We start from the raw sequence: 66,708 nt of genomic DNA, 5'->3' as shown, positions 1-66,708 counted from the left end.
TCCCTGCTCACCATGGAGGAGATCCAGTCTGTGGAGGACACTCAGATTAAGGAGCGCAAATGCATCCTTCTCAAGACCCGGGAGCACAGGCAGCTCATCCTGCAGTGTGATGTGAGTGTGCCCCCTCCCCTGCCACCGGTACCCTCTACTGGGCCAGGGCTGTGCCATGTCTCTGCTCCCCCGCTTCTCCCCCCATCCTGCTTGTCCACTCCCTGGGACTGCTCCTTTCCCGTCCCCATGGTTAATAATGCATCCTGTCTGTGAGCCCAGACCTCTCAGTGGTGCTCCTGTGGCTGACCCCTGACCCCTCTGTGGTGCTCCTGTGGCTGACCCTGGCAGTGACTCCTGACCCCTCTGGTGCTCCCGTGGCTAACCCCGCCTCCCCAAGCTGTGATCTCTGACCCCTCTGTGGTGCTTCTGTGGCTAATCCTACTCTCTCAGCTGTGATCTCTGACCCCTCTGTGGTGCTCCTGTGGCTGACCGCTGACCTCTCCGTGGTGCTCCCATGGCTAACCCCACCCCCCACCCTGTCACCCGGCAGAGTGACCCTGAGCTGGTGCAGTGGAAGAAGGAGCTGCGCGATGCCTACCATGAAGCCCAGCAGCTTCTGCAGCGGGTGCCCAAGATGAAGAACAAGCCACGCTCGCCCATAGTGGAGCTCAGCAAGGTGCCACTGCTGCAGCGCTCCAGTGCCAATGGCCTCTGACCCCCACGCCCTCCCTTCTCCCCCGGCTTTAATTTATTGGGTTGGGTTTTACTCGCACCCCCAGCGGAACCGTAACTGTTAATTTGCTGATCCTTGTGACTCCCGCCCTGCCCCCTGCTGGAAGGGGCTGGGCATCTGGAGGGGTGGGGCAGACTCTCCCTTCCCCTCATTTGGGGATGGATCCTGCCTTCTGGATCCATTTCTCCCCTCCTTCCCATCTCAGCTCATGGGGCAGGGGCCATGTTGGCCCTGCCCCAGCAGGATGGGGGATGCGAGGATCACAGGGAGGAACTTCCTCTTTGGCACTTAACTTCCTGCTTTCTCTCTCCATTATCAAATCGCTGCTGGTGCTGGAGAGCTCTGCTGGAGTAGGGGGAGGCAGCACATGGCCCAGATCCCTGGCACACTAAAGGGCTCTGCCAGCGGTGGGGTTGTGGCCTAGGGCATGCCCTTCCCAGCCTGTAGAATGCAGTGAGCATTGGGGAATGGGGGACAGGCCTTGCCTCCAGTCCCTTCTCCATGGGTTCCCAGCTCTTACTGGAAGGGATTCCAGCCCCAGCAATGCTGTCCCATGGCTGAGGACCCATGGTGCCATGCGAGAGCCTTGTGGCTCAGGATTGTCCAGGGGCTCAAAGGGGTGGGGGTTGGGTGTGGGAGGAGCTTCACTGCCTGGCAGGATCAGGCTGGAGGGCCACCGACTCCAAGAGGAAGAGTCCCATTAGGAATGAACAATGAATTTTCTGATGGAGGCAAACACCCGTGCCTCCACCGCCCAGCAGCCTCTCCCATGCCGACAGCCCCCAGCCCTGGGCTTCTGCCCCCACTGTGCCATTCCCCCTCAGTCCTGACCCCACAGCCCTACCCTCCCCGCTATTGCATTGCTGGGATGCCTGTCCCCAGAGTATTTATAATAAATTGTGCCAAATAGCAAGGTGCCAGTCCCTGACCTGGCAGACCTGGGCAACTTGTTTCACCCATGAGCAATGCCAAACCCGAGTCTGTGCAGGTGGAAGTGCCCCCATTGGGCCTCATCTCTGCCCTCCCAGGGAGACAGGCACTTTGCTGGGCCCTAGCTTTGGGGCACCTGGGCCTTGTGCCAAAGGAGAAGGAAGAGTTGCCTGATGCCAGTGCTGTCAGGCTGGCTGGGGTGGGGGCCGAGCTTTGCGTGGAGGGGTTGTTGCTCAGCTAGCCAGGGGGCCAGTGCCAACACCAGGTGCTATGTGTCTTGAGTGTTGGCCCTGCTGCCCCCTTCCATCCATAGCCCCCTGTATTATCACTCCAGCCAGACACCCCACTCTTCTCCCCTCCCCCATTCAGTGTTATAACCTAACCCCCCCACTCCACCCCAGGGCAGGAGGCTCGTCGGGTGACTTAACCCTGGGTTCCTTTCTACCCCCTCCATGGCGGGGTAGGAGACAGGGCAGGGTATGGGGGGAGCATTTGGCAAGGGGAGTGGGGAAAGGGTCTCCCTTCCCCTGTTCCCCTACATCTCCATGGTCTCCCAGCCCCAAACCGCATGTGAACCTGGCTGTGTGCTGCATGTGCCCCCCTCCCCAACCACGTGTGATGAGTTCTGCCCATTCTGCCAATGGCTCTTTTTTTTTCCCCCTTGGGGGGGTGATTTTCTTTGGGGGGGGTGCCCCTCGCAGTGTCTGTAAATATTGATTTCTGGTCCGTCTCTTCTCGGGGTTATTAATTTTTTGGCCGATTTTTGAATGTGATTTTAATGAGTGGAGAGGAAAAAAAGATAACTGAGTTTTTATAATAAAAAAGTGAAAAAATGGGGTTCTGCCTGTGGCAGCCGGCCTGCGGGATGGGCTGGGATGGGGCAACTCAGAGCTGGGGACCCTACCCCTTCTGGCAGCCTCCTAGACAGGGGTCACAGGGAATTCTGCTCCACGGGGGTGGTACACAATGGGGGACTCAGCTGGGAGATCCTGGGCCTTGGGCCAGGGGGCAGAAAGGGTTGTGGAGGGCTCAGTTGGGGGATCCTGGGCCACGGGGTTGTATGTGGAGGAGGGTACATGCTAGGGGATCCAGTGCTTTCAGTGCTGAGCCACAGCTCCCCCAGCCCTGCTCCCCAGATCTGCCAATGCATCCCTTCCCCCTATCAGTTTTGGTTCCCCTCTGCTGGGCGTTGTGGTTGTATCATAGTCACCCCCCCCCAAGGCAGCTGTTTCTGGGCTACAGGAGCAACCCCCTGCCCACCCAATCTAGGCCCTGCTCCTGGTCTCAGAAAAGGGTCCCCAGTCCCGGAAAAGAGCCCTGTGTTTCTGCTGGGTAGGCTCAAAGCCAGTTGGGTCCCAGGGGCACCCACTCTGTGCCCACCTCCCCCAGCAACCCGGAGCCAGCTCCACCTTGGTTTGCAAAGTACCCAGTGGCTAATGAGCTGGCAGCGAACTGTTGCCATGGCCCACGCCTGGCTGGAATGGGAACTGCAGGGCTGTGTGTCTCCCTGTTCTCCCCATGCTCCAGGCCTGTGTTTGCTTCAGAAGCTGCTGGGCCCTTGTCCTGCCACCATTCCCTCCCCAGGGATTTGCTTCAAGGCAAACAATGGTTCCAAGATGCTGAATGGGGGAGGGAGGTTCCACCTGAGAGGTGGATTTAACCAGCTGTAATAGAACAAGGCAACAGCCAGGCAGTGTTAGCCCCTTCTCCAGCTCAGGCAGCTGGCAGCACCTGCCCCAGGGCAAAGCAGACAGTCAGGGCTGGCTCCAAATGCTCGGGGGGGGGCGCAGTGGAAGTGTGCTCCAATGCCAGGGCCTGGCACTAGGAGGTGCTGTGCTGAAGGGAGCAGGGTAGGGACTCAGTAGAGGACATTGTGTCTGTCCCCTTGCAGTCAGTGCTGACCCTAATGTACCTGTAGGGTGCTGTGCTGTGGGGGTGAGGTCTTTCTCATGCCTAGCCAATCTGTGCCTTGTGCCCCTTGTGGTGGGTAAAGATCCCTGGCATGTTTGGGGAGAAGCAAGTTCATCATCCTGGCTTCCCGGCCAGCTTGACTGACTCCAGCCTGCCTCCCTGCATTCCTTCGTTGGCATTCCCCATGATTCACTATCACTGCCTTTCCTAACCTCTTATTATCCCTGCAGAAGGTGGTGCCCTGTACCCTGTGGGGGGGCACCTCCCCAGATCCAGATGCCTTTGTGCCAAACCAGCTCTGCCTGCAAACAGGAAGCACAGATGGCAGCAGTGCTTGCATCACAGCAGCCAACCTTGCCTCCCTGAGATTCTCCAAGCTGGACTGAAGCAGCCAGGGTGCCCAGAGTAGCCAAGTCCTGGGCCTGCAGCAAACACAGGACCCCGAATGGGAAGATGCCTCAGCAAGCCCCCAGGCTAAGGTGTTGCATGGGTGGGAAGCAAACTGAGCAAAACTTGACCATTCCTGCTAGCCAGACTCTTGTGATGGATGTTGCTCTGGTCTTTTAAACAGCCACTATGGCACACCCCAGAGGTGACTGCATCTCATTGTTTAGTAATGCTTATATATATATGGCTGCTGCATCCCACCCCAGAGGTGGCTGCATCTCAGTGCTTGATAATATTTACATCTGCTGCTGCATCTCACCCCAGAGGTGGCTGCATCTTAGTGTTGGATATTATTTATATATGTGGCTGCATCTTAGTGCCTGGTTTTAGTTATATATACAGCCGCTGCATCCCACCCCAGAGATGGATGCATTGCAGAGCTTGGTGTTACTTATATAGAGAGCTGCTGCATCCCACTCCAGTGGTTGCAGCATCTCAGTGCTGGTTGACACAGATATGCTGCAGCTGCATCCCACCCCAGAGACACCTGCATCTCAGCACCAGGTGAGGAATCCCAGTGTAAACAGCTGTTGTGCCATGCCCCAGAAGAAGCTGCATCTTAGTGCTGCTGGATTAAGCAATTCCACCCTCATGCTATGTAGCTGGTTAAAGTACTTTTTGGTCAGCCAGGATGAACAGTGCTTCTAAAAGGGGATGAGCCAATTTGAGGCTGATTTCACTTGAAACTACATTCCACCTCTAGCCTCCCACCCTCCCAAAATACCCTTTGGCCTAGGGGAAGATGCACTAGACTGAGATCCAGGAGCTCAAATCTTGCCTCTTCCACTAACCTGTGTTAACCATTCCTATAACCCTAAGCAAGTCCCTGCCTCAGGGAGGCAGGTCTTAGCTCTCCCCCCACCCAGTGTTCCTGTGAGTTTTCACAAGTGACCATATAATAATAGAGCCTGTAGCAAAATGTTCCCACTCAAACGGGCAGCAGTAAGGCTGTAGGTATTTATTTGCATGGTAGTAGCACAGGAGCCCAGCAGGGGCCAGGACCCCTGTTGTGCTAGGTGCAATACACATTGAACACAGTCCCTGCCTCAAAGAGCTGACAGTCACAGGATACAGTGTCACATCCAGGGGAGGTGGCAGACCTGTGCTAGCCCTAACCTAGCCAGGGCAGGGAAGAAAAGCCATGAGAATATGACGGCAGCGGCTAGCCACCCCAATACCAGCCTGTTCGGGAGCCTGACTACAGGCTGCAGATGCCAAGAGTCCAGGCATGAACAAGCCTCCATGCATCTGAGGTGGGTTTTTACCCATGAAAACTTGTGCCCAAATAAATCCGATAGTCTTTAAGCTGCTTGTTTTTGTGGATACAGATTAATACAGCTACCCCTCTCATAAGAGTCCTGGCATTGCTAGTCATGCCCCCATGGCAATTGCACCTTCACCTTGGAATGTAGACGCACACACTGTGCTTCCACTATCACGGTCTTATCACAGGGGGCAGCAGAGCTCAGGTGACCTGTGGGGCAGGCAGGGCTAAAATGCCACAAGGGGGACAGTTAAGATGCAGGGGAGACAGGTGGCCCATGGAGGGAAGCAGTTAAAATGCCAGAGGTGGGCAGAGCTATGGTGGCTTCCGGGGAAGTGAACAGGGCTCAGATGTCCCAAAGGAGGGTAGTTAAGATGCAGGGGGCTGGGCTAAAATGCCCCAAGGAGGGCAGTTAATATTTGGCTGGGCAGGGCTGAGAGGCCCCGAGGGGAAGTAGTTAGAGTGCAGCGGGCAGGGCTGAGATGCCCCCGAGGGGCAATTAAGCTGGGGGGCAGGCGCGGGGCAGCGCCCCAGGCCGGTGCATGGCTCGGGCGGAGCTGGGGGGGCACCAGGGCCCAGCGAGGCCGCCCGGCGCGCTCCGCCCAGCGCCGCACCGCGCCGCGCTCCGCCCCGCCTCACCGCCCCCGGCCGCTGCAGCGATTCCGGGCCAGGCCCCGCGCCCGCCGTCCGGAGCCGCCAGCGCCGCGCAGGGCAGCCGCAGCCTCGGCCGGGCCGGGGATATGGTGACGGGATGGCCCGGGCCGGAGACGCCTTCCCGCTGCACCTGCTGGCCTGGCACAACCGGCACCAGGCGCTGGAGAGCGAGCTGCGCACGGGGCAGGTGCGGGACCCCCCCGGGATTTTCCCCACTTCACCGGGCATCCCCGGGACCTACCCCACCTCTCCGGGCTCCCCCACCCCAACTCGCCGGTCACCTCTGGCACCTTCCCTTGGACACCCCGCCCCCCGCGCTTACATCTCTGGCACCTTCCGGGACCCCAGCAGCACCCCGGACCCTCCCGGGAACCCCCTACTCCTCTGGGCATCCAGACCCCCCGGGATCCCTCCCCCACCCCGGGCACTCCAGAATCCCACTTGCTCTACTAGTCTCCCAGCCTCTCCTTGGGATACTCCCCACCCCATTGGGTGCCTCAGGGACCCCCCACCCCCTCGGTTCCCCTGGTACCCCCAGAACCCTCCCTGGGATTTACCGCACCCCACTGGGCACACTTGAGACTCTGGGACCCTTCATCCCTCTGGGCACTCCTGGAACCCTTCAAGGCATCCCAGAACTTCCACCCTACTGGGCACCCCAGGACATCCTGGGATACCCCCACCCCAACATCCTACTTGTCATTCTTAGGACCCCACACACACCCTGCCAAGCACCATGGAAATCCCCTAAACTCCCAGACCCCCCATCCCATTGTGGCACCCCCAGAACCCCTCACCCCAGCTCCCACTACCCTGCCAGCCACCCCGGGCAACACACTGGGCACCCCCATCCTGCTGGGTGACTCCTTAACTCTCCAGCAACCCCCACCCAAAGCCTGGGACCCCTTAACATTCTCCACCCCATCAGGCACCAGCCATGCCTTAACCTCCTAGCATTTTCCACCCCAGGACCTCCACCCTGCTAGGCACTCCTCACTCCACTGACCCCCGTCCCAGCAAATCTGCTGGGTACTGGTCACCTGGCAACCCCTATACTCATGGGACCCCCCAGAATTGCCCACTTCCCTGGGCATCCCTACTGTGCTGCAGCCACTCCGGGACCCTCTGGGGAACCCCACCCATTAGGCACTTCTGGGACCCCCTAACACCACCAGGCACCCCTCAGGACCTCTTAACCCACCAGGCACACTTAGGACTCTACACTGTGAGGACCCTCCTAACCTCCACCCTGGGGCCCCCACTCCACCCCCCATGGGTAGCCCCACCACAAGGACCCACTAACCCCTCCCAGGACCTCCACTCTACTGGGCACACCCCTCCCCTGGGACCTCCCCCACCTCATCAGGAATCCCCACTATAGGTACCCTGTAACCCACCTGGGATATCCTACTCTGGCACCCCCCCCAACTCCTATTCCTACACCAGGTATTCCCCATTCCTGAACCTCAATCCAGCATCTCACTAACCCTGCATCACCACTCTCCAGGGGTCCCCTATCCCCACATCCCCCCACTGGGTATCTACTAAACCCAGGTACCCCCCAATCCCCATTCCTCTACCCTGGATCCCCATTCTCCATTTCTCCACTCTGGTACCCCCACCTCACCCTGATACCCTCTCTATTCACCCCTCTGAGTAGCCTTCATCCCTTCACCTGGTACCCCACACCAGGACCCCTATCTTCCATCCTTTCCACTCTGGTACCCTCACTAGGTACTCTCTATCCCTCTCCTTCTGGTACCCCCCCCCCAGTACCTGCACCAGGTACCCTCTTAATCCCACTCCTCCATCCAGTATCCCCTACGCCCAGCATCGCCCCACTATGTACCCTGACCCTGGTACCCCCATCCTCCATTCCTCCACCTGACACCTCTAGCCAGCACCCACCCCACCAGGTGCACCCCACCCCAGGTCACCCTGGTTCCTCTTTCCCTCCAGCAGCCCCCCCGCCCTGCCTCACCCCAGCATCACTCCAAATGGCACCAGGTGCTGGAGAGCAAACTGCATCCAGGCAGCCCCAGCCCTTATTTCCTAATCAGCTCTCACCTGCCCTGATCACTCTCACCAGGTCCCCACGTTCCCCAGCCAGTACCAGGCACTGGAGTGTGATCTGCTCACAGGGCAGATGTGGGATCAACCCCATTCCATAGCCCTCCCAGCCCCTTATCTCTCCTCTCCAACCACCACTAGGGTCTGGAGAGTGATCACGGCATAAACCCACATCCCCTGCCCTCAGCGCCCCCCATGATCCCATCTCTGCCCGCAGCCCACTACAACCACAGTCAGGAGTTTGACAAGTTGGGAGGGGCCGTAGGGGAAGGAGGCAGGACAAGGCCCCCCCACGTCCCCTCGCTGCCATGGGAGGGGCACCTTTGCATGAGTGAGGCTGAGGAGCTGGGCAGGAGAGTCCTCTTGGGGAGGAAGGGAGCAGGCAGAATGGGACCCAGGAGTCCAGGATGGCAAGTATAGAGGCCCAACAGCTTCCAGCCCCGGCAGAGAGGCCAGAGCTCAGGATGGGGAATGGGATCCAGGCCTCCAGGACGGCAGTGGCACAGCTGGGGCCCTAGTTTAGCCCGTTGGGGTTTGGGGGGTGTACAGCTGTTAACCCCACAGTTCCCGTTCAGCATGATATCGAGTTGATCGACCCACGGGGCCGCACACCTCTGGAGCTGGCTGTGTCACTGGGCAATCTCGAGTCGGCCCGGGTGCTGCTGCGGCACAACGCCAACGTGGGCAGGGAGAATGCCAATGGCTGGACAGGTACTGGTGGGGGGAGCACACGGAGCTGGGGGAGGGCAGGTATGAGGAGTTGGGGGGCAGTTATGGGGAGTCGGGCAGCTCTGGTGCCAGCCCCTTGGTTCCTGCCCTATGGCACGGAATATCTCCCCCACTAGCTCCTGGAGGTCTCAGCCTCCCCTCTGCCATGCTCCAGGGGGCTGGTGTCCATGGACCCAGGATTCAGACCTGGCGAGAGGGCCCTGTGTTGTGCCATTGGGTACCTGGCTTTGCATGCCCAGGGCAACAGGTTGGTGCTGGCCTTGCCCGGGGTGTGTGCAGGGGAGGGAGCTGGCTTGGGTGCCAGTGCATAGAGGGGACAGGCAGTGCCCTACACCTGATGGCTCTGTGTTGCTCCCTCTCTGCCGCTCCCCCAGTCCTGCAAGAGGCCGTCAGCACCGGGGACCCTGAGATGGTGCAGCTGGTGCTCCAATACCGTGACTACCAGCGTGCCACCAACCGCCTGGCTGGCATCCCCGAGCTGCTCAACAAACTGCGCAAGGTCAGTGTGTGTGCCCCCAACCAGCCTTGGCCTCGGGTACAGACCCCCCCCTTCTCCCCAGATCCCAGCCCCCTCGCATCCCCACCCTGGGGTACAGACATACACACACAGGACCCCAGCCCCATGGCATCCTCGCCCTGGGGTACAGACCCCCTGGGACCTCAGCCCCCTGCCAGCCTTGCCCTGGGGTACAGACCCCCCCGGAATCCCAACTCCCCTGGCATCCTCTCCCTGGGGTGCAAACCTCCCTGGAAGCCCAGACCCCAGCATTCTTGCCCTGGGGTACAGACCCCCCCAGGACTCACACCCTGGGGTACGGACCCCTTGGGACTCCAGTGCCCTGCCAGCTTTGCCCTGGGGTTCAGACACACATCCCTGGGACCCCAGCCCCCTGGAACCCCCGCCGTGGGGTACAGACACACACCCCTGGGACCCCAGCCCCCTGGCACCCCTGCCCTAGGATGCAGACACCCCCCACCCCCAGCCCTCTGGTACCCCCGCCCTGTGGTTCAGCCCCCCCAGGGACCTCAGCCCCCTGCCAGCCTTGCCCTGGAGTACAAACGCACCCCAGGACTGCAGCCCCCTGGTACCTTTGCCTGGGGTACAAACTCCCCCCTGGGGCCCCAGCCGCCTGGCATTCCTACCCTGGGGTACAGATGACCCCCCCCGGACCCCAGCCCCCTGGCACCCCTGCCCTGCTGGCCCCTAGGTGCTCCCTGAGAGCTAAGCCCTAGGCGCCCACAGTGGGAGATACATTGGGATCCCCCAGGATCTTGGACAGGAGCACACTTGGGATCTCACCCAGCCCTAGGGATTTCCCAGCTTGAGATCTGTCCCTCAGGATCTCTGCAGGGATCCCCTCACTTCCCCTGGGATCCTGTTCTTATCCCCTACCCCCAATCAGGGAGGGATCTCTCCTCCTCTCCAAGTCCAGATCTCTCTTCCCCTGCTCCTCCCCAATCTGATCACTTCAGGGAATCCCCCCCCTTCTGATCTCCCCCCATCCCTCCAGGGAATCTCCCATGATCTCTCAGACCCGTCTCTTCAGGGATTGCCCCCTTCCTGCAGACCCTGATCTCCCCCACCCCGATCTCTGCTGGGAATGCCTGATCTCATCCCTTTGCTGTCTCCTCTCTTCCAGGCCCCTGATTTCTATGTGGAGATGAAGTGGGAGTTCACCAGCTGGGGTGAGTCTGTCCCTGGGGGCTCCCAAGGGGGGGTTTGCAGGAGGATACCCCCAATCTCCTTCCTCAGTGTCAGAGACCAGGGATATCCGGCTATATGGAGGGGGGGAGACTAGATCTCCCTGGTCATTGTCCCCACCCAGCCACTACCCTGATCTGCCAGCAGCTAGTGCCTCCCTTTCTCAGAGCTGGGCCCTGGCGTGGGGGTTTGGGGGAATGGGAGCACTGCCTGGCCATGTTAAGCCCAGCACCATAATGGAGCCCCTGCTGGCTGGGAGGAGGAACTGCAGGCATCTGGCCACACCCTCCCCAGTGGGGTGCAGCTATCCACGCTGCCATGCCCCTCCCCCGCTCACTCTCTGTCCCTCCCCCACAGTGCCCCTGGTCTCCAAGGTGTGCCCGAGCGATGTGTACCGGGTGTGGAAGCGTGGCGAGAGCCTGCGGGTCGACACCACCCTGCTGGGCTTCGAGCACATGACCTGGCAGCGTGGGCGGCGCAGCTATATCTTCAAGGGGGAAGGTCAGAGATGTCACCAGCCACTCCGGGCCCCACCCCATTCCTCTGCCCCTGGGGGAATTGGGCCCTATTTCCCCTCAATGCCCTGTGCAGGATGCACCTCCCCGATCTGACTAAGTAGTAGAGCTGGGCCCCTTTCCACTCCCCAACACGAGGGGCTCCCAGAGATGGGGCTGAGACCCCAGCTGGCCCAGCCCTGGGGAGGGGAATGGGGTCACTGCCAATGGGAGTTGGCACTCCATTGGGATATGGCTGCTGGAAAGGGCCAGGGAAGCAGTCCGCCCACACCTAGAGTCCCAGGTGATCCTGGAGGGAGGCTGAGGCAACATCACCATGGCACCTCCAACCTGGCCAGGGGTGGGTGGGACTGTGGCACTGATGTGTCCCCTTTCCCTGTGGCCAGAGGAGGGTGCCGTGGTGATGGAGGTGGATCACGACAAGCAGGTGGTCTACACGGAGACGCTGTCGCTGGCCCTGCACGAGCCAGAGCTGATGCTGGCTGCCATGCAGCCCACCGAGGAGCACGTGGCTAGCCGGCTGACCTCACCCATCGTCTCCACCCACCTTGACACCAAGAACATCGCCTTCGAGCGGTGAGCTGGGGTGGGAGGGGGAGGACACGTGGGGGGCATTCATGCAGGCTGACCACGTAGGGGCAGGCCTCTGAGAGGGGCGAGTGTGAGAGGCAGGGTGTATGAGGACAGACAAGAGGGAGGCGGGGGAGTACGTGACTGACGAGGGAGGGCAGGGAAGGAGGAGCATGCTGGCTGATGAGTCTTGCCCACATGCTCAGGGTTTAACTGATTGCCATATTTGGGGTCGGGAAGGAATTTTTCTCCAGGGAAGATTGGCAGAGGCCCTGGAGGTTTTTCACCTTCCTCTGCAGCATGGGGAACGGGTCACTTGCTGGAGGATTCTCTGCACTTTGAGGTCTTTGGACCATGATCTGAGGACTTCAGTAACTCAAACATAGGTTAGGGGTTTGTTACAGGAGTGGGTGGGTGAGACTGTGTGGCCTGCATTGTGCAGGAGGTTAAACTAGATGATCATAATGGTCCCTTCTGTCCTTAAAGCCTATGAGTCTATGAGAAGCGCACAAGTGGCGGGTGAGGTGGCTGTGCACGAGAGGCCCTTGTGCTAGAGGCTGTGGACAGTGGGGAGGCGGGGATTGGCACGACTGACATTTTTGTGATCACAACTGATGAGCGGGGTGGGGGCTGGATATGTGTGTGATGGGCCCTTGTACGACCGCGTGTGCTAGTAAGCGGGGCAGGGGATTCACATGTGTGATTGGCCCTTGTACGACCGTGTGCGCTAGTGAGCATGGGGTGGAGTGGTGGTCTGTGTGTGCAATGGGCCCTTAAATGACCATGCGTACTAGTGAGATAGGCAGGGGATCCTCATACAACTGCACATGCTAGTGACAGGGACAGAAGAATCTGCATGTGCAACAGGGATTCATGTGACCACATGTGCTAGTGAGCGGGGTGGGTGATCTGTGTGTGTGACGGGCACAACTGTGTGCACTAGTGAGTTGGGAGGGTCAGGGTCCGCGTGTGCGATGGGCCCTCGTATGGCTGCCTGTCTTAATGAGGAGGCAGGGGGTTCGTATATGCAATAGTCCTTCATATGATGGTGTGTGTGCTAGTAAGCGGGGCAGGGGATCTGCATGTGTGACAGACACAATTGTGTGTGCTAGTCAGTGGGGCAGGGGGGGTCTTCATGTACGACGGGCCCTTGTATGACTGTGTATGCTAGTGAGAGGGGCAGGAGGTCCATGTGTACGATGGGACTTCATATGACCAGATCTGCTAGTGAGCAGGGTGGGTGATCTGCGTGTGTGATGGGCACAACCGTGTGCACTGAGTGGGGTGGGGCAGGGGTCCACGTGTGTGGTGGGCTCTCGTATGGCTGCGTGTCTTAATGAGGGGCAGAGGGTTCATTTATGCAATAGTCCTTCATATGATGGTGTGTGTGCTAGTGAGCGGGGCAGAGGGGTCCACATGTGCGACTGGCCCTCATATGCAGTGGGTCCTCATATGGCTGCCTGTGCGAATGAGAAGTGTGGGGAGTCCGTATATGCAACAGGCCTTCATGTGACCACATGTTTTAGTGAGCGGGACAGGGGATCTGTGTGTGTGACAGGCACAACAGTGTGTGTTAGTGAGTGGGTCTGTGGGTCCTCGTATGGCTGCGTGTCTTAATGAGTGGGCAGGGGATCCATATAGGTAATAAGTTTTCATATGATTGTGTGTGTGATGGTGAGTAGGGCAGGGGATCTGCATGTGTGACGGGCCCTCATATAACCGTGTGTACTAGTGAGCAGTGAGGGGGGGAGGTGCATGTGACAGGCCCTCGTATGACCGCTCATGCTAGTGAGCAGGGTTGGCGGATGACCAGGCCTTTCCTTGAGCATCTTGTCCTTCAGTACCACGCCTGCCCTTGGGGTTGGTGAGCAGAGCCAGGGCTGGGGGATGCACATGCCTGCAGCTCTTGTGCAACAGCTCTATTCACAGCTGGGCACTGAAAGGAGGCTCCAGGGAGGAACAGAGCTGGGCTTGAGCAGCTCCTGACTGGAGGGAGCCTGGGGGAGCCACAGCCAGGCATTGGGGCATATGGGGGAGGGGAGGGGTCTGTCTAGGGTGGGCTGGGGCAGAAGTAGGGGAATGCAGCATCTGACCCGGCCATTTCCATCTTGGCAGGAATAAGTCTGGGATCTGGGGTTGGCGCTCGGAGAAGATGGAAGTGATCAGTGGCTATGAAGCCAAGGTAATGCCCTGTTCCCCATCCTGGGGGTGCACAGGATGGGAACCTTAACTGGGAGGGAAAGACTGGGACGGGATGGGACCCAGACCTGTGGTATGGCAGTGTGAAGTCCTTGCCTGTAGGGGCCTCACAGTTTTCCAAGGGAGGAGAGATCAGGAAGGGGAATGGGACCCAGGCATCTAGGAGCAAGAGGAGGTGCTCACATCTATGCTTGCGTGTATTAGAGATACCAAGCCAGCAAATGGGACCCAGGTGTCTGGGATGGCAGCGTAAGGTGCTCACCCCTCGGGGGTGTAGCTCATGGGGGAGGGGGCTGGGAAAGCTGATTCACACCCCATGTCCTGGCAGGTTTACAGCGCCAGCAATGTGGAGCTCATCACTAAAACAAGAACCGAGCATCTATCGGACCAGGACAAGTCCCGCACCAAAGGTAACACGCTGGCCCTAGTCAACCAATCAGAACATCCAGTCTGCAATGGCCCATCCCTTCCCCTCTGATACATCCACCCTGGATATCCAATCACAGTACCAGCCCCACACATATACACAGCATAGGGTTGCCAACTTGGTAATATAAGGAGTGTCGGAACCTCCCCTGCCCCGCATCTTCCCCTGAGGCCCCACCCCCATCCACTCCTCTCCCACCCTTCCCTGTTGCTTGCTGCTTTTCCCCTCCCACCCCACAACTCTCCCCGTCAGAAGGGACTTGCCTGCGGAGCTAGGGCTGGGAGCTGCAGCTGCCCGATGAAGGCAGGAGGCGGACCTGGCTGAGCAGGGGCTGGAGCAGATTATGACCCAGCTCCTCCTCACCGCCCACACCCGAAGTAACCGGACATTGGGCGTCCGGTCAGTAGATCTAACTGGACACTGTCAGGTCCCCTCATCAATCGGACTTTCCAGTCAAAAATCGGACACTTTGCCACCCTAGTACATCACCCTTTCCCCCGCGACTGTCCATCCTGGCGCGAGGTCCGGCCCCAGCCCTCTTTTCAGACTGCCCCCTCTCCCTCTGATATACCCACTCTGAACATCCAATCACAGCACCCCAATCCTCCCGCTCTGACATGCCCACCCACAGTGCCCCCCTACTTCCCCTTGTGACAGACCTGCCCCAGCCTTCCAATCACAGCACCCCACCCCCTGGCCTTTCAGTCACAGCACCACACCGATCCCTCCCCTCCAGTCCCAACCCACTGACAACAGCTCGCCTCTCCTCCTGTCTATCATGTCTCAAGCCCTGCTCCCCTGAGCCCTCGTTTAAGCTGCCCCCTGATGCTGAACGTTCTGTATCCACACCCACATCAGACCTGATTGCTGGGGGTGGGGGAACTGGCCCTACCAGAGTAGGTTCCCCAGGGCACAGAATGAGCGTGGTAGCTGTTTCCTTGGGGAGAGGTGGTGGTGGTGAAGATTCATACACTCCAGTGGGTCTTTGAGTTTAACCTACTTGCCCCCACCCCATAGGGTCCAAGACGCCCTTCCAGTCCTTCCTGGGGATTGCCCAGCAGCATGCCTCCCACAACGGGGTGAGTGACGGGCCCCCCTCCTGCTCTGGGGACTCGAGACGCACGCCTGGTGTGGCGGGGGTCAGGGCAGAAGTGTCAAGTTCCCAGCCATGATGGTAGAATCTGGGGATGGGGCTGTTTGAGGGTGAAGGGTGGGGGGACTACAGCAAGTGAAAGGGAATTCGGCACAAGGGGCCCAGCCAGAGAGCCTGTGAATGGGGGATCTGACTCCCCTTCCCCATGCCTGCCCCCTCCAGGCCCCTGTGCTGCAGTCCGCCACCCTCACCAACCCTACGGCCATCACCCCCGAGGAGTACTTCGACCCCAGCTTCAACCTGGAGGCCCGCAACATTGGCCGCCCTATTGAGATGTCCAGCAAGGTGCAAAGGTGAGGTGGGCGTTGGGGGTGGGGGTCTGGGATGGCAGCAGAGAGGGAGAATACTGCATGGCGTGGAAAATCCACCCTAATTCTAGCTCCCCTCTGCCAGAGAATGGGACCCAGGTGTCTGGGATGGCAGGGCAGTGAGTTCAACCTTAGAAGTTCCTGCAGCTCCCAGCCCTCAGAGTGCGGGAGAGACCAGGACAGGGAATGGGACCCAGGCTTCTGGAACAGCAGTGTAGAGTGCTTGCCCCTAAAGGGTGCCAGCCCTGGTCCCTTGCTTTGCATAGCCAGTGCCGTGCAGGAATTGGGGCTGGGGCAGCTGGCTGTGATGCTCTCCCGACCATGACAGGTTCAAGGCCACGCTTTGGCTGTGCGAGGATCACCCCCTGTCACTGGTGGAGCAGGTTACGCCCATCATTGACCTCATGGCCATCAGTAACGCCCACTTCGCCAAGCTGCGCGATTTCATCACCCTCAAGCTGCCACCCGGCTTCCCTGTCAAAATCGGTGAGTGGGGCAGATCTGAGAGGGGGTGGCCTGGCTCAATTTGCAGAGCGATAGAGGGTGGGCAGGGGACGGGTGGAGGGGAAGAAATGGCTGGGATCTGGGGAGTCTGAGGGGCACAGAGGTGGCTGGAGATGTGGGAATTGAGGGGTTGGGGGAGCTGGGAGAAATGAGGGCCAGTTGTGGAGGTATGAAGGTTGGCAGGGGTCCCCCAGAGTGAGGGGGAGTTGGAGTTGGGTGGTAGGGACTGGGGGCAGGGGAGTTGGGAAGTGTGGCAAGGATCATGGAGAAGGGTGGCTGGGATGATGGGCAAGGATCATGACAGGGAGGGGTGGCTGAGGACTGTGGGGATCTGGGCTGGGGTGGCTGGGGGCCAGGGAGGATGGGGGAGCTGGGGGGAGTGGCGGTTATGGGGCAGGGGAGGGGCAGCAGGGATCATGAGGAGGAGGGAGTCTGGGGGCCAGCAAGGATGAGGAAGCTGGGGAGGAGGGTCTGAGGGGTAGAGGAGGTGTGGCTGGGATCATGAAGGGGAGAAGTGGCTGGGGGTTGTGAGGAGCTGGGCCGGGGTGGCTGGAGGACCTGGAGAGGGGTGGCAGGGATCCTGAGGGGGGTGGAGGCTGGGGGCCAGGGAGGATGGGGGAACTGGGGGGGGGTCTGAGGGATGGGGAGGAGTGGCAGAGATCATGAGGGGGAGGGGTGGCTGGGGAGGATGGGGGAGCTGGGGAGAGGCGGCAGGGATCATGAGAGAGAGGGGTGGCTGGGGGCTGTGGTGAGCTGGGCCAGAGTGGCTGGGGGCCGGGCAGGATGGGGGAGCTCGGGAGGTGTGGCTTGGGGCCGAGGGCAGCTGGGCCAGGGTGGCTGATGGGTGAGGGGCATGCCTGGGGGCTGTACCATCTGTTGCTCCCAGTGTCTCACGCTCTTATGTTCACACACACCAGAGATCCCCCTCTTCCATGTGCTTAATGCACGAATCACCTTCAGCAACCTGTGTGGGTGCGATGAGTCGCTGAGCTCCGTGCGGGTCTGTGGCCCTGCCCCCAGCTCCTCCCCAGGGGACGCCAGAGAGCCAGCTGCAGGGGCAGAGGCGCCCCCCAGCCCCAAAGGTAGGGGTACCTGCAAGGGGTGGGGTGGCTGTGCACACCAGGCATCCCACTGCAAACCCCCCAGTGACCCCTATTGACCCCAGTCTCCATGGGGTAGAGGGCCAAGGCCATGTGTGGGGGGTGGGTCTCTCTCTGAGAGGGGCAAACTCCTACAGGTGGAGCAGTGTGTCTGTGATCCCAGTGGGGTATGGGCCACTCTCACCCCGTCCCCCTCTCCCCAGTGTTCCCGTTCCCCTGCGAGGTGGACTCGATAGTGTTCGAGGTGCCCCAGGGCTACGCTATGCTGGGTGCTGGCCGCAATGAGCCCATGCGGGACGAGGATGATGACCTGCTGCAGTTTGCCATCCAGCAGAGCCTACTTGACGCTGGCACCGAGACCGACCAGGTGAGATCCATGCACGGCCTTTCTCCTCTCAGGGCACCAGCTCCGATCCGGCCCCAGGGTGCAGGGGACTGGTGGGCTCGGGGGCAGGGAATGGGACATGGGGCCTTCCCCCTCTAGGGCATGCCAGCTCCCTACTTCTGTTCCTGTCTGGTTGAGGTAGGGAGCTATCTGGCTGGTTCAGGGGTGTGGGATTTGGGGTCTCTGATTGAGCAAGGGAGGGGAATATTCCCATATGCTGATTGGTGTCCTGGACTGCAGGTCACTATATGGGAGGCGCTAACCAACACACGCCCAGGCTCCAACCCCCCTTCCTATGACGAGGAGTTGCAGCTGGAGCGGTGAGTTCTGGGGTGGGATGAGCTTTGTGCCAGGACCTCCACGGGCAGCAAACCCCTTCCTTCCTTGGCCTCCCACATAGCCATTCTCTGGGCTGGCAGGGTGAGGCAGGGGCTAGTCAGTGGGGGTGGAGCTGTGAGGTGGTGAGAGGCAGGTGGTGGGGGTGGGGCTGTGAGAGGCAGGTGCTGGTTGGTGAGGGGATGGGCCTGTGAGAGAGAGGTGCTGGTCAGTGGGGGGCAAGGCTGTGAGGGAGGGGCTGGTTGGTGGAGGTTGGGGCTGTGAGAGTCAGGTGCTGATGGGTGGGGGGTGGAGTTGTGAAGAAGGGGCACAGCTGTGAGGGAGAGGCAGGTCTTGGGGGGTGGGACTGTGAGGGCAGTTGCTGACCCACATTTCTCTCCCACAGCGCCATCCAGGAGAGTATGTTCCTGCAGTCGGGGCAAGGCCTGGCTGCAACTGAGTCTGGTGACGGAGGCAACAGCGACAACAGCATCATCCCTCCTGAGGACAGCCTGGCCCCCAGCACCAATGGCTCCTCCTCCTCGGCCCTGCCTCCCCCAGCCTACCCCAGCTTCGACGAGCAGCTGCGCCTGGCCATGGAGCTGTCGTCGCGGGAGCAGGAGGAGCAGGAGCGCCGGCGGCGTGAGGAGGATGAGGAGCTGCAGCGCATCCTCCAGCTCTCCCTGACGGAGAAGTAATGCCCAGCCTACCAGCAGGGGGCCCTGAACCTAGCCTCCCCCAAGACTCCCAGAGGCTCCCCAGTGCCCTGGCTTTGCTGTTGTATTTTTAACCTTGAGGGGGGTACCCGTCCCATTCCCCACTCCCTGTCTTGCAGGGGGCAGGACTGGACTTGACGAGACACCCTCTGCCTTTCCCAGGGCTCTGTCCTGCTGCCTCTTGGGTCTTATTTAATTTAACTCTTCTGTTTTGTTTTTTTTAAATGGTTATTCTGTTCCCCCTGCCTGGTGGAGGAAAGTTTTGTACGGCTAGGAGGAAAGAGAAGAATGAGGGAACGGCGGAGAGGAGCAGCAACAGAGTGGCAGAGGCTAAAGAGAACCCTCTGCTGTAGAGAACGCAGTTTCCAACTGGACTCTTAATTCATGTTGGTGGAATTAGTGGGATTCTGAAACTGGGTGTAACACCACATACACACTCTTTCTCTTTCTCTCTCTCTGACTGTGTCCTGTTAGCCCGTGAGGGTAATGAAGGGAGTGGGGCTAGAGGTGATGGGGCAGGGCCAGAAACCTGATGACTAGGATGGGGATGCTACATTGGTGGGAGAGATGGAATGTGACACTCAAATAGAAGCAGGGCCAATCATTTTCGGTCCTGTGTTTCGCCTCCCAAACCTCCTGTGCGTAGCTGCCATGTCCTCTCCTGCCTGTTTAATTTATTTTATTTATATCTCTGCAGCTCTAGAATGGGGAGGGCAAAAGGTGCGTTTTGTTTTTTTAACTCAACTCCAAAGGTTGGAAAGGGAACAGCTGCGTTGAGCGGCTCCTCCTGGCACCCACAGGGGCCAGATGAGGGCCTCTGTGCAGCAGGAACCATGAAATAAAAAGGAGAAACCAACCAGCCCCCTGGCTCCCTTCATTGTGCATGTCACTCTGGCTGGGCCTTTACTGGTGCATCAGCTGCCTGAGGGAGAGAATGGAGCCAGTATCCTGCTCAGAGCATCCCCTCTGCTCTGGGGTCCCTCTCTGGCCAGCTTCTCCCAATGCAGACAGGGTCCCCAAGGGGGCACAGTGTCCTGTTGGTACTGGGAGGCCTTGCCGCTTATCAGGGGGCTTGGTTGCATCTTGCTTCTTTACAGGACAGAAACACCTGGGTAAGCCAGGCATGGCTATGTGTCCACTGCTGCTCTGGATGGGTTCTCGTGAATGCTGCTAGAGGGCTCATGTGCTATTCCTGTCCACTACAGACTTGGACATACTCAACAGCCAGGCAAGACCCAGCTACGCCTGTGCCCAGTGGGCAAGGGGGCCATGCCTGAGCCTGAGAGTCTAGAGCAGAGAAGGGGCCAAGTGGTTGCACTGGCTTTCACTAGCTCCATGAATCCCTGAGTTGCAATCCCCATGTCCACCCCCTAGCTTACCCCCTTCTTGCCACTCCCCTCACATTAGTAATGTCTTAAGAAGAAGAATTTCTGCTCTAAATTGGGTGCTCATCAGTTGGAAAGAACAGAGGAGAAAGACCTGCCCGTACGAGCTGATCACAGGATGACAGTGAGCCACCAAGGTTATATGGCTGTGCAAAAGGCAAATGGAATCCAAGGATGTGTCAGGAAAGGTATTTCCTGTATAGGTAGGGAACGGTTCGTGCTGTTTGCACAAGGTACTGGTGAGACCTCATCTGGAATTGTGCGCAGTTCTGGGCACCTGTGTTCAAGAATTCAGAACTAGTGCAGAGAAAAGGGCTTCTAGGATGTATGACACGGGAGGTAACTGTCCCACTCTACTTAGCTCTGGTGAGGCCACAGCTGGAGTCGTGTGTCCAGTTCTGGGTGCATGCAGGGCCGGTGCAACGATTTAGTCAACCTAGGCGGTCGCCTAGGGTGCTAGGATTTGGGGGGCATCATTTTCTTCGGCAGCGACTGTGGCAGCCACATCTTCAGCCACCCAGGTCACTGCCGGCATTCAGGCGGAGGAAGCTGGGGCAGGGGAGCGCGGGGAGGGCCACCTGCGGCAAGTAAGGGGAGGGGGAGCACGCAGGGGAACTCCCTGCCCCAGCTCACCCCTGCCCTGCCTCCTCCCCGAGCATGCCGTGGCTGCTTCACTTCTCTCATCTCCCAGGCTTGTGGCGCCTAAGCTGATTCGTGCGCAGAGCAGGGGTGAGCTGGGGTCGGGGGGTGCCTCGGGGTGGGGAGCTGCTGCGGGGGGGGCACCTTGGGGGGGGGAGGGTGCAAGGTGGATGTTTTGCCTAGGGCACAAAACATCCTTGCACCGGCCCTGGGTGCATGATTTGGGAGGGATGTGGGCAAACTGGAGAGAGGCCAGCAGGGAGCAACAAGAATGATCAGAGATTTTAAAAAACTGACCTATGAGGAAAGGTTAAAAACAGGGCACGTTTAGTTTTGAGAAAAGATGGCTGAGGGGGGACCTGATAAGGTCTTCAGATATGTTAAGGGCTGTTATAATGAGACCATGAGTCAATTGTTTTGTGTGTCCACTGAAGGCAGGGTGAGAACTAATGTGTTTAATCTGAAGCAAGGGATATTTAGGTTAGATGGTAGGAAAAACTTTCTAACTCTAAGGGTAGTTCAGCTCTGGAACCAAGAGGTTGTGGAATCCCCATCATGGAGGTTTTTAGGAACAGGTGGGACAACCCCCTGCCTGGGAATGGTCTACATTTACTTGGTACTGCCCCAGCATGGGGGGCTGGACCTGATGACCTCTCATGGCCCTTTCCAGCCCTATACTTTGATGGCTCTATGAGCAGAGGTCTGTTAGATGAGAAAAGACTGGGAGAGTTTGGTTTGTTTAGCCCAGCAAAATGAAGCTGGAGCAGAGCTGTCTCTATCAGTACAGCAGGGAGGGAGACAAACGATTTAAAATAAAGGACAATGTTGGCACAAGAACAAAGGGGGAAAAAGTCGCCAGGCATAAACAGGTTGGGAACTAGACGGTTTCTCCCCACCAGCGGAGTGAGGGGCTGGCTTCCCTCCCACTAGGAGTAGTGGGGCAAACAACTGGCCTGGTTTTAAAGTGCAGATTGGTAAATATATGACCAGAATTATATGCTGGGGTTACATGGGAGAGCAGGGGACTGGATGTGATCACCTTGATGGTCCCTAACTAGTTCTGTGTCCCCATGGCAAAGTTTCTCATCTCCCCATCAATTTCCCCTCATTAGATCCCAAGAGTTGCTGTCAACATGGCCTTGAACTGGAGCAATCAAAGCACCCCCACAGCTGGGCGGCTGTTGCCTGGATGTGCACAGGATGTTATGCTACTGGGACAAAGAGCTGCTGCCCCTGCCCATCCAGCTTCAAATTCCAAAGCACTGTGCTCCCAGGCAATGGGATTGGTGGGGCTCCTGGGACATGCAGACCTAGACAGGAATAGCCGGTTCAGCGGTTACTAGGGATTGAGGTGTATTAACAGAGCGTGGGGCTGGGATAGCAGGGGGCTCTGGGGTAGGACAGAGGTGCACTGGCAGAGCTGTGGGGGGCAGCCCAGGACCGGGAGAGCAGGGCTCTGTGGGACAGGACACAAGGGCACTGGCAGAGCTGTGGGGGCAGCCCAGGACTGGGAGATCAGCGGCTGCGGTGGGGATTGAGGGGCACCACCCTGGAGGGCGCTAGCAGGGTCTCAGCTCACCCTACGTCCCCTTCTTGGCAGTCACTGTCTCCCGCGGAAGCTCTGGGGCCGGGCTGCCCCTTTAAGGGCCGCCCTCAGGGGAGGCGCCTGGCGCTGCAGCCTCCCGGCTCTTCCTGGTCCAGGCGGCAGCGGCGGACGGCCGGGGGCGCCCGAAGTTTGTGACAGGTGGGGCCAGGGGGCGCATGGCGCTGGTCACCGTCCGCAGGTCCCCAGTCAGTAGCGGCCACGGCTCCCCCACCGGCCGCAAGGTGAGTGCCTGTCCTGCTCCAGCCGGGGCCTCTGCCCGGCCCCATTCCAGCCCCAGCCGGGACCCCTGCCCGGCCCCAGCTGGACTCCCCGAGCCGGGCTCCCCTTTCCCTGACCCACACCCGGGCCAGCCCCTGTCCCAGCTGGGCTCCTCCTCCTCCCTTCCCGTCCTCTCTGTGCCTCGGCGCTAGTTCCTGCGTCGGCTTTGGGGCTGTCTCTGCTCCCTACCGAGCTCCATGGCTGGGGGGACGAAGCTTGTGGAGTGATTAGTGCCCTGCAGCGCTGGCGGTGGGGGTGTGCCCAGCTGCTCCAGCCCCAGCCTCTCCCAGCAGAGGGCGCTGCAGGGAGCATGGGGGAGCACTGGCGAGGATGGAGCTCCCAGCTCTTCCAGCCCCAGCCTCTCCCAGCAGGGGGGCGCTATGGTGAACGGGGTGGGGGCACTGGCTCTGAGGGGAGCTCCCAGCTAGTCAAGCCCAAGCCTCTCCCAGCAGGGGGCGCTGTAGGGAGCAGGGTGGGAGCACTGGCTGTGGGGGTGTGCCCGGCTGCCCCAGCCCCAGCCTCTTGCTGCAGGGTGCGGGATGGGAGCACTGGTGAGGGGGGAGCTCCCGGCTACTCCAACCCCAGCCTCTTCCAGCAAGGGGTGCTGTAGTGCACATCAAGAGGGCTGCCATTACGCATGGGTGCCCAGTGTCTGTGGCTGGCTCTAATTCCGTTTGCGCAGCCTGCGCTACCCTGTGGTTTATTGGCCACCGGTACTGACTTGTCATTAAGTTTCACAAACGGACACTTCCTTAGGAGGCTGCTTCCCCTTCAGTTATCGTCTTGCAGTCTGCAAAGTCACGCTGAGTGCAGTGGGATCTGGGGCCCCAGCGCCTGGGTTCACCCCCCAGTGCCCCTACAGCGGGATCCACACCCCAGGCACTAGTGCTAGGATTCACCTTCCAGACCCCTCCCCCCAGCAGGATCCATGTCCCGGGCACTAGCACTCACCCCCCAGCCTTCCCCCAGCGGGATCCACACCCCATGCATTAGCACTAGGAGTCACCCTCCAGTGGGATGCACACCCCAGGCACTAGCACTAGGATTGATACTCTCCCCCTTCCCCCCAGGTGACCAGACAGCAAATGTGAAAAATCTGGGTAGGGGGTGGGGGGTAACAGAAGCCTGTATAGGAAAAAGACCCAAAAATCAGGACTGTCCCTATAAAATTGGGACATCTGGTCACCCTACCCCCCACCCCCCTGAAGCAGGATCCATGACCAGGGGCACTAGCGCCAGGATTCACACTCTGTTTTCCTGTGTACAGCAGTCTCCTGGCTGCGTGGGCTTATGAGCGTCGTGTCTGGTTGCACGCGCTCTGCTGGGAGCTGCTGCTCAGGAAGGGCCAGGATGCTGTTAATATTATTTTCCACACTAAAAAATGTCAGAGGAAATTGTCACTGGGCTGCGAGCCCCGTTCTGGCTCCCAGGAGGGAACAAAAAGGTCCTGATACCTAGGCTGAGGCCATGGATGGTGCCCGAAAGGGCTCATGGCCCAGTCAATGCTCTAAATAGGCGGGAGGCGTCGGGGTGATGCCTGCCCCGAATGCGGCCATTTCCCCGTTGCAGCCTGACAGTGGGTGGCAAACCCCAGCCAACATCATGAAACTTCAGCTTCCTGTGCCAGCAACTGTGACCTTGAGCGAGTGCCTTGCAGGCTGCAGGGATCCACAGTAGTTTCAGGCACCATTGGAGTAGAGGGCCCAGGGTGCAGGAGTTCCTGACCCTGCTACCAAGCCTGGCTCCTCTGTCACATCAGCCACACTCTCCTGCTGTCTGTTCAGCTCTCTGTGCGTGCTCCTGGGAGGGGCAGGAGTCAGGTGACCCCTGCAGGCTGCCACAGCTGAGCAGGAATCCTCCTGCAGGATACTTCTTGGACACAAGGGGGCGCTTCACTGAGGGCAGGGTTCTCCTCTCCTGTCAGCTCCCCGCTGCTAAGGCTGCTATCTCTGTTTTGTCCGCAGTTCCTCCTCCTGGCTGCCCCTTCCCCACCTACATGCTCCCAGGAGCCCTTCCTCATTGGCTTTCCAGGCATCCCTGGTCCCCCTTGCTCTGTTGCTCTCATGGGGGGCTTGAAACACCTCTGCCCTCCCCAGGGAGAAATGGCCAGTAAGGGTGGGAGAGCCAGGCCACTGTTCCAGACTCCCAGCGCACGCGGGTGCCTGGCAATGCTGCTATTCTGTTTACATCCTTAACAAAGTTTTTTTGGTGGGGAATTTCTCTGGTTGTTTAAAGGAAAGTATTCAAGAATGAGATATGGGGACTGTGATCCTCCCCTGACTCCAGATTCTTGTTTTTAGGTCTGGGGCACTAAGGGTGACACAATACAAGGTCACCATCTCTGAACTGAGAGCTCTGCTGGCAGAATGTGAGACCCCTTTGGCACCACTGGGCTCCTGGCAGGGTGATCAGTGGGCCAGCTCCTATTCAGACATCTGCAGGCACTAGCTGCTGCCCAGCACTGCCGCTCAGGAATTTCCCCAGGGCCCTGCAGTGCCAACTTGTTCCTGGGGCTCCTGAGGTGCCGCTCACATCCCACAGGGCCAGAGGAGCTGCCTTATCCTTGTTCCTTGCTCTGGACCTGCCCTGCCTGTGCTGGAGCTTGGGGGATGGTACATCCTCATCTCTGGCCCTAACTGGGTGCCATGGGGTCATGGCCTACATGCCCACCCCCTGCAGGGGAGCAAGTTCTGTGCCCAGCCTGGGGCTGATCTATCTGTCTGTGGTTCTTTTGCAGGATGAAGAGGTTTCCAGGAGGAGCCAGCTGCAGCGACGGTGAGGTGCCACTTCCATAACCTCCCCTCCCAGCCAAAGGGAAGCTGGTTCCCAACCCCAGACCCCCTCCACCTGCTACGCAGTCACTGGCAAGAGATGGGAGGCAAGCAGTGTGGTCCCACCAGGGAGGAGCGATGACTGTGCACACTGCTGTTTGGAAGGAGGAAGCGGTGCTGAGATTCCCATGCTGGGCCCTCCCTCTTGCATTTGAAGGTCCTGCCCTATAGCTGCTGGATAGGAGAAGGGACTCTGCCCCATATTAGCCCCCTAAGCATCTGGGCTGCTGAGGGGGAGGGTGCTCCTATCAATCTCTCTCCACCCTACTGACTTTTAAATCTTGCCCCCATGAATCACCCAAGCCTTTGCATCTGCTCAGAGCCCCAGGGTGAAACTAACCTGCCCCTGGATAGTTTTACCTCTGCCCCCTGCGTGCATGTAATCACCTGCTCTGAAATTGTCCAGGGGCTGGTTAGTGTCAAAGCTCTGAGCAGCTGCTGAGGCGCAGGAGCTGCCTGCCCACAGACTCAGGCAGATGCCTCACGTCTGGGAGGTTGCCTTCACAACCCTTCTTTTTCTCAGTGGAAGCTGGCGTGCTCAAATTTGACAGAGTGGGTCCCTCCCCTCCCCCAGGGCCAGCTTCCCTTGTAGGTGCAGGATGTTCCTCTGTCTCATATCTATGTCCTCTCCCCTCTCTCCGCCCAGCCACAGCTTCGTCATGGTCAAAGGGGCTGCCTTACTCTTGCCGGAAGAGGAGAAGCTGGAGACGGTGCAAGAAGCCCCGCCCTCTCCGGACCAAATGCAAAGCCAGCAGGAGCAGCACCTGCAGCTGATGATGGGGCTGTTGCGGCAAGAGGATGCCATCCGCCTGGTGAGATAGGGCAGAGCTGGCCTGAGGTAGCTCCTAGGAGAGAACAGACCAGGGGGTGGAAACAGTGGGACGGGAGCGGAGATGAGTGATGCGGACAGTCGCCGCATCAGGTCATCAAACCACTGGATTCATCCAGCTCAGGATCAACCCTTCCCTTCACCTCCCTCCCTGCCAGCCTGCCCCATATCAGCCTCATGGGTCCATCCAGTCCAGCATCCTCCTACCCAGATCAGCCCCATGAGTCAATCTAGTCCATCATCTCCCCCTCCCTCCCCGCCCCAGATCAGCTCTATGGGACCCTCTAGTCCAGCATCTCCCCACTATCACCCCCTACCCCGGATTAGCCCAATAAGCTGATCCAGCCCCCCAGACTCCAGTGCTGCTGGAGCAGCTATCTCGGTGTACCCACAATGCATTGCTCCCACTTCACCTCAACTTGGCGCCTCCATTCACAAGGCCTAGGTCCCCAGCCAGTGCCCTGGGTGGGGTGGGTGAGCACAGCTTGGAACAGCCTAGCAGGTTTGATCTTGGTGCTCAAGGGGGAAGCAACAACAGGATATATACTGTAGGTGAGGAGGGGAAGGGGCAGACTGCACCTCCCATGCCTGTGTCTTCCTGCACTCTTACTGCCCCTCTCCTGAGCCCTGTTACTCACTGCCCTACTCCTTCCCTTCTCCCCACTCCCTGCTGCAGCTGCCCCTCCCCATCCTGATTGCACCGGCCCAGTTCCTGCAGCGCCTCCTCCCCTCCATCCCACTCCCCACAGCCCTGCATGCACAGACACCCTCCCAGGCAGACTGGCTCAGGGTTGTAGTCCATCCATTGCATGAGCATTATTCATTGTTTGCGATCCCAGGCCTGGTCCCTCCCCCCATCCCTGGCACTGGCCCAGCCTTATTGGAGAATTGTTAACCACTCTAGCACGTAGGCTGCTCCACCCACCGGCAGGGTACAGGATGTCATGCCAGGTTGGAGAGGGCAGGGCTGGGCAGTGCAGGTTCCTCCCCCCTGGTGTCACAGTGCCCCTTGCTGGGGAGGGTGGGGCTGGGCAGGGGCAGATGGGGTGCTCTCTGTGTGCAGCGTGGAGTTTGTTGGGGGAGGGGATCCCTGCCTGTGGAATCTCATTTCTGAGCAGCCAGTTCCCCATTTATGGCTGCAGGGCTCTTGCTCTCGCCTCCTAGGCTGGCAGCCAGAGTCAGCTGCACAGTCCAGCCCAGGGGACTCTGCAGGGAGCTTCCCAGGGTTGCTCAGAGCTTCCCTTGCTTGCAAGGCTAAGTCACGCTCCCTGTGCCCCCAGGGGCCCCCCATCTCTGAGAGCTGTGTGTGGATTGCTGAGTCCCAGTTGGGCACTGACCACGCCAGAGCAGAACAGAGACCAAGGGTTCATCTCTTAACATCTGAGTTGGGAAACCACTGCCCAACCCCTCCCTCTCCAGCAGGGGATGCTAGGAAATTGGGGAGGAGCCTGCACTGCCCAGCCCTGCCCTCCCCAGCAGGAGATGCTGGGAAATTGGGGATAAGGAGGAGCCTGCCCTGTCCACGCTGCCCTCCCCAGTGAGGGAGCTGGGAAATTGGGAAGGGGGAGAAGCACTGCCGAGCCCTGTCCTCCCCAGCAGGGGGCAATGGGACACCAAGGAGGGGGTGGAGCCTACACTGCCTAGCCCTGCCTTCCCCAGCAGAGGGCGCTGTGATACAGAAGCAGGGGCATAGCAGGGGCACCAGGAAGTCACATGGAGAGGCAGGTCTCAGTCTGCCTCTGGCTTTGTCTCCAGGCTGTGCGGCTGGAGTCAACCCGGCCCCACCGGATCCGGTACCTGCTGCTCGTGTCAACAGAGGAGCTGGAGGACAAGAGCGAGACAGTGCTTCTGGGCGTGGACTTCCCTGAAGAGGGGTGAGGAGATTGGGGGAGCGCAGTGAGGAGCAGGGAGGGATGGTGGATGCAAGGGTTGCATTGGCGAGTGAGGCGGGGAGGGGGAGCACAGAGGAGGGGGGAATTAGGGTGGTGGGGAGTAGGACTGAGGAGTGGGGGGTTCATGCCCCACAACCCATGGAAGGAGCTACCTGAACCCTGAGCTCTCAGAACCAGAGTGGACAAACTCTTTGCTCTGCCCTTGGGCTGCCCCCCAGCATCAGAGCAGAACCCTGGACATGAGCAGGGAGCTGGAGTCTGTGGGGTCCTTGTTCCAAGTCTGGAACCTCTCCCACACCCCAGTGGGGACCCCTACTCTCACCCCCCCCCGTACAAATGCTGTGCGCTCTGACCCCTCTCTCTGCCCCTAGGTCGACCAGATGCACCCTGGGGATGGTGCTGCCCCTCTGGAGTGACACCCAGGTCTTCCTCGATGGTGATGGGTAAGAGACCTTAGTCGTCTGTGCTGCCCCCATGGGGAGATCTCCTGTGCGGGGATGGTGGGGGGGGGAGAGAGGGAAATTCTGCCTTGCGTCCAATCCGGACTGCGTTTCACCCCCCACATGCCACACACAGTGCCCCCAGCAACAGCCTGTCCTGCCTTCTTCTGGGTGGAGATGGTAGTACAGGCTCTAGATTCATTGCCTGAACTGCTGCCTGGCACACAGCTCCCCTCCTCTCTCCAAACAGAGTCGTGGGACTCTGAGAGACATGCCAGCTTTCACAGCAGCACCACCAGCCATGTCCCACGCAAGGTGCTCAGGATCCCATGTGTTCTGCAGAGCCAGCTGCATCTTAACCAGCCATTGCTAGCCCAGTCAGCAATGAGAAATTTTACCAAAATGTTTCCTAATGTAGGAAACTTTAATGGACCATCCTTAGGTTTCAGAGTCAACATCACAAATTGATACACATTCGTACCTCTCCCAGTTGTTGCTCTGAGCTGCTTGCATACTCAGACAGATGTCTCTGTGGTGATCTGAGTAATAACAACAACATTTGGCTCCTATCTAGGGCTTTTCATCAGTAAATCTCAAAGCTCTATACAAAGAAAGTCAGGATCATTAGCACCATTTTACAGATGAGGAAACTGAGGCACAGAGTGGGGAAGTGACTTGTCCAAGATCACCTAGCAGGCCAGTAGCCAAGCCGGAAGTAGAAACCCAGGTGTTTTCAGTCCTAGCTAGTGCTCTACCCACTAGCCTCACAGACCTCCTTGAACAGGTGGCATTTATTAAAGGAAAAAGCTACAGCCTTCTGTCCTCCAGCTTGAGTCCCAGCTTTGACTCCTTTGTTTACCAGGGTCCTTACACAATTTGGAGCTCTTTAGTGCACATTGTGACCTCTAGTGGCTATATGAAGCACTGCAAGGCCCAGACATCAGTTTTTCTAATAGAAGCTGAGAGTCTATGTGGGGAGGGGCTTCTTAAATGGACAGGGCTTGGTTTGTGGCTGGAGGTTGGGAGAATAGCAGGACACTCTCCTCCCCCTGCAAATGGCTCATGTGGATCAGGGATGCGGTGCTGCTGTATGGAGCAGAGAAAGCCCAGCTTGACTCTCAGATCCCAGACGCTGAAAGCCACCCTACTCTGCTCATGCATGTGATATGACTTGCAGGGAGCTGTTGGGTTGGCACTAGGGTGACCAGATGTCCCGATTTTATAGGGACAGTTCCGATTTTTGGGTCTTTTTCTTATATAGGCTCCTATTACTCCCCACTCCCATCCCGATTTTTCACATTTGCTGTCTGGTCACCCTAGCTGGCACCTAGCATTCATAGAGCTGCTCAGTCCAGTTCTGTGTGTTAAGGGTGAATGTCTTCCTCCCCTCCTGCCTCCAGCCCCTTCTCCCTGCCCAACCCCCCTGTGAAATCCCTGCCTTCCTCTCTGTGTCTCTAGGGGCTTCAGTGTGACGTCCTGGGGGCAGACACGCATCTTCAAACCCATATCTGTGCAGACCATGTGGTGAGTGACCCCCATACTGCCTGTCACGTGCAGCTGGTGGGAGCTGTGGGATTGTGGGGGGAATGGACAAGGGTTTAGAGACAGAGTTGGAGAAATGGGATTTGGGCTGGACTGTGATCTTTCCATTTGTTCCCCCCCATCAGACTTGGAAAGCAGGGGATATCTGTGGGGATAGCCCCAGGGAGGAGGTGTCATGGCTGCAGAAAATAGAGGGATACCTCTAGGGTTTCCTTTGAGGGAGCTGTCATGGCCGCTGGGGTGGAGGGATATCTACGGGGATTGCCCTAGGGGGGAGGTATGGTGGCCACGGGAGGTGGAGGGATATATATGGGGATTGCCCTGGGGTGGAGGTGCGGTGGCCACAGGAGGTGGTGGGATATCTGTGGGAATTGCCCTGCGTGGGGGCGGTGTGGTGGCCACAGGAGGAGGAGGGATATCTGAGGGGATTGCCGTAGGGTGGAGTTATGATGGCTGTGACAGGTTGGATCACAGAACCCCCCTGGGGGCTGCCATCTGATGTGCTCAGACTACTTCTACCCCTGCTTTCCCTGCCAGCTCAGGACTCCAGCACCCTGTCTTGCTGAGCCAGACACTCCCGTTTGCTCCAGCACAGACCTAAGGTCTGAATTACTTGCCCCAAAGCTGCAGGTTTACCTGAAAGCAGCTCACAGAAGTGTTCCTGTCTTTAAACTCTCAGATGCCCAACTCCCAATGGGGTCTAAACCCAAATAAATCCGTTTTATCCTGTATAAAGCTTATACAGGGTAAACTCATAAATTGTTTGCCCTCTATAACACTGATAGAGAGAGATGCATAGTTGTTTGCTTCCCCAGGTATGACATACTCTGAGTTAATAAATAAGTAAAAAGTGATTTTATTAAATACAGAAAGTAGGCTTTAAGTGGTTCCAAGTAGTAGCAGACAAAACAAAGTAAGTCACCAAGCAAAATAAAATAAAATGCGCAAATCTATGTCTAATCAAACTGAATACAGATAATCTCATCCTCAGAAATGTTTCTGTAAGTTTTTTTTCTCAGACTGGACACCTTCCAGACCTGGCCACAACTCTTTCCCCGGTACAGCTCTTGTCTCAGCTCAGGTGGTAGTTAGGGGATTCTTCATGATGGCTACTTCCCTTGTTCTGTTCCACCCATTTATATATCTTTTGCATAAGGCGGGAATCCTTTGTCCCTCTCTGGGTTCCCACCCCCTCCTTCTCAATGGAAAGACACCAGGTTAGAGATGGATTCCAGTTCAGGTGACACGATCACATGTCACTGCAAGACTTCATTACCCACTTGCCAGCACACACACATATAGGAAGACTTACAGGTAAAACAGTCATCAGATACAAGAGTGGTACATTTATACAAATAGGATGACCACACTCAGTAGATTATAAGCTTTGTAATGATACCTTACAAGAGACCTTTTGCATGAAGCATATTCCAGTTGCATTATATTCACTCATTAGCTTATTTTTACAAAACCATATAGACTGCAACGTCACAGTGGCCATGGGAGGTGGAGGGATATTTGTGGGGATTGCCCTGGCGGGGAGGTGCAGTGGCCATGGGAGACTGTGGGACAGCTGTGGGACCTCTCCTCCCTCCCTCCCCCCACCCCCCTGTGTGTATCCCTGCTCCAAAGCCCTGCAGTCGATGGAATAGGTTGTCAAGGCTGATTCCCCACTCTGGCACTTCAAGTACAGAAGGTAGGAGCCCGCAATGATTCTAAAAATTAATACTGGCCACTCCAGGCTTGTATTAAACTTCCAAACAGTTAAAGAGTTTCACTCTGACCTTGGATGGGTAGATGCTGTAACCACCCAACTGCAAAAAAACCCCTTGGGACTCAGGAAGGCTCACTTGGGAATTCCTTCCTGTGGGATACCCTCAAGCCCTCTCTCTGTCACACACACACACCCCTGGGGAAGAGCTGAGAAAGAAAACAAAGGAAATCAGCTGTTGCTACCAGCTAATTAAACAACATGCACAAACCTCTTAGGGACACAAAAATCCAGTCCTGTTCTTAAAAAACGTCAACTTTGTTAAACCCAAAAAGAAAGGAAATACATTTGGAATTTAGGCTTTTTGCTAAACCTTAAAAGAAACAATTACAAAAATTAAGCATCAGGATAGCTGTCTTACGGTTCAGCTTAAAAGTTACAAGCAAACAAAAGCATCTGGGCTTAGCACAGAGAACTCCACAAGCCAAGAAGAAATAAAAGAAATAACCCTAATCGTGTCTTCCTAGGCATTCCCTGATTACTTACATATTTGGGGTTTCAGATAAGTAGGGTTGAGGCATAGGGGCTGACTTCTAATGGTGCCAGTGGGTGCTCGACCCCCCCGCTCCCGGCACCTCCCCATTTCAACCCTTTCCCCAAAGTCCCTGCCCCAACTCGGCCCCCTCCCTGCCCCTGCCCCAAATCCCCACCCTAGCTCCACCTCTTCCCCGCCTCTTCCCCACTCTCTCCCAGAGCTTGCTCAGGGGAGGAGGTGAGGTGGGGCAGGGCAGGGAGCTTGGCTGCTGGTGTGTGCAGAACACCCACTAATTTTTCCCCATGCCAGGTATGGGTTGAGGTATGATTTGATCCTTTTTCATACCTTGTATTAAAGCTGTGTACAGCATTGCTGCTCTGTGTCTCTGCTCTTTCCCAGAGAACCACAGACAGACAGACAAAGGGAAGATTTTTCCCAATTTTAAAAAGTTATAGCCCTCCCATTGGCCCTTTTGGTCAGGTTCCCATTCCCTTCCTTTTACCTGTGGGCTTATTAACCCTTTACAGGTAAAGCAAGTAGAGAATAACTACTAACAGGGATTTTGTAGCTAACTGGTTGGCTGGGTGTCCACAAAAGGGAGCTCTCCCGCCCCCCCCAACGTTCATTTATCACACGGGCTGTTATGGTAAAGTAGTTGTAGTGCAGATGCCCTGCTCCCAGGCACTAACCAAGCAGCAGGGAAGTGGGTGGGGTCCCATATGGGAAGTCGCCTTCCCCTGCCAGTCCCTGTGGGCAGAGGTCTGTGCCTCATGCGTGTTGTGTCTCCAATCTGACGTCAATCTGCCTATCTGCTCCCCTCCTCCAGGTCAGTGCTGCAGGTGCTGCACAAGGCGTGCAATGAAGCCGTCCAAAACAACCACTTCCCTGGGGGCAGTGCGCTGGGCTGGGCTGAGTGGTACCAGCGTGCCATAGCCTCAGAGCAGAGCTGCATCAACGAGTGGCTGGCCATGTCTGACCTGGAGTCCGTGCGGCCCGACTCCCCTGCCCTCTTCTCTGACCGGTCAGTACCAGGCCGGGAGCGCTGGGAGGGGGTTGGGGGAGGATCGGCACAGTGTGGCTCCCCCACCAGCTTCATTCAGCGAGCCACACATGTACCTCTTCCTGTGGGGCAGCCTCCACCTCAGCAGCAGGTGGGGATCTAGATGGGGCAGGGCTCCCTGTAAGAGCCTCGAATGCTAGATGCTGACTGGCTGAGCACCAGGTTCGAATCCTCCCTAGAGCCTGCAAATTGGTTGGATCAAGCCAAACCCTAACAGTGGGGCAGGGTCTGAGGGCAGAATCTGGGAGCCCTGTGGGCTTTGACACCCCACCTTTCTCTGTGCCCCAGGCCAACGGAGCGTGAACTTATGGAGCGGAAGATCCGGGCCAAACTGCGTGAGCTGATGGCTACGGCTGATCTGGAGAGCATCACCTCCAAGGAGGTGGGGTGCATGAGGAGGAGGCAGGTCGGGGTGGAAGATGGGGATGGGCATGCATTTGTGGGTAAAGGTGGCGTGGGAAGCGATTGGCTGAGGGGGACGGGAGGGAAAAAGGGGCAGGATGTATGGGTTAGGGGGAAGTGGGAGTAACCAGCCAACCTCACCTCCCCCTCCTGGGGCCAGAGTGGGATCTTCCCTCTGATGGTCCGTTCCCCTTGCAGATCCGCACAGAGCTGGAGCACCGCACTAGCTGCAGCCTGAAGGAGTACAAGGAGTTCATTGATAACGAGATGCTGCTCATCATGGCTCAAATGGACCGTCCCTCCAAGATCTTTGACCACCTGTACCTAGTGAGGAGCTGCCAGGGGCTTGGGAAAGCTCTGTCCTGGCCTCTTCCAGCAGGGGCCACTGCAGGGAGTGGAGCAGAAGTGCAGGCTGTGGGGAGAGCTAGTCCAGTTCTGGCCTCTCCCAGCAGGGGGCGCTGTGGGAAGTGGGGCAGAAGCACTGGTTGTTGGGGGAACTCCCAGCTACTCCAGTCCCATCCTCTCCAGCAGGGGGCACTCTTGCAGTTACTCAGGGCTGGACTTAACTCCCTGGGGCTAGGACTTTCCTTGAGACGGCGCTAAGGGAGCGGCTGCAGTCGCTGCCCTGGATTTCCCCATTTGTCCATTCACCCTGCTGTCCCCCTCTCTGCCTGTCTCTAGGGCTCCGAGTGGAACGCAGCCAACCTGGAGGAGCTGCAGCGCAACAGGTGTGTGCTCCGGCCCTGGGGGAGGGTCAGGGGAAGATTCCCCACCTGGCCTGTGTTGACCCAGGGCAACTTTCCATCACCCTGCAGTGGCTAGATGGTGTAGAGAGATTAGCGAGTCTGCTGCTGCTTGTAGGGCAGGGTCGTCACTGCAGCCATCTTGACCGGGGTACATACTGAAACACGGGAGGCCAAGCGCTGGGGGATGGGTATCTTGGAGTGACCCTGTCCTTGCCTGCCTATTGTTCTCCAGGCTGCAAGGGGCTGTCTGAGCTGAGTTTGAATCCTGCCTCCTGCACTGCCTCACCACCCTGCTTGGTGCTCCTAGTGGGGGCAGGGCAGCTTGTCTCCAAGGCTACCTGCTGGGTTGGCATTGGAAGTAGGGTGTTTCGGGGTGTGGTAGTACTAGGGAGCCCCCAGCACCTCCCTGACTCCTCCTCTGTATCAGAATCAGCCACATCCTCAACGTGACCCGAGAAATAGACAATTTCTTCCCGGCACATTTCACCTACCTGAATGTGCGGCTCTATGATGAAGAGGCCTCCCAGCTGCTGCCCTACTGGAAGGAGACATATCACTTCATCTCGGCTGTCCGGTAAGTGGGAGGCTTGGGGCGAAGGAATTGTGCATGTGCTGATAACCGAGCGAATCACCCCTCTTGTCACCCATCAGCTCCACACACCTCAGCCTCTGTCACTGGAGCTAAATGAGATCCGGAGGTGGCAATTGGTCCTTTGTCCTCTCTGTGGGTGCACTGGGGGCTGCAGCCTCTAGGTGGCGACATAAGCTGCCTCTTGCAGAGTGTATTACAAAAGGAGTGAGTATGGGGGAGACATGTCCAAAGACATGGGTGGACAGGATTACATGTAATCTGGGTCACTTGTGGGCACTGGAAAAAGGAGCGTGGAGAGCATCTCTGAGATAATCATCATAGCTTATCACTCCAAAACCACAGCCATGACCAGAGAGTGTGTCTTATCTCAAATAGTTTCTCAGGAGGACTGATGTTGATGGGGGCAGCACTGAGGTGTTTGCCTAGGCTCTCCACATTCACATCTGGGCCATTCCTCAGCTTCCACTTGATCGTATTGTCACCTGTCTCTGCCACCCCGGCTCTCACTTGATTTAGAGTACGTCTGTGTGTGACAGAGCGGGAATTTTCTGTAGTATTTTTACAAGCCTATGTGTGTGCTTCCGTTTCCCTTAGACCTCGCATGGCGACCTGGTGTGGGGGGAAAAGTACTAAGCTTGCTGTCAGTGAAGGCTGAGACATGGGGGAGGGGTGTTTTCGTTGGTATGGCCTAGCTGTCAGAGCGGACTGAATGAGTTGTTAAAAAAGACTGGCAGAACATCTGAGAAGACAATGGAAAGCGCACTCACCAGGACAAGGCGGGAAGCTGAGCAGAGCCCATCTCCAGAACAAAGGACTGGGAGGTGGGGGAGGGCTGTGGGTGGCTGCTGGAAGAAGCTTGGAGCTCTCACCTGGGAACTGATTTAAGGAAAGAAGTCAGAGAGAGACAGCGAGCCTGAAAGTGAAGTTCACGCGACGCCACAGCTTGGCTGGGATCTGGGCTGACCACAATAGATCAGGTTTCAGCCTTCTCTTCTCTGTGCCAGCCTAAGGCCTTCCTCGGCTGGGTCGCAGCTGACTAAGAAACCTGATTGTTCTGCCCACACTGTTTGGTGTCACTGCAAATGCTGGGTGAGGTGCATTAATCCCTGAAGAGGGGACAAGTCTCTACCAGGAGTCTCTCTCAGCTGGCCTCACTGAACAAAGTTCCCAGTGTAAAGCAGGAAGGCAGGAGCGAAGGATTGGTGGATAGCTGACACTTGTGCCCCCGTGTCTCTCCACGCAGTAACCTTCTTTCCGCCCACTCTCAAATTTTCCCTTCGCTCCAAGGGTATTTGAGAGGCATCTGGGCCTGGGGATCTTTGGTGTGATGGTGGTGTAATGAACTGCACTCGGTTGGTGGTCTTTTGGCAGTTGGCCTTGATATGTCCCAGTTCATTACACTTAAAGCATCTTCCATCTGATGGGTCACTGGGTTGAGGTGAGTTACTGGAGACTGGTGAGGTGGAAGAATAGGGCGTCTGTGGCTTTACTTGGGTTGTATGTGGGGTCTTTGGCTATCCTCGGTTGTAGGGTTTATGGTCGGTGTGCCCTCTGGGGTATTCGTTCCCCTTGACAGTAGCTTTCTTGCTTTCTGCTACTTCCATCCATCTGGCTCCAATCTCCCCTGCCTCGGTGAGATTTTTGGGTTTTCCATCTTGTATGTACCGTGTTATGTCCTCAGGAACACCATCCAAGAACTGCTCCATTTGTATGAGGAGGTGCAGTTCTTCCAAGGATTTAACATTGTGTCCTGATATCCACGCCTCATAATTTTTCCCAACATAGTAGGCGTGTTTGGGAAATGACACATCTGGTTTCCACTTTCGGGTTCTGAAACGCCGACGGGCATGATCCGGGGTTATCCCCATTCTGTATCTGGCCTTAGTTTGAAAAAGTTTATAGTCGTTCATTTTCTCCTTAGGCATTTCAGCTGCCACCTCTGCTAAAGGTCCACTGAGCTGTGGCCTCAGTTCTACCATGTACTGGTTTTCAGGGATGCTGTACCCAAGACAGGCTCTTTCAAAATTTTCCAAGAAGGCGTCAGTGTCATCACCTGCCTTGTAGGTGGGAAATTTCCTGGGATGTGGAACTATAATTGGTGAAGGGTTGTTAGGATTGGCTGGAGCCTGTTGCTTAGCCTTTTCTAATTCCATGGCCTGTCGGTGGGTCTCCCTCTGGAGTTCTATCTGTCTTCTGTAGGCTGCCTCTTCTTCTTCTTGTTTCCTTCTGTGGGCCACCTCTTCTTCTTCTTGTTTCCTTTTGTGGGCTGCCTCTTTGGCTGCTTGTTCTCTTTTGTAGGCTGCCAGTTTGATGTTTTCTTCCTTTTCTTTCAGCTCCACCTCTTTTTGTCTTTTTTCCAGTTGTCGCCTGTGTTCAGCTTCTTTCATTTGTTCTTCGGCCTCCCTTTTTTCCTTGGAAGTCGTGGTTCCTGTTTTCTTGTGTTGGGGTGCCCTCTGGTGTTTATTGTCTGAACTGCAGGCTCTGTTGCCTCCTGGGGTCTGCCTAGCAACAGTGCCTTTTTCCCTTTCTTCCTCTAGCTAATCTTTTAAATGTAAAGTAAACCAGAAAAACCACTTTATTTGCATGTGTATTGTGCTGGTAATGACTCTCAATGGGAGTGCTATTGTCACAAAAGACCCTTAATAGCTCCTTAATGGTTCCTTGCTTAATATGCAAGCCACAACTGCCAGAGAGAGCAGAGAAAAAAAATTCTCTCTGGTTCCTTTTAAAACCAAACCCTCTCTGCTAAAAAGCCCCTAGCAGAGAAAAGAAAAATATAATATTCCTACTGGCTTCTGGATTCTATCTATCTATCCCACCACTGCACACCATGTCATAACCTAATCCCAGATTTGGACCTTAGCATCCAAAATATGGGGGTTAGCATGAAAACCTCCAAACTTAGTTACCAGCTTGGACCTGGTAAAGCTGCCACCACCCAAAAAATTAGTGTTTTGGGGCACTCTGGTCCCCCACAAAAACCTTCCCTGGGGACCCCAAGACCCAAATCCCTTGAGTCTCACAACAAAGGGGAATAAACCATTTCCCTTCCCCCCTCTAGGTGTTCCCTCCCTGGGTTCCTGGAGAGATACACAGAAGCAAGCTCCGTGAATCTAAACAGAGGGACACCACCCTCCAGGTTTCCAGCCCTGGAAACACAAGTACTTCCCTCTTCACCCAGAGGGAATACAAAGTCAGGCTAGTAAATCTAACACACACAGATTTCCCCCTGACTTCTTCCTCCCACCAATTCCCTGGTGAGCTGCAGACTCAATTCCCTGGAGTTCCCCACTAAAGAAAAACTCCAACAGGTCTTAAAAGAAAGCTTTATATAAAAAGAAAGAAAAAATACATAAAAACGGTCTCTCTGTATCAAGGTGACAAATACAGGGTCAATTGCTTAAAAGAAATATGAATAAACAGCCTTATTCAAAAAGAATACAATTCAAAACATTCCAGCAACTACACACACGTAAATACAAAAGAAAACAATATAAACCTTACTGCCTTACTATATTTGTACTTACAACTTGGAAACAGAAGATTAGAAAGCAAGAGACAGAAATCCTCTCATAGCCGAGAGAGAGACAGGCACAAAACCAGAACAAAGGACTCACACACAAACTTCCCTCCACCCAGATTTGAAAAAGTCTTGTTTCCTGATTGGTCCTCTGGTCAGGTGTTTCAGGTTACTCCTTTCCAGGTGAAAGAGACATTAACCCTTAGCTATCTGTTTATGACAGAGGCCCAGGAGGCCATGTGGCCTGCCCTGTGCAGGAAGAAGGAGACCACTTGGGGGCCTGGCACCACAAAGGGGGTTCCCCAAGAGACTGTTCAAATTTGGAGATGTTGCACTGCCCCTGGGGAGCCACAATGCAGAGTTTTCATTCAAGGTCGTGCCCAGAGGGAGTGGCTCTGAAGGAATCAGGTTCTCCAAGTTCTCCTGCTTCTTTGTTACTCTGGAGCTTGCCACAGAGGTATTTGGGGTAAGGGATTTTCAGAGACAAAGCTCTTTTGAGACTTTAGCCTCCTGGATGGTGCAATGTGTCCATGCAGTGGGTATCTGGGATCCTGCACCTCTTTTGGTCTCTCCTTTCTACCTCACTGATGGTGGCACAGTCCCTGCAAGGCAGTATAGCTACAGTTTAATAGTGCCTGTGATGATCCTGCGGGATTGATTGAGTTCAGTAACAACTTTGTGTGCATAACTCATGCTGGACCATACAGGGCACAGTATTCTGGAGCTAGGGCAAGACGGGTTAGTTGGTGTGTTTTAGGGTCAGCTCCCCTTTTTATATAGCCCAGTTTTTGAAGTAGGCAATTCCTGCAGTTCACTTTCTTTTTCAGCTTCTCGATGTGCTCTTTGAGTGCCAGTGTTCTGTCTAATGTGACTGTTAGGTACACTGGATATTCATAGAGCTCAAGGATTGTACCAGCCCACAATAGTTTCGCTTAGAAGGAGACCAAAGGTAAGTGGGGAAATGGGATACCGGGAGGAAGCATGAGCAGGAGAGTGCAAGAGGGGAGGACTCCTGTCTCAGACGGAGAAAGCGAGACAATCAGCTAGTTATCTTAAGTGCCTATACCCAAATGCAAGAAGCATGGGAAACAAGCAGGGAGAACTGGCATCCTGGCACAGTCAAGGAACTATGATGTGATTGGAATAAGAGACTTGGTGGAATAACTCACAGGACTGGAGTACTGTCATGGATGGATATAAACTGTTCAGGAAGGACAGGCAGGGCAGAAAAGGTGAGGGAGTTGCACTGTATGTAAGAGAGCAGTATGACTCCTCAGAGCTCCGGTATGAAACTGCAGAAAAACCTGAGAGTCTCTGGATTAAGTTTAGAAATGTGAGCAATAAGGGTGATGTCGTGGTGGGAGTCTGCTATAGATCACCAGACCAGGGGGATGAGGTGGACGAGGCTTTCTTCCGGCAACTAGCAGAAGTTACTAGGTCGCAGGCCCTGGTTCTCATGGGAGACTTTAATCACCCTGATATCTGCTGGGAGAGCAATACAGCGGTGCACCGACAATCCAGGAAGTTTTTGGAAAGTTTAGGGGACAATTTCCTGGTGCAAGTGCTTAGGGAACCAACTAGGGGCACAGCTCTTCTCTGTGAGCAGCAGATCAAGAAGATTTAGTAGAGGAAGCAAAAGTGGATTGGAATCTGGGAGGCAGTGACCATGAGATGGTCGAGTTCAGGATCCTCACACAAGGAAGAAACGAGAGCAGCAGAATACAGACCATGGACTTCAAAAAAGCAGACTTTGACTCCCTCAGGGAACTGATGGGCAGGATCCCCTGGGAAAATAACATGAGGGGCAAAGGAGTCCAGGAGAGCTGGCTGTATTTTAAAGAACCCTTATTGAGGTTGCAGGAAAAAAACATCCCGATGTGTAGGAAGAATAGTAAATATGGCAGGCGACAAGCTTGGCTTAACAGTGAAATCCTTGCTGATCTTAAACACAAAAAAGAAGCTTACAAGAAGTCGAAGCTTGGACAAATGACCAGGGAGGAGTATAAAAATATTGCTCAGGCATGCAAGAGTGAAATGAGAAAGGCCAAATCACACTTGGAGTTGCAGCTAGCAAGAGATGTTAAGAATAACAAGAAGGGTTTCTTCAGGTATGTTAGTAACAAGAAGAAAGTCAAGGAAAGTGTGGGCCCCATACTGAATGAGGGAGGCAACCTAGTGACAGAGGTTATGGAAAAAGCTAATGTACTCAATGATTTTTTTCCTCTGTCTTCACAAACAAGGTGAGCTCCCAGACTGCTGCACTGGGCAGCACAGTATGGGGAGAAGATGACCAGCCCTCTGTGGAGAAAGAAGTGGTTCGGGACTATTTAGAAAAACTGGACGAGCATAAGTCCATGGGGTTGGATGCGCTGCATCCAAGGATGCTAAAGGAGTTGGAGGATGTGATTGCAGAGCCATTGGCCATGTCAAAGTTAGAATCAGGACTCACAATTTGTCAGACCACTCTGTTTGTTAGCGCAGCGCTCCGCCAATAACATTCAGAATATGTGAGTGGCCATGCAAGGCCCAAACAGTCTTATTTATACAGATAAAAGAGCGGGAATTTAGACAAAGAGACAAAGAAAGCAAAACAGTAAAATTCACCTGGGGCACAGCATGCATATCCTACTTCCTTACTAACTGTTATCGATCTAAGGCTAATACTTCACCAATTGCCCTTAAACTATGCAATTGTTCTATGTTAATGTCTGTATTCCTGACACCTGGATTGCAACATTCCAACAATTTTGCTTAAAGGTACAGACAACATTTCTTTAATCCTTTCTATTCTTACAATATAATTCATTCTGCTTTCACAGCCATTTTCTTTGAAAACTCATGGTGAATGGGGGAAGTCCCGGATGACTGGAAAAAGACTACTATAGTGCCCATCTTTAAAAAAGGGAAGGAGAAGGATCTGGGGAACTACAGGCCAGTCAGCCTCACCTCAGTCCCTGGAAAAATCATGGAGCAGGTCCTCAAGGAATCAATTCTGAAGCACTTAGAGGAGAAGAAAGTGATCAGGAACAGTCAGCATGGATTTACCAAGGGCAAGTCATGCCTGACTAACCTAATTGCCTTCTATGAGGAGATAACTGGATCTGTGGATGAGGGGAAAGCAGTGGATGTGTTATTCCTTGACTTTAGCAAAGCTTTTGATACAGTCTCTCACAGTATTCTTACCAGCAAGTTAAAGAAGTATGGGCTGGATGAATGGACTATAAGATGGATAGAAAGCTGGCTAGATCGTCAGGCTCAACGAGTAGTGATCAACAGCTCCATGTCTAGTTGGCAGCCGGTTTCAAGCGGAGTGCCCCAAGGGTCGGTCCTGGGACCGGTTTTGTTCAATGTCTTCATTAATGATATGGAGGATGGCGTGGACTGCACTCTCAGCAAGTTTGCAGATGACACTAAACTGCGAGGAGTGGTAGATACACTGGAGGGTAGGGATAGGATACAGAGGGACCTAGATAAATTAGAGGACTGGGCCAAAAGAAACCTGATGAGGTTCAACAAGGACAAGTGCCGAGTCCTGCACTTAGGACGGAAGAATCCCATTCACTGTTACAGACTAGGGACCGAATGGCTAGGAAGCAGTTCTGCAGAAAAGAACCTAGGGGTTACAGTGGACGGGAAGCTGGATATGAGTCAACAGTGTGGCCTTTTTGCCAAGAAGGCTAATGGAATTTTGGGCTGTATAAGGAGGGGCATTGCGAGCAGATTGAGGGACGTGATCATTCCCCTCTATTCGACATTGATGAGGCCTCATCTGGAGTACTGAGTCCAGTTTTGGGCCCCACACTACAAGAAGAGTGTGGAAAAATTGGAAAGAGTCCAGCGGAGGGCAACAAAAATGATTAGGGGGCTGGAGCACATGACTTATGAGGAGAGACTGAGGGAACTGGGATTGTTTAGTCTGCAGAAAAGAAGAATGAGGGGGGATTTGATAGCTGCTTTCAACTACCTGAAAGAGGGTTCCAAAGAGGATGAATCTAGAGTGTTCTCAGTGGTAGTAGATAACAGAACAAGGAGTAATGGTCTCAGGTTGCAGTGGGGGAGGTTTAGGTTGGATATTAGGAAAAACTTTTTCACTTAGAGATCAGATATCAGAGGGGTAGCCGTGTTAGTCTGGATCTCAGAGAGTGATGAAGCACTGAAATGGGTTACCTAGGGAGGTGGTGGAATCTCCTTCCTTAGAGGTTTTTAAGGTCAGGCTTGACAAAGCCCTGGCTGGGATGATTTAGTTGGAAATTGGTCCTGCTTTGAGCAGGGGGTTGGACTAGATGACCTCCTGAGGTCCCTTCCAACCCTGATATTCTATGATTTTATGAGTCTATGAGTCTGTGATTCTGTGCTTGGCCTGACATGCCTTCCACCTGAAACACTAAGCTGGTGTCTTGCTAGGGCTGGCATTCAGGATCCATGTGTGATAGTATTCTCCAAGTACACTCAGGGAGCCAGTTAGAATGTCCTGCAATCTTTCCAATTGGGTAGTGACGCAAAGATCATCTGCCTAAATGAAACCTCACACATCGGGAATTCAAGTTGGTCATTTGTGTAGACATAAACCAGAAAGGATGATGCCACGAAACCTTGGGGTAAGCCGTTCCATTGAGTACGACATCGACTTTTCTGACCATCCATCACGACAAAAAAGGTCATTTTTTGAGCAGGGAGATGACTTTGGCCCCCTTGCAACTTCAGTAGAAGCCCATGATAGTTCACAGGGTTATAAGCAACCGACAGGTCAACAGCACAACTTCTGTAATTTTACAGGCTTCAAAGCCATCTTCGATGTGTTGAGTTAGGTTTACAACTTGGCCACAGGCAGGGAGGTCCTGGGCATTGTCATCAGTCAACTGGCCTTCTACTGCTATCGCTATTCCATCTGCTAGCCTCTGTTCATATAGCCTGTAGGGTGGGAGTGGGCAAATTTTTTGGCCTGAAGGCCACGTCTGGGAATCGAAATTGTATGGTGAGCCATGAATGCTCACAAAATTGGGGTTGGGGTGTGGGAGGGGGTGAGGGCTCTGGTTGGGGGTGCGGGCTCTGGGGTGGGGCTGGGGATGAAGGGTTTGGGGTGCAGGAGTGTGCTCTGGGCAGGGATCAAGGGGATTGGAGGGTGGGAGAGGGATCCGGGCTGGAGCAGGAGATTGGGGCATGGGGAAAGGCAGGAGTGCAGGCTCTGGGCAGTGCTTACCTCAAGTGGCTCCTGGAAGCAGCGGCATGTCCTATCTCCGGCTCCTACACAGAGGTGCCACCAGTCAGCTCTGCACGTTGACCCATGCACAGGAATCCCTCCTGCAGCTCCCATTGGAACACTGGAGGGGGCCATTGGAGCACATAGGAGCTGGAGGGGGCCCATGCCGCTGCTTCCAGGAGCCACATGGAGCAGCCCCCAACCCTGCTCCTCAGCCAGAACGGGGTCAAGCCCCAGACCCTGCTCCCCAGCAGGAGCTCGAGGGCTGGCTTAAAACAGCTGGTGGGCTGGATTCAGCCTGTGGACCATAGTTTGCCCATCCCTGTTGTAGGGTAAGCAGAATAAGGCTATTGAATGGTAATGTTACAGAGTTTAAGGTCTTTATGTGGTTTGAGTAGTGCGACGACTTAGGCCTGTCTCCACAGCCTGGGTACGTCCATGCTGGAATCAAAGAAGTCAAGCAGGCACTTCTGTGCTCCCTCCCTGAAGCAGATGTGCTGGAAAACGGGGCCAGGGGGGCATGGCCCCATCAGTTTTTACCAGCTGTAAGAGTGAGTGATAGGGGATGGGGTCTTGGGGGGAAGAGGTAGCGCAAGAACGGAGGCTTAGGAAGAAGAGGTGGTGCGGCGGGACAGGGCTAAGAGTTCATTCAATCTCCCAGAATCCAGCTGCCTCTCCATGTTCCAGCAGTTTTGTGGCCGTGTCAGCTCCCGGTATCGGAGCTGCTCATTGTGGATGTTGCTGTCTCCTGCTTGACTTGTTCTGTTCGGCATGTGGCTGCGTGGGCGGGTTTATGGGTTGCAATGTGTCACTGTGTTACTGCGGCAGTGCGTTTTGGTTGTAGTCCATGGGGGTCAGCTCGCGAATGGTGGCCCGTGTTTTTTTGCTGTCAGGGCAAAGTTTGTTGCCATAGGGATCCAGGTCAAACAGGTCTGAATATCTCCTATATTGCTGGTTTGTCTGTTCTAAAGCCCCGGTACAGATAGTGTCCGATGTCCCCAGGACGCTTCCCTGTGGTACCCAGGATTGTGCAGCACCTAACTACTGCCTGTCCTTAGCATGAAAGAGCCTTGTCTGTGCCTGCCAGAGATCAGCTCCCTGACTCCACTGGCAACACAATCACACCCCTCTCAGCCTGCGCCGACACCACTATCCCTCTGCAGATGAGCGACAGGCACGCTCCAACCCCTGAGTGTCCTCCTGGAGCATCCAACCCCTGTTCCACTGGACACTCACCGTATGTACCACTCCATTGTTCGTTTGGGACCATGCCCCTCAGCTTCTCACTTACATCTCAGCTCACTGCATTGTGATACATTTACAGGGAAAACAAGGATAAGGTTATTTATCAAAGAAAAGAGACTGAAATAACAGCAAGTACTTAGAAGCTCTGGAAGCAGCTGGTTACCTCTAAACAAAATCATAACCCGCCTTCTAGAGCTTAGACACTGTTCTGTCTCAAAGAGGCTTAGCTCACTCAGAGCCATTCTCCCAGCTATTAACCAGGCCAGCTGTCACCCTCCATAAGACAAGCTGTCTGACAGCTTGTCCCCTAGGTGAAGGAATATAGATGTCTCTCTGCATTCTCCCCATATACCAGACTAATTTGTTGATCTTAGAACCTGGCCGCCCTCCTGCCGGGTGTTCCTTCCTGTAGACATTGTGAGCTCTTGTCTCCCTCATGGTCTTGATCAGCTGGTGGCTCTGTATGCAGATTGATTTATATTGGAAGCCACACACGATACAATGGTCAGCCAGGGAGAGAGAAGCATTTGCTGTTCCTGCCTGAACAGAACCTGTTCCTTCCCTTCATAACTTACATACCTGACAGAACAAGAAGCAATAGTCTCGAGTTGCAGTGGGGGAGGTCTAGGTTGGATATTAGGAAACACTATTTCACTAGGAGGGTGATGAAGCACTGAAATGGATTACCTACGAAGATGGTGGAATCTCCATCCTTAAGAGGTTTTTAAGGCCCAGCTTGACAAAGCCCTGGCTGGGATGATTTAGTTGGTGTTGGTCCTGCTTTGTGCAGGGGATTGGACTAGATGACCTCCTGAGGTCTCTTCCAGCCCTAATATTCTATGATTCTGCCTTAAGAATGCAGTGTTCAGTAGATACATCCACACATCTCACTGTGATTAAAGCAACCAGCACATTACTGGCTGTTAGTAGAAGCCTCACGTGCCTCCGTTCAGTGCACTATTATGTAGATGTTAAACCCAGGGGATACCTGTAAAACCCTGTGCCCACTTATGCCCTCTGCTAGTTGGCACCAAAGGGTCTCCAGGTCGCAGTACCCCAGGGATGTGCTTTTGGGCAGGCTTCCACACCAGGAGATAAATTCTCCCCAGCACTCACACGTCAGAGTGATACTACTAATGGATTTATCCACTTCCAAGGTAAAGCAGCTGCTCTGTAGGTGAATCTCGGCCGGTACTAAGCTTTCCTGGATTATACCGCAGCCTCTGTTGTCACTTGCGCTGGCCTGTGCTGCGATCTTGGGCTCGCTGCTGTGAGCTCCCTTCTGGGGAAGGGGAGGTGAAGAAGGTGCATTGAGCCCCTTGTGCCTGCCTCACCAGCCTGTATCCCCCAGCAGGGCCCAGAACTCGCGGGTGTTGGTGCACTGCAAGATGGGCGTAAGCCGCTCAGCCTCCACGGTGATTGCCTATGCCATGAAGGAGTACGGCTGGGAGCTGGAGCGGGCCTACCGGCACGTGCAGGAGCGGCGCCCCATCGTGCACCCCAACCCCAGCTTCATGAGGCAGCTGGAGTTCTACCAGGGAATCTTGGACGCCAGGTAACTGCAAGGAGGGGGAGAAGCTTTCATTGCCTAGCCTTGCCCCCCAGCAAGGGTTTTGTGACATCAGGGAGGGGGAGGAGACTGCCCTGCCTTTCCCAGAACAGGGCACTGTGACATCCAGGTGGGGGAGAAGCCTGCATTGCCCAGCCCCACTTTCCCCTGCAGAGGTGGTTGTGACAACCCCAGTGCCTCATGTTCAGCTCAGTGTGTCTCTGCACAGCCGGCACAGCAGCCTGTGGGAGCAGAAGGCAGGAGACAGCCAATGGGAGGACACGGTGAACGGGAGTGACACTGGCAGTGATCAATCGGAAAGTGAGGGGAGCCTGTGCCAGGAGATACTGAGTTCAGAGGAGGAGCCAGGGTGGCAGGAGGAGGAGCCAGTCACGACACCCCAGTATTGCTTCCGGCCCCTGCGGGAGCCCCCCGAGGATCCAGCCCAGGCCCCAGCAGGGGACAAGGGGCCCCAGATCTGGGTGCAGGAGGCAGAGGAGCTGGGGGGCTCAGACGACTCAGGGGCTGAGGAGGTCCGGGGGCACCTGGCCGTGCTGCAGGTGCCAGAGACACCCAGGACACCGCGTGACCGGCGCATCAACCTCTATGCCGTGATGAGGAGCATCAGCAAGATGGACAGCCCTGATGCCCCCACCCCGCTGGGGAATGCTGCCGAGGGGGAGGTAAGTGGCACAGCCAGAGGGCATCATGGGGGAGGGAGGAAGCCCAAGCTCGTGGGATATGGGTGTGGGAAGGTGCTATGCAGCCAGGGCCGTTCCAAGCTATTTTGGTGCCCTATGTGGGGGGGATGTGTGAGTCCCTGCCCCAGGCCTCCATGAGGGTGGGAGCTGGCCACTTCCTGCTGGAAGTGGAGTGACCCAGCCCAGCCTGCTCTGCTCCCCTGGTTGCCAGGATAAGGAGTCAGGGGCATAGGAGCCAACTTTCTCGGCGCTGGTAGGTGCCCGTGCCCCCCACCCTGCCCCAACTCCACCTTGTCCCTGCCCCCTCCCAACCACATCCCCAAAGTCCCCGCCCCAACTCCGCTCCCTCCCTGTACCTATTGGATCCCTCCTTCAAATCCCCGCCCCAACCCCGCCTCTTCCCCCCAGCGTACTGTGTTCCCCCTCCTCCTTCCCTCCCTGCCCCGCGAATCAGCTGTGTCGTGGCGCAAGCGCTGGGAGGGAGGAGAAGCAGGAAGTGGCGGCAAGCTCACGGAGGAGGCGGAAGTGAGTTGGCACAGAGGGGCAGGGCCACGGAGAGCTGCCGGTGGGTGCTGAGCACCCACCAGTTTTTTTCCATGGGCGCTCCAGCCCCAGAGCACCCACAGAATCGGTGCCTTGGGTTTGGGGGAACCACCCCCAGCACTCGCCGGCGGTGTGGCTGGGGCTGGGTCGCTCTTCTTTCCGGTGAGTGCAGGGAGCCCGACTGCTTCTGGAGTCCTCAGGGCAGGGCTGGGGCAGGAAGAGGCGGAGCAGAGGTGGGGGCTTTGGGGAGGGGATACAGTGGGGGCAGGGCTGGGGTGGAGCAGGGGTGAGAAGAGGGAAGGGGATAGAGAGGGTGGGGCTGGGGCAGCAGGCAGCTGCACAGGGCACCAGGAAATTTTATGCCCCAAATTTCCTGGTGCCCTACGCAGCTGCGTATTCTGTGTATGGGTAAGGACAGCCCTGTATGCAGCTGGAGGTGGGGCCCACATTTGGTGCAGAAGGGGAGGGATTGGGGCCCAGCAAAGAGAGAGCCTGAGTCTATCAGTGCCCTGAGCAAACCTGTTCTCTGATCATTTTCTCTCCTCCTTCCTGCAGGTGTTTGCTGCCTCAGAGCACGAGTCACCTGTGGAGTGCCCCTCCCCGGAACCTGCCGCCTCACCATCACCTCCACAAGACAAGGAGGAGCCAGGGGCATCAGTGCCAGGCTTCAGGGCCAAGCAGCACCCACCGTGGGCCCCAACAGATAAGACAGGCAAACGACGAGGCCAGCAGCACAGCCGCCAGGTCCCCCGAAGCCATGCCCAGCCGTGCAAGCAGATCTCCTACCACCCGGCACCGGGCAAGGTGCACAAGGCTGTGAAGCATGTGGAGAGCCCCAGCCCCAGGGCCCCATGTGCACGCCGGGCTCATGCCATGGAGCACCGCTACTCTGTGGCCCAGCTCATGGATGCTGCCCTGGTGCTCAGCCGCACCAGAGAGTTCGAGGAGCGGCTGGAGGCAGCTGGCCAGGAAAGACCCCCCAGAGAGGAGCCTGCTAGCTCCCCACCCCCATCACAGGAGCCCCAGCCTGGAGGATGCACCCTCCCCCCATCACGACCCAGGAGGATGGTGCGGCAGGCCAGCGTGGACCTAGAGCCAGGCTCGGGATGAGACTCCACCCCCGTAGCCCCGCCTCTGACTGTGGCTCTGCCCCCATAGCCCAGGATACTGCCACGGATTGTGCTGGGGCCCAGCAACTGCCCTGTACCAATGTCTAGGGGCAGGGCATTTGATACTGGGGGCATCAGTGCAGATCACCCTTGGGGGGTGGGGCCTGAGTGCTGCTGGGGGTGGGGCCAATGGAAGAGATGGACTCTGGGGTGGGAAAAACCCCTTCCCCAAGTATGCATCCGCCCCTCTCCCCCTGCAGATCTGGAGGAAGGATGGAACATGCTCCTGTGGGGATTGCTCTGTCCGCCCCTCACACTGCACAGCCCTATGCTGCCTTGAGGCTCCTGCCCTGCTGCTGAGCAGGTGTTACTTGGGGAGGATGGGAGGGCATGATGCCCTCTGTTGTCCCTCCCCACTAGCCCTTTGCTTTTGTTCAGTTGAATACTGCTTTAGTCAGTTGGGTCAAAGGATGCCAACCCCCTCACTGTGACTAAGGAGAGAGGGGGTGAACTCCTCCTCCCCTTCCCCAGCATTGCACACATAGACACCACGCCATCTCTCTCTGTGCCAGCCTCACTCTACCTGTAAATAAAGAGTTAATTCACTTTGCAGTTGGCTCTGGGCTCCTCCCTTCCCTGGGGTCCCCCTGCCCATGGGGAACATGGGCTTCTGTGCCCCCTACTGCCTAAGGATGGGACAGGAAGCAAGGAGCAGTCACCCAGACCAAAGCCTTGTGAGGTGGGGTCTGGTACCCAGCCACCCAGGGGAGAACTAGGGAAAGGTGCTGGTTCAACAGCTCTGTGATCCATGTTCCCTGATGCCCTACAGATCGGGGGCACTGGTGGTTCCCGTGTCCCTGCCAGTTGATTCCCACCCTACCCCTGGGGGACAGGGGCTCTTGGACTACTGCTCAGATTGAACTTAAAGCAATTTACACACATGGGTGCTGACTCCAAAGAGGGAAACTGAGGGCAGGAAAGCCTTGCCCGCCTGACGTGGCTGGGGTGAGAACAAAGGCTCCCGACTCATGTGCTCAGACCATTAGCCCTATCCTGCTTCAGAATGAATCAGCTCAAACCCAGGAAATGCAGCATGAAAGGGACACTTTCCAGTGCAGCCCCACATCCTTCCCTCTGCCCCACAATGGAAGCACAATGGCTAATGCCTCCTTGGTCTTTGCTAGGGAGATCTCTGCTAGCTTGCAGCAAGTCCCTACCCGCATCAGTGGGCCTGGGGTATGAACACAGCCCAGATCTTGTTTTGGGGTGAGGAAAGTGCAGTTTGGCCCATGGAGGTTCTGCCTGTTGGGGTCTCTCTGGGGCAGCACTACTGCTGGGTGAGCAATGCCATGGTGGGAGCTGGGTGCATTAATGAATTATGCTTGCCCCACTGAGAACTGGCCCTCCCTGATTGGTATCAGTGCCTGCTTAGCCCCACAGCCCAGGGGGTGTGGCCAGAGTGCACAGCATCTCAGCTAAGCTCTGCTTCCTACGGGGAGCAGAGCGTAACTTAGAGCAGCCCCGAGGCCACCTGGCCACCGATGGATGGAGCACAAAGGTGGCTTAAAGCCCCGTCTCAGGCACAGGAATGGATGAGCTGAGTCGTGGCCTGAGGAGCTTTGAACATCCCCTGTCTATTATGCAGTCTCAATCCCCTGATGCCTCTCCCATCCACCACCAGGCTCCGTGTATCATCACCAGAGCGTCTGGCCCTAATAGCTCATCCCTCTGCCATTCAGGCCAGTCTCATTATCAGAAATGGGGGCATGAGGTGATTTGTGTCCCTGCCCCCCCAAACCCTCTGTTGCCTGCCAGGCTATGACTCAGCACAGAAACGTCCCACAGGGCAATGAATTGGGCTGAAATCAGAGTCACTGGGCAGGAGTGGATCTATAAGATCCAGCTTTTAAACTGTCCCAGAGGACCCCCTGTCATAACTCTAGTCCCAGATTTGGACCTTAGCGTCCAAAATATGGGGGTTAGCATGAAAACCTCCAAGCTTAGTTACCAGCTTGGACCTGGTACTTGCTGCCACCACCCAAAAAATTAGAGTGTTTTGGGGCACTCTGGTCCCCCTGAAAAACCTTCCCTGGGGACCCCAAGACCCAAATCCCTTGAGTCTCACAACAAAGGGAAATAATCCTTTTTCCCTCCCTCCCCCCCTCCAAGTGCTCCTGGAGAGATACACAGACACAAGCTCTGTGAATCCAAACAGAGTGACTCCCCCTCTCCGTTCCCAGTCCTGGAAACAAAAGCACTTTCCTCTTCACCCAGAGGGAATGCAAAATCAGGCTAGCAAATCCAATACACACAGATCTCCCCCTGATTTCTTCCTCCCACCAATTCCCTGGTGAGTACAGACTCAATTTCCCTGAAATTTCCCAGTAAAAAAAAAAAAAAACTTCAACAGGTTTTAAAAAGAAAGCTTTATATAAAAAAGAAAGAAAAATACATACAAATGGTCTCTCTGTATTAAGGTGACAAATACAGGGTTAATTGCTTAAAAGAAATATGAATAAACAGCCTTATTCAAAAAGAATACAAATCAAAGCACTCCAGCACTTATCTTCATGCAAATACCAAAGAAAAGAAACCATATAACTTACTATCTGATCTCTTTGTCCTTACACTTAGAAACAGAAGATTAGAAAGCAGAAACTACTTCTCCAAAGCTCAGAGAAAGCAGGCAGACAGACAAAAGACTCAGACACACTCTTCCCTCCACCCAGAGTTGAAAAAATCCGGTTTCCTGATTGGTCCTCTGGTCAGGTGCTTCAGGTAAAAGAGACATTAACCCTTAGCTATCTGTTTATGACACCCCCTTCAGTGTGCCAGTCCTCCAAGGGGGCTCACTGTTTCTCCAGAGCTGGCCACACGGCCTCAATGCCCCCGAGATGGAGCCGCTGGACTCCAGCTCTCCTGTGTTGAGCCGTGAGCTCTGGCCCGTGCGTCCAACTGAGCCAGACGTCTGGTCAGAGATATTCACCCTCTCCAGGGCCCTAGGCACCACAGCGAGTGTCTGCAGGGACACCAGGCTGCCTTTTCCAACCAGAGCAGGGTTCATTAGCCTGCTGGCACATGGTGCAGGGAGTCCTGAGGGGAGAAACAGAGGGCCAAAGCTTAAGACATCATCCATCCTGGCCAAGCTGGTGCTCCACCCAGCCTGCCTGCTGTGGAATCCATGATTAGCTTTTTCCCTCTGTGTGTTTGTGAGGCCCATATGAGAGCTGTTGACTCTCCAACAGGTCAGGGGGTTCCAGTGCTGTTGTCCTGCAGAGCCATGCTGAGTTCACGTCTACTCCATTGTTAGATGGCAGTCGTGCAGCCCTGGGGGTCCCTGTTGTCTTTCTAGGCCCTCTGTGGATAGGGGTCACTTTCAGCCAGGCCTTAACGACCCTGCATTTTAGCCTGGCCTGGTTACGTGACATGAAACCCTCGTAGCTCCTGCTCCACCCCAGTCACTGTCAGGCAACCCATTCATAAAGTCACTGCAGGAAGTTCTCACTCTGTCCCAGCAGGGAGCCGGGCACCATTGGCTTTCCCCTTGGCCTGGGCAGGCTGGCTGATGCAGGCAGCTGCCTCCCTCAGGGACACCAGCTGTCTAGCTTGGGTTTCTGCAGCTGGCTGGGAGTTTTCTGCCAAGCCTGGTTTTCAACAGAAAATTGAATTTTCCCAGTTGGGAGTGAGGAGGCACCTAAATACCTTTGGGGAAGTAGAGTCAGGCATGGATCGCTGCCCCTGCCTTGTGCCTCCTGCATTCAGGGAAGCTGCCTAAGCTGCTCCTGTCTCGGCACCGGAGCGTAGCAGCTGGAAAAGCCAGGCTGGCCAGCTGACTGCACCTTTCCAAAGTGCAGCCACACCAACAGATGGGAACAGGCCCATCATGTGCAAGGCATTACTAGCAGCCATGTTTGCCAGCTAGGATAATCAAGGCACAGAGAGGCGAGGGGTAGGCGCTCTAGCTTTGGGTTGCATACTGCTGCCCCTCACTGGGGTATCTGAGCCTGTGCCTTCTTTGAGAACAGATCATCAGATGGGCTGAAAAGACCTGGGTTTTTATTCCTGACTCTGCCTTGGTAAGTGAGCTTGGGCAAATCACTTTCCTCCTCTATGCTTCCATGTCTTGTCTACTTAGTGTGTAAGCTCTGTGTGGCAGGGGCTATCTCTATGTGTGCATACAGCACTGTGGGGTCTAGGGCCATGCCTGCAGCAACTAGGCTCAGTAGTAATACAACAGTGAATATTTGTAGTATGTCAGACACACACAATGCAGCAGGCTTGTTATAAGAAATGACAGCACTGCTCACTTCTTTGTTTTAATAATCTAGTGACTCACCCTTTCCATTCATTTCATTTAAAAAAAAGTGTCATATTTACCAACACAAAAGATGTTTTTCAAAAAAACTCCACCCCCCACACATACCTGGAAAACGCCCCAAACAAACCACTTGGTTTCAAAAACCAGTTATGATTCTTGCTAAGTGTCGCCAATCTACTTCCTTCTCTTTTCATTTGCCAATATTTAAAAACAATACAATTAATGGTTAAAGCCACACCTCACTCTGATGCTACCCATGCACACTCAACATCAGCAGTCTCACTAACCATGAAGTAGTGCATTTTTCAGCACACCCTTAATGTCTAATGTATCAGGTATTATTAAATATAGATAGGCTTGGCCAGCCTTCGGTTTGTATTATTTTATAATTTTGATGGATAATTACAATGTTGATTTTAAGCATTTTTTCTATTTTTAATTCATTTAAATTTTCACAGTTGTATAAAATTAGGGGTTTAAGCATTTTTTTATTATTTGTATCTATTTAAATTTTTTAGTGGTGGGAAATAATTGGGGGGGTAGACAATAATTAGGGGGGGTCTGGTCAAGCATGTTAAAGTTTTATATGCAAGGAAGATTTCAGTTAGATAGTAAGGAAAATTTTTTGACTACATGTTGTTTGCTGCGTTGTTGTAGTTGACCTGGTCCCAGGAGCTTAAATTCACAACTTTGCTAGATGCTAAAAATAATGGATTTAATAAAGACTCTGGAGTTATGGTTTAGTCCAAAAATCTGCAATCCACTACCCTTCCTTCCCCCTGCTTTTTCTCCTGTGACTGAAGGGGTGTTAACAGGCCACTTCACCGTGAATGGTCTCTTATAATATGTGGTAAGTACTTATGCTAAACAATCTGTCTCACCTTGTGTTTAGCTGGGACCCTCTGAGTAGCTTGAAAGTTCGTCTTTTTCACCAACAGGAGTTGGTCCAATAAAAGATATTACCTCATCCACCTTGTCTTAACCTTTTTATTACTGACCTTGGCACAAAGAGCGGGAATGTGCTAATAAAGTTTGCGGATGACACGAAGCTGGGGGGTATTGCTAACACGGAGAAGGACAGGGATACTATTCAGGAAGATCTGAACCACCTTGTAAACTGGAGTAATAGAAATAGGATGAAATACAATAGTGAAAAGTGCAAGGTTATGCATTTAGGAATTAATAATAAGAATTTTGGATATACGTTGGGGGCGCATCAGTTGGAAGCGACAGAGGAGGAGAAGGACCTTGGGGTACTGGTTGATAGCAGGATGACTATGAGTCGCCAATGTGATACGGCTGTTAAAAAAGCAAATGCGATTTTGGGATGCATCAGGCGGGGTATATCCTGCAAGGATAAGGAGGTGTTAGTACCGTTATACAAGGCGTTGGTGAGACCACATCTGGAATACTGTGTGCAGTTCTGGTGTCCCATGTTCAAGAAGGATGAATTCAAACTGGAACAGGTTCAGAGACGGGCTACAAGGATGATCCGAGGAATGGAAAAACTGCCTTATGAAAGGAGACTCAAAGAGCTTGGCTTGTTTAGCCTGGCCAAAAGAAGGCTGCGGGGGGATATGCTTGCTCTATATAAATATATCAGGGGGGTTAACGTTAGGGAGGGAGAGGAATTATTTAAGTTTAGTACTAATGTAGGCACGAGGACGAATGGGTATAAACTGGATATTAGGAAGTTTAGACTTGAAATTAGACGAAGGTTTCTAACCATTAGGGGAGTGAAGTTCTGGAACAGCCTTCCGAGGGAAGTAGTGGGGGCAAAAGACTTTCCTGGCTTTAAGACAAAGCTTGATAAGTATATGGAGGGGATGTTATGATAGGATCGTTAATTTGGGCAATTGATCTTGGATTACCACCAGATAGGTCTGCTCAATGGTCTGCGGGGAGATGTTGGATGGAATGGGAACTGAGTTACTGCAGAGAATTCCTTCTTGGGTGCTGGCTGGTGACTCTTGCCCACATGCTCAGGGTTTAGCTGATCGCCATATTTGGGGTCGGGAAGGAATTTTCCTCCAGGGCAGATTGGCAGGGGCCCTGGAGGTTTTTCGCCTTCCCCTGCAGCATGGGGCACGGGTCGCTTGCTGGTGGTTTCTCTGCAGCTTGAGGTCTTCAAACCAATTTTGAGGATTTCAATAACTCGGTCCTGTGATAGGGGTTGTTGTAAAATTGGATGGGTGGGGTTCTGTGGCCTGCCTTGTGCAGGAGGTCAGACTAGATGATCAGATTGGTCCCTTCTGACCTATGAGTCTATGAGTCTTTCTAACTACAAAGGTAATTCATCTCTGGACTAGGCTTCCAAGTGAGGTTGTGGAATTCCCATCATTGGAGGCGTTTAAGAACAGGTTGGACAAACACCTATCAGGGATGGTCTAGGTACACTTGGTCCTGCCTCAACGCTGGGGGCTGGACTTGATGACCTCTTGAGGTCCCTTCCAGCCCTACATTTCTATGATTCTATGAAAACAAAAACTGTCAACATCACATGTAAAATATATACACTAAATATCCTTAGATCAAACTCTGATCAGGTCTTAAAAGCAAATTTTTTCTTACGTGGCCTATCTCTGAATTTTCATGATTATCGAAGGAAATAGTTTTTGTCGTTTTTTGTATGCATGGTGAAATTGACATTTACTGATAAAACTTTAATCCTTCTCAGCCTAAATATATGTTAGTTTCATTAATAACCTTAAAATATAAATCACAGGTCACCTGCAAATGAAATATAGGTGAATGATAGATGCTAAAGCCAGAAGGGAACCTTGTGATTATATAGTCTGACCTGCATAACACAGGTCATAGGGACTTCTCTGAATTAATGAATGAATCAGTTATAACAGAGGGACACATTAATTACACTGATTGGCCATTCTCAGATATGCACCCACTTATGTACAATATTTTTACCATAAATTGATAGAAATCAGATCTTCTTATAAAACTATATAAAGCGACAAAGAGTCCTGTGGCACCTTATAGACTAATAGACATATTGGAGCATAAGCTTTCGTGGGTGAATACCCACTTCGTTGGATCCATGTAGTGGAAATTTCCAGAGGCAGGTATAAATATGCAGGCAAGAATCAGTCTAGAAATGTGTACCTGCCTCTGGACATTTCCACTGCATGCGTCCGACGAAGTGGGTATTCACCCTCAAAAGTTTATGCTCCAATACGTCTGCTAGTCTATAAGGTGAAACAGGGCTGTTTGTCACTTTTTACAGATCCAGACTAACACGGTTGCCCCTCTGATACTTATAAAACTATATGTAAAACATGATTCTTGGGACACAGCAAATGAGTGTTGTCAAGGTTCCTTCCCCACTCTGAACTTTAGGGTACAGATGTGGGGATCTGCATGGACAGATCTAAGCTTAATTACACTGCTCTACAGCCAAAATGCTTCTGAAATAAATGTAGTCCAACTTTACTAATTCTGGGTCACTGAGAACGAAAATGATGCTTAAAATTGTTGATTGGCTCTAGTTTTCAAGATATGCTATTGGGTCAGTATAGCGAGAATTTTTAATGAATCAGTAAACTCAGGGATTGTACTGTACGACTGGAGAATTGCTAACATAGTTCCTATCTTTAAGAAAGGGAGAAAGAGTGATTCGAGTAACTATAGGTCTGTTAGTTTGACATCTGTAGTATGTAAGGTCTTGGAAAAAATTTTGAAGGAGAAAGTAGTTAAGGACATTGAGGTCAATGGTAATTGGGACAAAGTACAACATGGTTTTACTAAAGGTAGATCGTGCCAAACCAACCTGATCTCCTTCTTTGAGAAGGTGACAGACTATTTAGACAAAGGAAATGCGGTAGACCTAATTTACCTCAATTTCAGTAAGGCATTTGACACGGTTCCACATACGGAATTATTAGTCAAATTGGAAAAGATGGGGATCAATATGAGAATTGAAAGGTGGATAAGGAACTGGTTAAAGGGGAGACTACAACGGGTCATACTGAAGGGTGAACTATCAGGCTGGAAGAAGGTTACTAGTGGAGTTCCTCAAGGATTGGTTCTGGGACCAATCTTATTTAACCTTTTTATTACCGACCTTGGCACAAAAAGCGGGAATGTGCTAATAAAGTTCGCGGATGACACAAAGTTGGGGGGTATTGCTAACACAGAGAAGGACCGGGATATCATACAAGAAGATCTGGACGACCTTGTAAACTGGAGTAATAGTAATAGGATGAAATTTAATAATGAAAAGTGCAAGGTCATGCACTTAGGGATTAATAATAAGAACTTTAGATATAGATTGGGGATGCATCAGATGGAAGCAACAGAGGAGGAGAAGGACCTTGAGGTATTGGTAGATCACAGGATGACTATGAGCCGCCAATGTGATATGGCCGTGAAAAAAGCTAATGCGGTTTTAGGAAACATCAGGCGAGGTATTTCCAGCAAAGATAAGGAGGTGTTAGTACTGTTATATAAGGCGCTGGTGAGACCCCACCTGGAATATTGTGTGCAGTTCTGGTCTCCCATGTTTAAGAAGGATGAATTCAAACTGGAACAGGTTCGGAGATGGGCTCCTAGGATGATCCGAGGAATGGAAAACCTGTCATATGAAAGGAGACTCAAAGACCTTGGCTTGTTTAGTCTAGCTAAAAGAAGGCTGAGGGGGGATATGCTTGCTCTTTATAAATATATCAGAGGGATTAATATTAGGGAGGGAGAGGAATTATTTAAGCTTAGTACCAATGTAGATACAAGAACGAATGGGTGTAAACTGGACACTAGGAAGTTTAGACTTGAAATTAGACGAAGGTTTCTAACCATTAGAGGAGTGAAGTTCTGGAACAGCCTTCCAAGGGGAGTAGTGGGGGCAAAAGACATATCTGGCTTAAAGGTTAAGCTTGATAAGTTTATGGAAGGGATGGTATGATGGGAGAGCCTAATTTTGGCAACTGATCTTTGATTATCGCCAGATAAATATGCCCAGTGGTTGGCGATGGGATGTTGGATGGGATGGGATCTGAGTTACTGCAGAGAATTCTTTTCTGAGTGCTGGCTGGTGAGTCTTGCCCACATGCTCAGGGTTTAGCTGATCGCCATATTTGGGGTCGGGAGGGAATTTTCCTTCAGGGCAGATTGGCAGAGGCCCTGGAGGTTTTTCGCCTTCCCCTGCAGCGTGGGGCATGGGTCACTTGCTGGTGGATTCTCTGCAGCTTGAGGTTTTCAAACCACAATTTGAAGACTTCAACAACTCAGGCATAGGTTAGGGGTTTGTTATAGAAGTGGATGGGTAGGGTTCTGTGGCCTGCTTTGTGCAGGGGGTCGGACTAGATGATCACATTGGTCCCTTCTGACCCTAGAATCTATGAATCTATGAATCTATACAACCCTTGACTTGAGAATGGCGGAGGATAAGTGAGTTATAAACGGAAGGGATCTCAATTTAAACCAGAAATGACTAAAATACATCTTTGAATAGATCTATGAATAAATCTATGACTGGATTTGGACAGTACTTGCTTTTTAGGCAAAACAATGAATGATGCAATCTGAAGCTGGTATTGCGTCATACATGATATGAATTGCATCATGTTGTTCCTAGAAGTCATGGATGATGCAATCATAACGAAGCTTACATCACTCTGCTGAACAAATTGCCCTATATCAGCTCTAGAAATCATACAGTGTTGTGCTCTCTTATTTTTCAGTGTTTGATTTTGCAAAGGGACACATTTCTGTTTAGCCAAAGTGAGCAGAGATGCCTCGTACTTGTGTGAACAGTGCAGATAACTTCTGCTATGTTTGTGGTGAAGTGACTTTTGCATCACAAAAGCGCAGTATAACCACTATGGTTAAGAAAGCCTATCACCTTTATTTTGGCTGCAAAATTGGAGATCAGGACAAGAGGTGGGCCCCACACATATGCTGCAACACTTGTGCAACAAATCTTCGCCAGTGGTTGAACAGGAAAAGGAAATCTATGCCTTTTGCAGTGCCAATGTTTTGGAGAGAGCCAACAGATCATACCAGCAATTGTTACTTCTGCATGGTGCCTCCAGTTGGGAAAGGTATGTCAAAGAAGAAAAAGTGGACTGTGCATTATCCAAACATTCCATCAGCTATACGCCCACCACCCCACGGAGAAGGACTACCGGTTCCTGATGCACCAGAATCATTCTCACTTGAGTCAGACGAGGAAGAGGAAGAGGATGAAGCTTCTGGTCCTGAACCATCAATGTCACAGGACCACCATTTTCTCCCATCCTCCTCCTCTGAACCGCACCTCATAACATAAGATGAACTGAATGACCTTGTCAGAGATTTGGAACTACCCAAGAGTAAGGCAGAGCTGTTGGGCTCCAGACTACAGCAGTGGAATCTCCTGGCAGGCTGTCAGGGCAAATGGAGCCCATCGATGCTTGCAGACTATTGCTGGACAGTGACAAGAGATGCTCCATTTAATGAATACAAGAGACAATCCAAGAAGCGCCGAGTAGACACTGAATAGGACTAAACTATGTACATAATAGTTTTTTGCCTTTTGTTTCATAATAAATTTTATTTATATAACCCTTTTGCTGATTTTTAAAGTGTTACATAAACAGGACAGGTGAAATATTATCATGTAAAGCAACCATAAACACATGAAAAGACCTAGGTTTACAATTTATGATTAAAACTCTACTATCTACACAATATACATAGACATAAAATGTAAAAACTTAAATATCTTAGAAACAGTAGCCAATCCGTTGTTTTAATTGTCATATTTGAATTCAGCACATCAAAATACATAATAAATAGCACATTTTATCTCTGAAGCAGACGACTTCTCAAAAATTGTAGACCAGTGTTACTAGCTTAGATCTGGTATCACTGCCACCATCCAGAAGTTTCAGTGTCTGGATCACTTCCTTTCCCCCCGGAACCTTCCCCTCCCTGGGTAGCCTTGAGAGACTCTTTCACCAATTCCCTGGTGAATCCAGATCCAATCCCTTGGATCTTAAAACAAGGAGAAATTAACCCTCCCCCCTCCTTTCTCCCACCAACTTCTGGTGGATTCATATCCAACCCCCTTGGATCTAAAAACAAGGAAAAATCAATCAGGTATTAAGAAAAAGACTTTTAATTAAAGAAAAGAAAGGTAAAAGAAAACCCTCTGGGAGAGATTAGCATACCAGCTACTCTCACAGACAACAGATTCGAAACACAGAGGACGTTCCCCTGGGCACAAATTTAGTTACACAAAAAAATACCCAAATACCCAATTTGATTCTACCTCTAATTGCATAAGACAGGTTACAAAGAAATAAACATAAATCTATTTATTCCTTTCTAAAACTTACTACTCTGATAAGAGGTTGGTTCCTTGATCTTTGTCACTCCGGCTGAAACTGAAACTCTAAACAAAGAAAAAACTTCCCTCCTTCCTTTTGAAACATCTTGTTCCCCCATTGGTTCCTCTGGTCAGGTGTTAGCTAGGCTAGGTGAACTTTTTAACCCTTTACAGGTAAAAGAGGCATTAACCCTTAACCATCTGTTTATGATGAGTGTATTGTACCAACAATTGATAAGTCTAATGACTGATCGTCTATGCCCATTGAGCAATATCATTTGCAGAGCCATTGGCCATCATCTTTGAAAACTTGTGGTGATCAGGGGAGGTCCTGAACAACTGGAAAAAGGCAAATATAATGCCCATCTTTTAAAAAGGGAAGAAGGAGAATCTGGGGAACTACAGACTGGTCAGCCTTACCTCAGTCCCTGAAAAAATTGTGGAAAAGGTCCTCAAGGAATCCATTTTGAAGCACTTGGAGGAGAGGAAGGTGATCAGGAACAGTTAGCATGGATTCATCAAGAGCAAATCATGCCTGACTAATCTGATTGCCTTCTATGATGAAATAACTGGCTCTGTGATTATGGGGAAAGCGGTGGATGTGATATGTCTTGACTTTAGCAAAGCTTTTGATACAGTCTCTGACAGTATGCTTGCCAGCAAGTTGAAGAAGTATGGATTAGATTAATGTACTATAAGGTGGATAGAAAGCTAGCTTTATCATCAGGCTCAACAGCTAATGATCAATGGCTCCATATCTAGTTGGCATCCGGTATCAAATGGCGGTTTTGTTCAACATATTTATTAATGATCTGGATGATGGGATGGATTGCACCCTCAGCAAGTTCGCAGATGAAACGAAGATGTGGGGAGTGGTAGATATGCTAGAGGGTGGAGATAGGGTCCAGAGTGACCTAGACAAATTGGAGGCTTTGACCAAAAGAAATCTGATGAGGTTCAACAAGGACACGTGCAGAGATGGAAGAATCCCATGCACTGCTACAGGCTGGGGACCAACTGGCTAAGCAGCAGTTCTGCAGAAAAGGAGCTGGGGATTACAGTGGGCTGGAAGCTGGATATGAGTCAACAGTGTGCCCATGTTGCCTAGAAGGCTAATGGCTTCATTAGTAGGAGCATTGCCAGCAGATCGAGGGAAATTATTATTCCCCTCTATTTGGCACTGGTGAGGCCACATCTGGAGTATTGTGTCCAGTTTTGGGGCCCCCTCAAAGGATGTGGTCAAACTGGAGAGAGAAAACAGCAGAGGGCAATGGAAATGGTTAGAGGGTTGGGGCGCATGACTTATGAGGAGAGGCTGAGGGAATTGGGCTTATTTAGTCTGCAGAAGAGAAGAGTGAGGGAGGGAGGTTCCAAAGAGGATGGAGCTAGGCTCTTCTCAGTGGTGGCAGATGACAGAACAAGAATCAATGTGGGAGGTCTAGGTTGGATATTAGGAAAAACTATTTCACTAGGAGGGTGGTAAAGCACTGGAATGGTTTACCTAGGGAGGTGATGCAATTTCCATCCTTAGAGGTTTTTAAGGCCCAGCTTAACAAAGACCTAGCTGGGATGATTTAGTTGGTGCTGGTCCTTCTGTGAGCCGGGTGTTGGACTAGATGACCTCCTGAGGTCTCTTCCAGCCCTAATATTCTATGATTCTATGATTTAGATACCAAAACTGAGATAATTCTGTGTTTGTGCAACAGGGTCCTGGCCCGTGACTGGCAGGACTCCTAGCTGCTATGTTAGTACAAGTAATAAATAGCAATGCTGCATAGCAACTGTCAGTACTACATGGATCAGAGTTTAGGCTGTCATGATGAAATATGCATTTGAATGCACTTAGTAAGAATTCTGTCTCTCAGAAAGCGCCTGTAGGATTTAACAGGTGCTTGATGGTTTCCTAGCTTTGAAGCTCTTGTGCTTTCTAAATGAAGGAGTCGCTGTTTGCACTGTGGCCACAAAGCAATGCTAGCTGCTTTTGGAGATGAAGCACGCTGTGACTGGAACAGCCATTAGAGGAATATACAGACCTTGTAGGGTTGCCAGTTTTGGGTGGCTGTATTTCTGGAGGTTTCATCACAGAATATCTTTAATTAATGATTAATTTTTAACTCCTGGAGACTTCAAGACAATCTTGGAGGGTTATCAACCTGAACAGGCCTGGTGAATGCGATCATGGTGCTGGTTCAATAGACTATACAACTGTTGGGCACAGTTACTAATGGCAGAGTAACTCTTTAGCTCAAAAACAACAAGGAATCAGGTGGCACCTCAAAGACTAACAGATTTATTTGGGCATAAGCTTTCGTGGGCAAAAAATCCACTTCTTCAGATGCATGGAGTGAAAATTACAAATGTAGGCATTATTATACTGACACTTGAAGAACTCAAAGGGACAAAGCCCAAGATTTTGATGCTGAAAGCCACGTTCGACCCTCACCCCACTGAGTTCCTTAGCAAACCAAGGTTTAAATAATAGAGCTAGGCCACATTGGAAATTTCCCATCATAACTGTTCTTTGGTGGAAAATTGGGGTTTTTAATAAATAATTTTTTGTGAAAAGTGTCTGCAGGAACTGTGGATTTTTCAGGGCAAATCTGAGCACCTAAGCCCCAAAATATTTCAATTCTGAAATGCCACTTTGATGCCTCATGGGAGTTGTAGGTCGGATGCCTCATGTCCCTGTACAGGTGGGATTCCCTAGCTGGACTACATTTCCCATGGTGCACTATGGCTTCCATGTTGTGCCACCTCCCTTATCAGGTACCAGAGAGGTAGCCGTGTTAGTCTGGATCTGTAAAAAAGGACAAAGAGTCCTGTGGCACCTTATAGACTAACAGATGTATTGGAGCATGTTTTCGTGGGTCTGACGAAGTGGGTATTCACCCACGAAAGCTTATGCTCCAATACATCTGTTAGTTTATAAGGTGCCACAGGACTCTTTGTTGCGCCCTTATCATGAGGTGCATCATGAGAAACGTAGGAAGCCCAGCCTACAACTCCCATGAGGCATCGGGATGGCATGTCTAAACCAAAATATTGGACATCTAACAAAGCTTTCCCCACCTGCACATTCCCCCTTGCTCTTGCATGCCCAGCCCAGCACCAGCAGGGGATGTCATGGTGAGACCCCACTTCCCAGTCCTCCCTGGCCACGGGAAGATTTGCCCTGTGTGGGCCAAAAGAAATCTGATGACGTTTAACAAGGACAAGTGCAGAGTCCTGCACTTAGGAAGGAAGAATCCCATGCACTGCTACAGGCTGGGGACCAACTGGCTAAGCAGCAGTTCTGCAGAAAAGGACTTGGGGATTACAGTGGATGAGAAGCTGGATATGAGTCAGCAGTGTGCCCTCATTGCCAAGAAGGCCAATGGCATATTGGGCTGTATTAGTAGGAGCATTGCCAGCAGATGGAGGGAAGTGATTATTCCCCTCTCTTCGGCACTGGTGAGGCCACACCTGGAGTCTTGCATCCAGTTTTGGTCCCTCCACCACAGAAGGAATGTGGACAAATTGGAGAGAGTCCAGCGGAGGGCAACAAAAATGATTAGTGGGCTGGGGTTATTTAGTCTGCAGAAGAGAAGAGTGAGGGTGGATTTGATAGCAGCCTTCAACTACCTGAAGGGGGGTTCCAAAGAGGATGGTGCCAGGCTGTTCTCAGTGGTGGCAGATGACAGAACAAGAAGCAATGGTCAGTGAGGGAGGTCTAGGTTGGATAGTTGGGAACACTATTTCACTAGGAGGATGGTGAAGCACTGGAATGGGTTCCCTAGGGAGGTGATGGAATCTCCATCCTTATAGGTTTTTAAAGTCTGGCTTGACAAAGCCTTGGCTGGCATGATTTAGTTGGTGTTGGTCCTGCTTTGAGCAGGGGATTGGACTAGATCAGGGTGGTGATCCTCTGAAGAGAAATTAATATGCGGCTCCTTGTATAGGCACAGCCTGCGGGGCTGGCACTGCAGGTGCCAACTTTCCAATGTACCATGCTCACTGCTCAAACCCTGGCTCTGTCACAGGCCCTGGCCCCACTCTATCCCTTCCGCTCAGCCTTCAGTGCCCTTGCTTCTCCTCCCTCCCCCAGTCTCTTGCACACCACAAAACAGCTGATCGGAAAGTGTGAGGAGGGAAGGGGAGGCGCTGATCGGTGGGGCTGCTGGTGACTGGAGGCACAGGGCACAGGGGAGCTAATGGCGGGCTGCTGATGTATTACCGTGGCTCTTTGACAATGTACATTGGTAAATTGTGGCTCCTTCTCAGGCCTAGGTTGGCCACCCCTGGACTAGATGACCACCTGAGGTCTCTTCCAACCCTAATATTCTATGAGTCTGTGACTCTATGATGCATGGCTGAGCAGTTCTCACTTTACACAGCAGGCGGTGGTTGTTATGTGCCTCAGTGTTATCTGCACCCCCTGTTCCAGCCCATGGCATTGTCCACTCTTGCAATTTGGTCATGATTCTTGCAAGTTGGGGTGTTTTCTTACCCCTCTTGAAAGATGGCTAAGGCATAAGTTTTCCCTAATTCAAAATGGTTGCTGTCTTCTATTACTGTCAATAGGGGGGGTGAAGCCAGCAAGATGGCCACAATTTCCCCAACAGTCTATTGCATGTGCAACGGAGGTGGCTCTTAATAAAGACAGCTGCCACCTTGCACTGGTGTCAATGAGATTGAAGCCATGCCCACAGGCAAAATGACTGCCATTCTATGGTGGGGGAGGGGGCTAGAAAAGACACAGGGACTGTTAGGAGCTGCAAAGATGCTGTCAGAGGGGGATGAGGAGCAGAAGGCAGCTTTAGGGAGTGTGGCGGGGGGCAGGAGGGAAGCTGGGGGGGTGCAGAGTACTGTGGGGGCAGGAAGGAGGCTGAAGGGAGTGCAGGGTGGTGTGGGGGGTAGGAGGGAGGCTGAGGGAGGTGCAGAGGATAGCAGTAGGGGTGGGAAATGGAAGTGATAGAATGGCAGCTCCACCAGCCACGGGGTAGCGGTGGGTAGCAGGTCTCTGCTCCAACTAAGGTTGCCTACTTTCTAATTGCACAAACCTGAACACCCTTGCCCTGCCCCCTACCTCGTCCCTGGCCCGCACTTTCTCCAAGGCCCTGCCTGCCAGTCACTCCATCCCCCTCCCACACCCCCATCGCTCAGTCTCCCTCACCCTCACTCGCTTGCTCATTTTCACCGGGCTGGGGCAGGGAGTTGGGGGTGTATAAGGGGCTCAGGGCTCTGGCAGGAGGTGCAGCTTCTGGAATGGGGCCAGAAATGAGGGGTGAGTGTGGGAGGGGGCTCCAGGCTGGGGCAAGGGGTTGAGGGGCGGGGGATGGGGGTGGATGAGGAGGTGCAGGCTCCAGGCAGTGCTGACCTCAGGCAGTTCCCAGGAAGTGGCAACATGGCCTGCCAGGGGAATCAGGCAGGGAGCCTGCCTGCCCCACTGTGCCTCCAACCAGACTTTTAAAGGCCCAGTCAGCACTGCTGACCAGTGCCGCCAGGGTCCCTTTTTGACTGGGTGTTCCAGTCGAAAACTGGACACCTGGCAACCCTAGCACTGACCAGCCAGGGAAGGCTGTGTTTGCAGTGTTGCTAACTTTTGCAAGCTGTCTGCGGGTGACATGATTTTGGTGCCTGCAGGACGTGCTGTCATGATGACACAAGAAGCTCCTCCAAACCCATGGTTTTCACAGCTGGGCATTTGGGCAGAGCGCTGTGAAAGAGCCTCAGGGCTGAGAATGCAGCGCAGCCTCTGAGCTCTGTCTGCATGGATGGCCCTACAGTGGAGAACAGATCCTGGGGCAGTGGGAGGCATAGGACGGGGGAAATCAGGGAAGAGGGCCTGCTGGGTCCCAGGTAAAGGAGATGTCATGGGGCTGGAGAGCAGTGGGGAATCGAGGAAGTGGTGCCACTGGTAGAGAGCAGTAGCGCTGAAATCGACATTGCCTGTTCGAATTAGGGTTAGTGTGGATGCAATTTGATGGTATTGGCCTCCAGGAGCTATCCTACGGTGCACCATTTTGACTGCTCTGGACAGCCATCTGAACTTGGATGCACTGGGCAGGTAGACAGAAAAAGCCTGAATTTCATTTCCTCTTTGCCCAGCCTGGAGAGCTGATCAGCACAGGC

General features: G+C 53.7%; 3 protein-coding genes and 1 long non-coding RNA gene across 6 annotated transcripts in view; all 4 read left to right on the top strand.

Annotated features, from left to right (window-relative positions):
- Positions 1–2,491, top strand: part of GRK2 (G protein-coupled receptor kinase 2) — a 22,227-nt gene extending 19,736 nt beyond the window's left edge. The window contains exons 20-21 of the mRNA XM_030561038.1: positions 1–111; positions 542–2,491. The exon at positions 1–111 is cut by the window's left edge and continues 3 nt beyond it. Of these exons, the coding sequence (XP_030416898.1) occupies positions 1–111; positions 542–706 (276 nt within the window). The 3' untranslated portion in view covers positions 707–2,491. The remainder of the gene's footprint in view (positions 112–541) is intronic.
- A 3,491-nt stretch (positions 2,492–5,982) lies between these two features.
- On the top strand, positions 5,983–19,477 carry ANKRD13D (ankyrin repeat domain 13D). 2 transcript variants are annotated; one of them, XM_030561036.1, is made up of 15 exons: positions 5,983–6,117; positions 8,576–8,711; positions 9,104–9,228; positions 10,370–10,415; positions 10,789–10,932; positions 11,333–11,522; positions 13,632–13,698; positions 14,044–14,125; positions 15,160–15,221; positions 15,458–15,588; positions 15,932–16,089; positions 17,025–17,189; positions 17,411–17,574; positions 17,833–17,912; positions 18,314–19,477. In XM_030561036.1, exons 1-15 carry the CDS (start codon positions 6,028–6,030, stop codon positions 18,603–18,605), a joined length of 1,932 nt encoding a protein of 643 aa, XP_030416896.1. In that variant the 5' UTR covers positions 5,983–6,027; the 3' UTR covers positions 18,606–19,477. The 2 variants fall into 2 exon arrangements, with proteins under 2 accessions (XP_030416896.1, XP_030416897.1); XM_030561037.1 differs by having other exon boundaries at positions 6,037–6,117; positions 8,565–8,711.
- Positions 19,478–22,330: 2,853 nt separating this feature from the next.
- SSH3 (slingshot protein phosphatase 3) lies at positions 22,331–49,570 on the top strand. Of its 2 annotated transcripts, none has more exons than XM_030561034.1 (14): positions 22,331–22,474; positions 25,249–25,286; positions 25,989–26,154; positions 27,927–28,045; positions 28,435–28,506; positions 29,962–30,027; positions 33,118–33,312; positions 33,640–33,733; positions 33,952–34,080; positions 34,435–34,481; positions 34,927–35,073; positions 46,411–46,611; positions 46,835–47,288; positions 48,405–49,570. In XM_030561034.1, the coding sequence occupies exons 1-14, from the start codon at positions 22,409–22,411 to the stop codon at positions 48,957–48,959; spliced, it is 2,349 nt and encodes a 782-aa protein (XP_030416894.1). In that variant the 5' UTR covers positions 22,331–22,408; the 3' UTR covers positions 48,960–49,570. The 2 variants fall into 2 exon arrangements, with proteins under 2 accessions (XP_030416894.1, XP_030416893.1); XM_030561033.1 differs by having other exon boundaries at positions 46,408–46,611.
- A 4,272-nt stretch (positions 49,571–53,842) lies between these two features.
- Positions 53,843–66,708, top strand: part of LOC115650716 — a 16,308-nt gene continuing 3,442 nt past the window's right edge. The window contains exons 1-2 of the long non-coding RNA XR_004000201.1: positions 53,843–54,182; positions 58,249–58,250. This is a non-coding gene — a long non-coding RNA (uncharacterized LOC115650716). The remainder of the gene's footprint in view (positions 54,183–58,248; positions 58,251–66,708) is intronic.

The sequence above is a fragment of the Gopherus evgoodei genome, chromosome 4 (genome assembly GCF_007399415.2).
Source record: "Gopherus evgoodei ecotype Sinaloan lineage chromosome 4, rGopEvg1_v1.p, whole genome shotgun sequence".
Taxonomy (NCBI): Eukaryota; Metazoa; Chordata; order Testudines; family Testudinidae; genus Gopherus; species Gopherus evgoodei.
The sequence above is the reverse complement of the archived record's forward strand: the minus strand, read 5'-3'. Positions and strand labels throughout refer to the sequence as shown.

Excerpts from the sequence above, each read along its gene's own strand:
- SSH3 (XM_030561033.1), top strand. The coding sequence starts at position 22,409 with ATGGCGCTGGTCACCGTCCGCAGGTCCCCAGTCAGTAGCGGCCACGGC. Across the intron at positions 33,313-33,639 it reads CCTGCCCTCTTCTCTGACCG|GCCAACGGAGCGTGAACTTA; the intron begins GTCAGTACCAGG and ends TCTGTGCCCCAG. Across the intron at positions 47,289-48,404 it reads GGAATGCTGCCGAGGGGGAG|GTGTTTGCTGCCTCAGAGCA; the intron begins GTAAGTGGCACA and ends TCCTTCCTGCAG.
- ANKRD13D (XM_030561036.1), top strand. The coding sequence starts at position 6,028 with ATGGCCCGGGCCGGAGACGCCTTCCCGCTGCACCTGCTGGCCTGGCAC. Across the intron at positions 8,712-9,103 it reads GAATGCCAATGGCTGGACAG|TCCTGCAAGAGGCCGTCAGC; the intron begins GTACTGGTGGGG and ends CCGCTCCCCCAG. Across the intron at positions 13,699-14,043 it reads TCAGTGGCTATGAAGCCAAG|GTTTACAGCGCCAGCAATGT; the intron begins GTAATGCCCTGT and ends ATGTCCTGGCAG.